The 70,500-nt window shown below is 57.2% G+C and overlaps 1 protein-coding gene across 1 annotated transcript; it reads left to right on the top strand.

Moving 5' to 3' along the window:
* Window positions 1-40,060: 40,060 nt before the first annotated feature.
* RNF115 (ring finger protein 115) lies at window positions 40,061-69,698 on the top strand. Its single transcript, XM_048513685.1, has 7 exons — window positions 40,061-40,121; window positions 54,845-55,053; window positions 59,489-59,560; window positions 60,081-60,153; window positions 62,763-62,856; window positions 66,094-66,209; window positions 68,219-69,698. Exons 2-7 carry the CDS (start codon window positions 54,869-54,871, stop codon window positions 68,252-68,254), a joined length of 576 nt encoding a protein of 191 aa, XP_048369642.1. The 5' UTR covers window positions 40,061-40,121; window positions 54,845-54,868; the 3' UTR covers window positions 68,255-69,698.
* Window positions 69,699-70,500: the final 802 nt, after the last annotated feature.

Genomic DNA, 70,500 nt, shown 5'->3' with positions numbered 1-70,500 from the left:
AAGTCAGTTATTCGGCCTTGTATGGTTTTACTACGCATTCTACGCACACATAGTTGCATTGGGGCTGCCCATGGTGTTGGAGTTAGAATATTGGGCAAGGATCTAGGAGGTGCCGTTCAGGTCTGCATTCTACCATGGAAGCTGACAGGGTTAGCTAGTTGTGGTGGGTTTTCCGGGCTGTGTGGCCGTGGTCTGGTGGATCTTGTTCCTAACGTTTTGCCTGCATCTGTGACTGGCATCTTCAGAGGTGTATCACAGAGGGAAGTCTGTTACACACTGTGTCTAGAGGCTTCTCTCTTTGATACACCTCTGAAGATGACAGCCACAGATGCAGGCGAAACGTTAGGAACAAGATTCACCAGACCACGGCCACACAGCCCGGAAAACCCACCAGAACCAGTTGAATCCGGCCGTGAAAGCCTTCGACTTACAGGATTCTTTTGGGCTTGTCGTTTTCTCCTAGTCTAACTTACTTCTCACAGGCTTGTGTGAGGATAAAATGGAAGACAGGGAAACGGTGTTGTATGCTTCTGGTCGGATCCCTGCTGGGAAGGAAAGGGCAATATAAGGAGATAAGTATAAAATTGTCTTTCATGGGACAGCAACGTTCTGAAAGTTTCTTCCAGTGTTTGTGGGGCCTGGTCATCTGAAGGTACCAACTTGGGTCCACCAGAGGATTTTCCTGAACTGAAGGGATTTGGTGAACTGAGGGAATTGGACTGTACCCCAAATGTCTCTGACATGCTGCTTCTGGGGGACCCCCGGGAGGGTCATTGTAGGGGGAGTTGGTCTGCTGCAGGAGGGAAGAATCTACAAAAATCTCCCCTGCTTCTGTTCACGGAATTCCGCTGGTGGATTCAAGCCATTCCTTGTGTACCTTTGGTGAGTGGGTGTTCGTGAGCTGGACAAGGCAGTCTTTTTTTTTTTTTTGCATCGACGGGCATGTTTTATGGCTCTGTCTCCTGCAGGGAAAAGCTTGTGTGCTTCGTAACTTCTGGAGGGCCATGCTGTCCACAGTACAGTAAGGGGAGAGCTGTCGCCTTCACTGGCATTCCTGTGGCTGAACGTTCACTTACTCTGTCCTTTGTATGTTATAAACTACAGCAACCGCCAGCTCTACAGAAAAAAAATATGGGCATCAGAAGTCCATCAGCTGAGCTCTTCTGGATCAGGCCGAGGTCCAACTGGTCCACATCCTAATTCCAGCAGTGGTCTGCTAGCTATTTCTTGAAATCCCATTAGCAGTATATGAAGGTGATGACCTTTCCCTGCTACTCCTTCTCCAATGGCTGGTGGTTAAAGGTATTATTGGAAGTTTCCTGGAGTAAATCATTGAGCTGTCAACAACCATCCAGCTATCAGCATTTGTTCTCCATGGCTTTGTTTAATCCAGGGGTCTGCAACCTGCGGCTCTCCAGATGTTCACGGACTACCAATTCACATCAGCCCATGCCAGCATGGCGAGCCACAGGTTGCGGACCTCTGGTTTAATCAATCACCATCTCCACATCTTGTGGAAGAGACACCCATTAGCTAATTCAGATGGCCAGCCAGTTGCTCTCGAGAGGAACGGACAGGCAAATGAGTCCGAGGCCTTCCCCTGCAGTTGCTTTTTCTTACTGGTATTCTGAGAATTGCTGTCCATGAATATGGACCTTTGTGAATCTGCCTAAATCCATTTTAAAGCTTGTTTCCTTTGCCCTGTTCGTGGACTGCAGTTACCTTATTCATTGATTTATTCACTTTTGTCCATCCTCAGTCTGTTGCCTATCAGCCAGCGTGGCATAATGGTTAAGAGCAGGTGGATTCTAATCTGGAGAACCGGGTTTGATTCCCCACTCCACTACCTGAGTGGCAGAGGCTTATCTGGTGAGCCAGATGTGTTTCTGCACTCCTACATTTATTTATTTAGTGTTCGGTTTTATATACCGCCCTACCCCTGAAGGGCTCTGGGTGACCTTGGGCTAGTCACAGTTCACAGGAGCAGATGTGGCGTAGTGCTTAAGAGCAGGTGGATTCTAATCTGGAGAACTGGGTTTGATTTCCCCACTACACTACCTGAGTGGCAGAGGCTTATCTGGTGAGCCAGTGTTTCCGCACTCCTACATTCCTGCTGGGTGACCTTGGGCTAGTCACAGTTCACAGGAGCAGCAGTGGCGTAGTGGTTAAGAGCAGGTGCATTCTAATCTGGAGGAACTGGGTTTGATTCCCAGCTCTGCCGCTTGAACTGTGGAGGCTTATCTGGGGAATTCAGATTAGCCTGTGCACTCCCACACATGCCAGCTGGGTGACCTTGGGCTAGTCACAGCTTTTCGGAGCTCTCCCAGCCCCACCCACCTCACAGGGTGTTGTTGTGAGTGGGGAAGGGCAAAGAGATTGTAAGCCCCTTTGAGTCTCCTACAGGAGAGAAAGGGGAGATATGAATCCAAACTCTTCTTCTTCTTCTCTTCTTTGGAACTCTCAGCCCCACCTACCTCACAAGGTGTCTGTTGTGGGGAGAGGAAGGGAAAGGAGCTTGTAGACCACCTTGAGTATCCTTGCAGGGGAGAAAGGTGGGGTATAAATCCAAACTCTTCTTCTTCAACTTCATTGGGCATCCCCAAGTTTGACTAATATTTTTTTTTGGGGGGGGGAGGGTTCTCTCTATCTGTGTTCTCCACCTGATGCTTAGTGCTAAAGAGAGTCAGAGAAGTATTTCTCTGATTTCTACTTTCTCCTGATCATTCCAGGAACTTTAATTCTTAGAAACTTGATCCTGGTGCTTAGGGATCTGAAAAGATTGTCATATTTATTTATGCTGCTTCTCCAAAAAGCTTTGATATTGATTTTTAGCCTCTTGAAAACCCCTGAATCAATCTGACTAGGTCCAAGCAGCCTTGGAAGCTTCATAGCCGAGCAGGGATCTGTACACTTTCAATCTAGCGCACTAGGTCTTTATGCAATGAACTCTAATGCTGCCATTCTTTTTTTAAAAAAAGTGTCAAAGCCAGAGTCTCCAAGTAACATATTTTTTTCCAGCCTTATGAAAAATGGAGCAGCTCTGGAGAGCTGGCTTGAAGGAGCAAAAATTGTCCTGTGTTTGTATTTCGTCTCTGCTCAGGGCTGCAGAGAGGCGCAGTCAAATTGTTCAGCTGCCTTGGCAGCTAGCTCCCATCTGACCTTTTCTGTACAAGGGAGCATGAAGGACCTGCTCCATGAAACAGAGCGAACGTATGTGGTAATAACTTCCTGGACTCTCAAAAACGTATACCCTGAAATCAATAGTCCTTCTACGTCCAACTCTGGTGCTTCAGATGTTTATGGACTACAATTCACATCAGCCCTTGCTGGCACGACCAATTGGCCATATCAGCAAGGGCTGGTGGGAACTGTAGTCCATGAACATCTGAAGCACCAGAGTTGGCTACCTCTGCTCTAAGGCTTCCTTACTGCTGCACAGATGCTCACTCTTGCTGAGCGGAACCCACTGCCAGTGCAACTTCTCCCTGACAGGCCGCTACCCAATCTGTGCAGCACCAACATGGTGCCCACGCAGCTTGCAGAGAACATTGTCTGGAAACTTTGTTGGTCTTTAGGTTACTACTGGACTCCAGTCTTGCTCTTCTACTGCAAAAAAACATGGCAACCTGCCTAAATTATCTCTATTGTGATATAGGTGACAAACAGCACAATGTTAAGGAAAGTTACTCCAGTCTAAGCCTGTTCATTTCAGTGGGTTTAGACTGGTGTAACTCCGCAAAGGATTGTCCCGAAAGTTTTTATCTGGGTGAGTCCTAGGCTCCCAAGTCCTTGATGGTTTGTGAACGTCACTGGGTGTTCTTGGGCCAGTCACTGACTTCTAGCTAGACCTATCTAGGAGATATGGCTTTAAGAGTCAGCGTGGCGTATTGGTTAAGAGCAGGTGCACTCTAATCTGGAGAACCAGGTTTGATTCCTCACTCTGCCACTTGAGCTGTGGAGGCTTATCTGGTGAACCAGATTAGCTTGTGCACTCCAACACATGCCAGCTGGGTGACCTTGGGCTAGTCACAGTTCTTTGGAGCTCTCTCAGCCCCATTTCATCTCAGGATGTTTGTTGTGGGTGGGGGGAGAGGGAAAGGAGATTGTCAGCCCCTTTGAGTCTCCTTACAGGAGAGAAAGGGGGGAAATAAATCCAAACTCTTCTTCTTCTCTTCTAACTGTCTCCCTGTGAGATTAAAGCAATGAATACAACGTTTGTGTTCTTTACGTATGTTTTCCTGCTGTCCTTACAATAGAGTTTGTGTTTGTGTGTGTAGAGAAGAGCTCGTGATAAGAGAGAAAGAGAAAGTGATCCTTCCAAAGCTTCCTGGTGAGTTCCTGACACAGGAGAAATTGAAACAAGGGTTTTCCTGATTCATTTGTCAGTCCCTTGGCTCCTCCATTCTGTGCTAGCTCTCAGTTGCTGAGCATCATTTAGGCTGGGCAGGAGCAGAGCTTGAGCAACTACGCTCCCGAGGAGCTCTTGGATCACTCAGTTGGAGGGAAGTAGTCTTCTCCCAGTGCGCTGTGACCTGCAATTGATGTTGTTGGAAATTGGCACTTAAAAAGAGATAAGGGGTGTTTGTGAGAGGGTGGGGGGAGCACTCAGGGCTTGCATTAAATGTAACTCTTAACTCTAATGCTGTGCCAGGACGAGTGGAATTCTACAATAGGTTATTGGGAGGGGGGGGGGAGACAATTAAGGAAAGCAAGGTGGCAGTATGACTTGACCCGTCTGTCCTTGGCCCCTTCCACACGTGCAGAATAATGCACTTTCAATCCACTTTGAAGCTGGATTTTACTGTGCGGAATAGCAAAATCCACTTGCAAACAATGGTGAAAGTGGATTGAATGTGCATTATTCTGCATGTGCGGAAGGGGCCCTTATTTGCCAGGACAGTCCCCCTTTGCTGAACCATGTTCTGGAGAAATTATTGCCCTTATTTTTGGCTTTTGAATTTAATTTGTTTATTTCTTTGCAAAATTTGCATGGTACATTTCTGCCCATGCGAGGGTCACCAAGCCAGCTAACAATTTCAAACGCACATGATAAAATCACATCTCGTTACGTTTTGGTGAGAGTCGCCAGAGATCACAGAATCATAGAGTTGGAAGAGACCACAAAGCCCATCAAGTCCACCCCTGGCTATGCAGGAACACACCATCAAATCACTCTCGACATATGTTCATCCAGCCTCTGTTTAAAAACATCCGAAGAAGGAGACTCCACCACTCTCCGAGGCAGTGAGTTCCACTGTCCGAACAGTCCTGACAGTCAGAAAGTTCTTCCTAACGTTTAGGTGGAATCTCTTTTCCTGCACCTTGAATCCATGACTCCGTGTCCTAGTCTGTAGCAGAAAACATGACATCCCTTCAGATATCTAAACATAGCTCTCATGTCCCCCCTTTAACCTTCGTTTCTCCAGACTAAACATCCCCATCTATGAAGATCTATGTCTTCAGGGTTTGACACTTTCACAGACATTCATCTTCCCTCTAGTGTGCATGCAAGTAAAAGTATATTCATGACTTCCAATGTGCAAGTTACTGTTTAATAAGTGCACTGCGGATTTTGAGGTATGTTTTGAATGGTGGATCTTTATCCAATAATCGATTACTCTGTTCTGGCGTCTAGGCTTGAGACAATTCAGAGCAGGTTCAGCTGGGCTAAACAAATATAGCAAGCAGCAGATGAAGTGGAACCTTTGGCAGTGTGCATCTGCACATGCTCATTTGGGCAGGGTTCTTTGGTGTAAGAATAGGGATGTTACAGAGAAATCCCTCTTTCTGTCCGTGAAATGTTGAAAGTTACACATGGAACAGTTATTTGTAGAAAGACCTGTGCATGGCAAATGAGTGAATAATTTTTCCTGAAAGAATTGCTTCTCCTGAGGATGACTACAGTGAAAACGTACTTAAAAACGTGCGAGTCGTTTGAGAAGTACTTTCTATATGGAATATAATCATCCTAAAGATATTGAAAAAATGAACTATTTTCGTTCAGTAGATATTGAAGATATGGATTATATATCTCAAAAATGAACTTCTGTTGTTGAAAAAATATTGTACGTGTTTTTCAAAAAACAGGATGTACAATCATTGGATTCAGTAACTGGACAATTATAATAATATATATAAATACATTTATTGAATATATTGATCCTCCGTCTTCAGTGTGTGACGCGCTGTCTTGTTCCTCTGTCATATATGTTACACACAATTTGGCTTTTTTGTATATATAGAAAGTTACACATGGGGCAAAGTCAGCCAGGAAGTTCTCCCCTGAGCTGGAGGGCATGTTGTGGGGGTGTTTCCCACTCCCCAATCAGGGCAGGAAATCACATCAAGCCAGGAAGTTCTTCTGCACATATCCATTTGAAGTCTGTAGGAGCCTTGCGAGGCCAAAGGAGTGTGGAAACACATCTAAGCCACTGCCACTCAGGTGGAAGAGTGGGGAATCAAACCCGGTTCTCCAGATTCAAATCCACCCGCTCTCAACCAGTACACCATGCTTGGCGGTGTACTGCAGGGTGGGAAAGGATGGGGCCAGCGGCTTGGCCTCACCGGCCGCCAAGAAAGCGCCCACCCTGCTCCAACGGGGCGGGCGAGAGGGGAAGCCTGCGGCGCGGCCCAGCCAACCGCGGGCAGTTGGTGCACCCGCCCTGCTGCCTGCAGGGCGGGCAAGGATGGGGCCGGCGGCTCGGCTCGTGGAGCCGCAGTGCAAGGGCAGAAGAGCCGCATGCGGCTCTCGAGCCACAGGTTCCCTACCCCTGGGCTAGCAGCACCAAAATTTCAGGGAGTTTTCTGGGGACTCTCCTGATGATACCACCCAAGTTAGGTGAGGTTTGGTTCAAGGGGTCCAAAGCTATGGATTCCCAAAGGGTGTGCCCCATCCCCCATTGTTTCCAATGGGAGCTAATAGGAGATGGGGGATACACCTTTGAGAGTCTATAACTTTGAACCTCCTGAACCAAACTTCACCAATCCTGGGTGGTATCATCAGGATAGTCTCCTAAAGACACCCTGAATTTTTTATGCTGCTAGCCTAAAAACTGCGCCCCCTACAGCCCCAAAACTGAAAAAACACTAAAAATACAAAAAACACAAACACACATGGGGGTGCAGCAAAACTCAGCAAAACCGGGCTCCATTTTCCCTAGCTATGTCTCTGCAGAGAATACTGATCTTGTTAGACGAAAAGTCTGACTCACTAGAAAGAGGCTTCATGTGTTTCTTGCTGATGTCAGAAGCGTTTGACTTCCTGGTTTGGAATCGCTTGAGCCACCCCCGGTCCTGTAGATGTGTCTCCTTTGTCTGTTGCAAAGTTCCTACCCCGTACGCCTAGCGTCACGTTGCTGGCCAGGTGGCGAGGCTTTTCCAGCCCTGAGTTGAAAACTATATGCCACATATTTCCTCTTTTGTCAGAGCCAATCAGCGCCACCCAGTCATTTTGAGGAGCGAAAACACAGCTGCGGCCTCTTCAGTGTTCCCGAGGCCCTCCCCTCTTTGCCCGAGTGCTCGGCTCGGCTTTTCACCAAGACACGTTGTTAGAGCCGCTTGTTCTGTCTCTTTGCTGTCAGGGTTGGCTGAATGTGGGCTGGTGTGATTATGGAGCAAGCATGAAGGGCGGCTGAATAGCTGCATTCTCTCTGGCGGCCGTCTCCGATTGCGTTGTCTGCAGGTGCGTGTCACGATGCCGCTAAGGCCCGAGGAGAGTATCAGGAGTGGGCCCTAAGGCGGCTGGGGTTTGGGGGAGTGAAAGGTTCTCAGGTTGGATGTTGGCAATCAAAATGATGAAGGGGGTTGGTTGCAGCAGGCCAGCGTCCTGCCTCTGTGGTCCCTTCCGCACATGCAGAATAATGCACTTTCAGTCCACTTCCACAATTGTTTGCAAGTGGATTTTGCTATTCTGCGCAGTAAAACCCAGCTGCAAAGTGCACTGAGAGTGGATTGAAAGTGCATTATTCTGCATGTGTGGAGGGGGATTATGTGGGGCAGCGTCTGAGGCCCATAGCTTCCAAGCTGCTGGCACTTCCTGTTTGCGAACCCTTCCCCACATACAAGTTCTGTTACCCACCCACCCCTCTCCCAGCTGCATGCCTTGCTTAGTGGTGTTGGGGGAAGGGTGTGCTTGTGGCTGAGAGCGTGGGCACTGGCCGAGCTCACAAGTGAGCTGGTGGGGCGGGACACACAGCTGGGTGAGCTCATGGGAAGGCAAGGAAGTTGGGAACTCTCTGCCCACCCCCACCCCCCGAAATCTGGAACCTGCCCTGAGTTGCAGCATCTTTCTCCTGACAAAGACTGAAGCACTTGGGGCTTTTTGATGGGGGTGAGGGGAAACAGCAAGAGGTGTGGAACATGAGGATGATTTGTAAAGTTATTGGATGATGTCCATGGAGAGTTTTCTTCCCTTCTCATAATGCTGGAGCTTGAAGTCACCTGGAGAGCCGGCACGGTGGAGTGCACAGGTGTCAAACGTGCTGCCCTCCAGATGTTATGGACTACAATTCCCATCATCCCCTGCCAGCATGATGCTGGCAGGGGCTGTTGGGAATTGTAGTCCATAACATCTGGAGGGCCACGAGTTTGACACCTATGGTGTAGTGGTTAAGAGTGGCAGACAGTAATGTGGAAAACTGGGTTTGTTTCCCCACTCTTCCACATGAAGCCTCCTGGGTGACCTTGGGCCAGTCAGTTTTCTCAGAACTCTCTCAGCCCCACCTACCTCACAAGGTTCCTGTTGAGGAGAAGGAAAGAGGTTGTGATTGTAAGTTGCTTTGCGACTCCTTAAAGTCAGAGGAAAGGGGGGTATAAAAACCAACTCTTCTTCTGATTATGAAAATGATTGGCAGTAGCTTTTCACGGGCTACAGCCGTGGTGGTGAACCTATGGCACTCCAGATGTTCATGGACTACAATTCCCATCAGGCCCTGCCAGCATGGCCAGTTGGCTACAGGATGCGATAGCAGGCTTGGCTTTGAGTAGTAGTAGTAGTATAAGTTTATTGTCTGGCCCATAGGCCTCACAATCACCTCATACACGACATCATAAAATTAGAATGTACACAAGACTAACCTACTAAATTAATACCATAGATACCTTAGATATCATTACACCATACTTTACCTGATTCTTCTTGCAGCATGAGCAAAAAGGGCTACTTGATTGGTAAAGTATGGATCACCATCAGATAATAGACAGATCAGTTTTCCAGTGTTAACGGTGTCCCCCGCAATTGGAAGAAGTCCTTTAATGTATTTGGTTCTTATGTTATCATAGAGGGGACACTCCAGAACAGGGGTCTGCAACCTGCGGCTCTCCAGATGTTCATGGACTACAAATCCCATCAGGAGAGCTGCAGGTTGCAGACCCCTGCTCCAGAACATAGTGCAGAATGTACTCATCTGCGTCACCACCACAGATACACCTCTAGTTAGTGGCTTGGCTTTGATAGCTTTAAAGACGGGTTAGGCAGAGTCCTGGAGGAGGGGTGTGTTGATCGCCATGATGGCTTGATAGATCCTCCATATCCAGCGACTGTACTTAATATGAGAAGCTGGCATAAGGGAAAGGGAGAATTTCCTTGTCCGTCTTTCAGACAGACACCTGAGTGGCTGTGATGGACCGGTCGTTGATCTGAGCTTGCGAGGAAGGCGTTAGGAAGATGAAAGCCAGCCTCCTTCTCTTTGTTTCCTGGTGTTTGCTGTTTAGACTCACACCGCTTGTATGAGGAGCTTCCACTGAACATATTGCTTCCTATTTTGGTTCTATGAATTTATCCAGTACTTTTTAAAAAACCCAATCTAATCTAGGGAGACATAGAACCAGGCGCAGGAATATTCTTTTCCATCCGGGACATCTGAAACAGCTGCTCCTGCACTTCTCCTCCCAGCCTCTATGAAACCAAATTGGAGCCTTGGATCCAGCAGACTGTCTCTGTGGATGGAAGGATTTTTGTCCTCCGAGCACGACTTACCCAAGCATGCCCCCACCCCAGGTTGCTCCTGGGCAGTGGCAGTTCCCCAGGGGTTGCATTGGGAGAGGAGAGGGAAGAAAGTGGGTAGAAATCCTTCTCTCCGTGAAAATGCTTCACTGGATTGAAGCCACGGAATCCTCCTATGGTGCAGTGCCAGCGTGGTGTAGTGGTTAAGAGCAGGTGCACTCTAAACTGGAGAGCTGGGTTTGATTCCCCCGCTCTGCCGCTTGAGCTGTGGAGGCTTATCTGGTGAACCATATTAGCTTGTGCACTCCAACACATGCCGGCTGGGTGACCCTGGGCTAGTCGCAGTTCTTTGGAGCTCTCTCAGCCCCACCTACATGGGGGGGGGGAAGGGAAAGGAGTTTGTAACCCCCTTTGAGTCTCTTTACAGGAGAGAAAGGGGGGGGGGATATAAATCCAAACTCTTCTTCTTCTGTGGAGAAAAAACCCAGATCACGGCTTATCAATTCAGGGGGCAAAACCAGAATGTCTTATTTTAAAAGTAGAAATAGCTGATCTCCTCCTGAAATGGAGAGAGGGAAAGAGCCCGGAGAGCCCCCACACTCATTTGTGTCTCAGCGAACCTTGCCTCATACATTATTTATTTACATCCTGTATGCCCTGCCGTTCTCCCTGGTGGGGACCCAGAGCAGCTTACAACCTTCTCTTTTCCTCCATGTTATCCTCACAACAAACTCTGTTGTGTGTGTGTGTGTGGCTGGCCCAAGCTCATCCGGCAGAGAGGAAATTTGAAGAGGGGTCTTCCAGGTCCTAGTCTGACGCTGTAACCACTACACTACATTGACGAAACAGTTTCAGAGGACGCAGGGCCCGGCGAGCGTTCTGAGGTTTGCAGAGCTCTCTGTCGGCATTGGCAAATAAATCTGTGAAGCTGGAAATCGAACGTGTTTATAGTAAGCGCATGGGGGCCCATGTGGCTGTACTGCTTTTCAGGCCAAGATGCTGCCTTTACAAGCCAGGTACAGCTACTTTCATGAGAAGACAGAGAGCGCACACCCGATCCCTTGCTCTGTAAAGGTCAGTTGAGAATGGGGCACTACACCTTGAGACCCTTTTAGAATTATTGGCCTACAGGACCTGTAAGAGGGTCGCTGTCATGGATGAGGTCATCAGAGGAAGGAAGGGTGTTGCTGAGCTCCCTTCTGTGATCCAGCTGTGGGGTCCCCCTGCTTCAGTTACCACCTGACCTTGTAAGAGACCCAAAAGGACGTGGCAGCTGCTAGACCAGAGGTCTACCACCTGCGCCTCTCCAGATGTTCATGGACTACAGATCCAATCAGCCCCTGCCATCATGGCCAATTGGCTGTACTGGCAGGGGCTGATTGGATTTGTAGTCCATGAACATCTGGAGAGCTGCAGGTTGCAGACCCGTGTGCTAGAGCAGTGTTTCTCAACCTGTGGGTCGGGACCCCTTTGGGGGTTGAACAACCCTTTCACAGGGGTTGCCTAAGACTCTCTGCATCCGTGTTCTCCATCTGTAAAATGGATAAATGTTAGGGTTGGGGGGTCACCACAACATGAGGAACTGTATTAAAGGGTGGCGGCATTAGGAAGGTTGAGAACCACTGTGCTAGATGCTCTTCCACCATCCCTGGATCCAGCACAGCTGGGAAAATCCCCTCCGCAAGAAGCATTTTTTTATATAATATTTTTTTCCTAATAATATATTTTCCTAATAATTTATGCAGACAATTTGAAGTTTTACCTTACAGCAGCTTGCAGTAGACACTGGGGATTGTGGGACAGCACCCACAGTCGCTGATTGCAGCTCTGACTCAGGTAGCCACCTAAGGTAATAGTTCTTCAGATCACCTGTTGCCTTTGATGCCAGAGTGGGGTCAGGTGTTTGAGTGTGCTGTTTTGACTAAACAAAGGCACTATTTTCATTTACACCAGAATTAGTCTAAAACCTGCCAGGAGGCAATTTAACTATAACTATAACCCATTAAGAACAATAATATAACATCGGTGGAGTCGATTGCTAACAACAAGAGATCTGTGTGAATAGAGCGGCAGTAGCAATAACTCCTAAAATTGGCCGTGAAAGAGTCAGAAGAATAAGGAGTTTTTGATTTGGTGCCTAAATGTGGGTGAGGCTTGTATTTACGGCTATTTTTCTGAGGGCATTCTACAACCAGAGTTACAGCTGATATTATTAAGTAGGAAGATTACAAAAACATCATGTATCCTTAGATAACCAGAGGTCGTGAATGTGCATGTTTTCTTGGCTAGCAAATTTAAAACATGAATGAACTACAACAGACACTAGTCAAATAAAAGTAGATGTGAGAGTGAAGGGCATCTAATGCAGGAGGAGGAGGAGGAAGAGTTGGATTTATACCACCCCTTTCTTTCCTATAGGAAACTCAAAGGGGCTTACAAACTCCTTCCCCTTCCCCTCTCACAACAAACACCCTGTGAGGTAGGTGGGGCTGCGAGAGTTCAGAAGAACTGTGACTAGCCCAAGGTCACCCAGCTGGTGTGTGTTGGAGTGAACAGACTAATCTGAACTGCCCAGATAAGCCTCCATCTCAGGCGGCAGAGTGAGGAATCAAACCCAATTCCTCCAGATTAGAGTACACCTGCTCTTAACCACTACGCCACTGCTGCTCCTTACCCTTACCTAGAGGTGCGGGCTTTTACCTAGAGGTATGGAATATTAAAAAGCTCTGTGTCCAGTACCACCTTACAGGCTAGCAAGATTTCCAGAGTATAAGCTTTCGAGAGTTAAAGCTCCCTTTGTCAGACACCTGCCTCTTGAACCTTGCTTTTCGATTGCAGACCAACACACCTGAAGACTAAACAGGGGACTTTTCTGTGTGCAGAGCAGGTGCACTGTCCCTAGGACTGGCCAAACAGAGAAAGATTTGATCAGTTCGCTGTTGTGGGTTTTCCAGGCTGTGTGGTCGTGGTTTGGTAGTTTTTGCTCCTAACATTTTACCAGCTTCTATGACTGGCTAGCGAAATGTTAGGAGCAAAAACGACCCAACCACGGCCACACAGCCCAGAAAACCCACAACAGCCTGTTGATTCCAGCCATAAAAGCCTTCCACAATACATTTAGAAGAAGAGTTTGGATTTATACCCCACCTTTCTCTCCTGTAAGGAGACTCAAGGTGGCTTACAAGCTCCTTTCCCTTCCTCTCCCCACAACAACAGACACCTTGTGAGGCAGGTGGGGCTGAGAGAGTTCCAAAGAACTGTGACTAGCCCAAGGTCACCCAGCAGGAATATAGGAGTGCTGAAACACATCTGGTTCACCAGATAAACCTCTGCCACAGATGGAGGAGTGGGGAATCAAACCCAGTTCTCCAGATTAGAATCCACCTGCACTTAACCATGACACCAGCTCGAGCCTTTTGAAAACATTAATTAAATAACATCAGTTGGGAGTAAACATCAGCAGCTTGGGTATTAATGCTCATTACAACAACAAATTATCTGACCGTGGTTGGGTAACAATCAGTCACCTGACAGTGCCAGACAGCTCATTTGAGCGGTTTGCCAAGCCAGTCTCTCATCCCTTTTGCTCAGTTGCCACCAACCAGCCTTCCCTGCCATGTTGCAGTGAAGTTGCAGTGGAGTATTGGGCAAGCTCTCGGCTGCACTTCCTGTTCCTGTGGGGTGAGTAGAAGGCCCGAGAGGCTGGCCTCCTGCATGACCCAGAAGTGGGCCCTACAAAACTTGCAGGACTTCTATGGTGTTCTCCTTTGCCAGATATATCTCACAATACATAATTGGCTAAGGGTTTGAACGCTCCAGACCCAGGTAAGCGTTGTGCCAGAAATGGGGGCTCGGGGGACACTGCAGCCCCAGTAAAGCCCATTGCAGGGGGAGATGCTTCCCCTTCAACCCTTTGTTAGGGTCCATTGCAATTCCCCCTTAATGTTTTTACCATTTTTTCTCGGGCATCTTAAAACTATCATTAATGTAATACCCACTCACATACCCTCTCCCACCCCAGCCTGGCGGCCCCCAGAGGGCACTGGGGGGGGGGGGGGATCAAAGGCCAAAGATGAATAGGAAGGTCTTTGCCAGATGCCGAAACCCACAGAGAGGCTGCCCATAGTCCAGCATTTAAATGTTTGGGTTCGTTCTTAGAGCCAGAGAATGTATGGCAAGCCCTGACTTGACGTCACTGATAATTGACATGCTGATCGGTAATCCATAAAGTTTCCACTACATGAACGCTGCTTATTGGTAATACTTTATTAAGAAACACGCCCCAGCGGTCTCGCAGTAACTAATAAATCTATGCAGGAGTGTCTCATGATTGTTTCGGTGGACTGGTGTAAATCTGTGCCTGCTTTCTGCACGCTTCTCACTTGGATAATTGGTAGCCGTTCACCTCTGTTTCCCTTTCTGTCAAGAACCCCTGGAGTCCTTTGCCTTCACATGCAACATCTCACCTACCTCTCCAGCTTACCTTAATGGAAGGATTAGATTTTTGTTTGTAAAGAACTGCGTTTGGCTCTAGAGTCATGAGTTGCAGGCCCTTTCCATTAGTTGATTAGATTACTACGGAACAAGCCCAGCGTGCTGAGGGCTTAGCCTCCGAACCATTGGACAAGAGATGCAAGATGCCAGCAAAAACAGGTGTTGCGCACGCCACAAAGGTGTGGGGGAGGGTTGATCCTTCCTGTATTATTCATGTGGACTTTGGTGGCGTGCCAGGCTTTGTGTATTTGGAATGGATGTCAATCAAGGGTTGCGACTAGCATCGCAACTGTCGCGCTAAAGCTGCAACGCGATCGCCCCGTGTAGCAGCTTTAGTGCATCTGCAAAGGACCCTGGCCGTCGGGGAAGCTGATCTATATTCAGGCTTCATTGCTGGGCAAAGCCCATCTGCTCATATTACATAAGTTTTGGATTGGGACGCACCTGAAGGGTGCAAGGAAAAGCACATTGATAATATCAGACTGGCAGTTCAGACAAGCGACCCCATGGTTAGACTGTCACTGGGTAGCCCATTTTCAGATAGCAGCTTGGTTTGTTTTCAGTGGGCAAATATATCTGGCAGGGAAAAAAACCCTATGAATGATAACAAATTCATTCAACATGGGTATTTTTTTGCCATCAAGTCAGCTGACTTGTGTATGATTTTCAAGGCAAGAAACCTGCAGAGGTGATTTGCCGTTGCTGCCTCTGTGTCATTCGCCGGCTTTGGGGTCTCCCGTTCAAATGTTAGCCCTGCTGCTGAGATCTAAGGAGTTCAGATCTTGGGGCTATCCAGGTCAGGGCCATGAATCGATCTGTATGTCTGCATGGATGCATAGTCAGGTCATGGCTGACTTACAACAACCCTGTAGGGTTTTCAAGGAAAGACGTTTGGAGCGTGGTTTGCCATTGCCTGTCTCCGTATGGGCTCAGGAATTCCGAGAGAACCCTAACTGGCCCAAGGTCACCCAGCGGGCTTCACGTGAAAGAATGGGGAATAAAACTTGGCTCTCCAGATTAAAGTCCACTGCTCTCAACCATTTATTAATTACTGCAGTAATAAAGTAGGTAACATGTCACAAGAGCTATTAATATGTTTAGCGGCAGGAAATACCCTACCTGATGACTTCTTATTAGCGAGCCTGTATTGCAGTTTAGACTGACAACACCTTGTAGCACTTGGCTTTGACTTTGTATTGCGTAACGTCTTTATTTCATAAATTGAGTGGTTTTATGGGTATGCTGTGTGTACTTGAATTCTATTTTGCATCCAGTATTTTGTTAATAATTTCAAAAAGCTGGCATTGTGTTTGCCTGATCTCGATTGTAGCGCAGGCCGGCTGGTGCATTTGTGGAATTAACGGCATTTGTACTTGGAGGAATAATGTGAGATAGCGCTTTGTTTACACACTGCTGAGGGCTGGAGCCAGACGTTATGGAGAATGTTTGGCTGTCATTGGAAACAGGAGGCCCCATTCTGTTACATTGGCTGTCACTTGTGTGAGTGTGGAAATCGATGCTTGATGCTGTTGGGGTGATTTTTCTAGCCTCGGAGATGGCAGATTAGAGTCGGGGGGAGAGATGTGGGGGACGGCTGTTTTTGTGCGTCTGGCATAGCCTTTTTAACAAAATGAATTATTTAAAACATTTTATGCCCTCTTAGCTCAATCCGAGACCCCCAGTACAGCGAACAACCAATGCGTCATTTTACCTTTACGTGAAAACAATAATTAATGAAACGTTTGAACTGGGAAGTCTGAGAAAGCAGATTAACTGAAGGAGTTGTCAAGCCCTGTAGTTTAGCTGTGGACGATATACCGTCATTTCAACCTTATCTAGATATGTGTATGTACATAGGCAGTCTGGCTTTCTGTGCGTGTCACTTGCTTGTGGACAGAATTGCTGACCTGTCCTTTTCTGGGAACACTCAAACAATTGGAACTACAATCCTCCACGTGCATCCTGCCTCAAAGGATGGCATTTAAATTTTCTTTGTAGGAATGGTGACCGTTTTGATTTCCCTTTTCTGTACCTTTTCCAGCTCCAGGGTAGTCTTTTTGAGATAAGACAACCAGAAGTATACATAAGTTTCCAAACACAGTTGTACCAGAGACCTACATGCTGGTGTTACAATGATGACCACTTCATTCATTCATTCATTCATTCATTCATTCATTCATTCATTCATTCATTCATTCATTCATTCATTCATTCATTCATTCAATTTATAAGCCACCCTCCCCTGAACAGCTCAGGGCAGCGAACAACAGAGATAAAATAACATAATATAATAATTTAAACAGTTTAAAATCCACAATACTACCCAATAAAACTAGCAGGAACTTTTAAATTTTAAAACATAAAAAGTTTTCAGTTTCTCTTTTAATAATCCTTAGCATACAATTTGTCCTTCACCATTGTCACACACTGCCAGTGTTGTCATCAAGCTGTTCACCATGACCCTAAGATTTAATTCCTGATGAGTCACTATTGGCTTAACCCCTCCAGTGAGTGTGCATGGTTTAGGATTTTTTGCCCCAGTATCCAACTTCGTGCTGACATTGAACTTGATTTGCCATATTGGAGAGAGCCAGTAGGAATTCTTTACAATCTGCTTTAATAATGTTCTTCGTAAATAATTTACTACCAGCAAATCTGGCCCCGTCACTACCCAGCTCTGGTTCCAGATTTATTTATTTTTTTGGTTGCATTGTGACAACAACCCATTGACTTACCGGTATGTTAAAAGATTTGTCCAAGATTTTTGGAACAAGTCCAGCTGGTTCATTCTTGTCTGTATGCCTCTCAGCATTCTCAGAGAAAGTTGGTAGAAGTACTGTCGTATTCCCCATTACTGTGTATCAGTGTGAAAGTTAGGTATTGAAGAAAGCTGACAGGAAGAAAGTTGGAAATACTGTGCTGGAGGTGCTGTGGACTGCCCAAAAAATAGGTTCTAGATCAAATCAAACCTGAACTTTCCCAAAAAGCTAACAAGGTACTTTATGAGAAGACAAGAGAAGCCACAAGATACATTATGAGAAGACAAGACCCACTGAAAAAGACAATAATGCTAAGAAAAGTTGAACCGGAGGAAAAGAAGACCCAACAGGAGACGGGTTCTTATAAAGCAGGGATCTGCAACCCTCAGCTCTCCAGATGTTCATGGACTACAAATCCCATCAGCCCCTGCCAGCATGGCCAATTGACCATGCTGGCAGGGGCTGATGGCAATGGTAGTCCATGAACATCTGGAGAGCCACAGGTGGCAGACCCCTGTTATAAAAGAAGCCACAGCCCTCAGTTTGCAAGCCCTGAGAGAGACTGTAAACAGTAGGACATTTTGGAGGTCATTAATTCATAGTGACACCATAAGTCAAAAGTGATGTGATGGCACTAGAATAGAATAGAATAGAATAGAATCTTTATTGGCCAAGTGTGATTGGACACACAAGGAATTTGTCTCCGGTGCATATGCTCTCAGTGTACATAAAAGAAAATACATTTGTCAAGAATCATAAGGTACAGCACTTAATGATTGTCATATAGGTCTAGTAAGCAATCAGGAAACAATCAATAGTAATAAAAACATAAAATGTAAAATCATAAAATAAAATGAAATGAAATGTCAGCACAGGCTATAGTCATACAGTCATAATTGGGAGGAGATGGGTAATAGGAATGATGAAAAAAGTAGTGCAGTAATTATATGTAATAAATATATATAATAAATAGTTTATTTGACATTATCGAGGGAATTATTTGTTTAACAGAGTGATGACATTCGGGAAAAAAACTGTTCTTATGTCTAGTTGTCTTGGTGATGCAGTGCCTCTGTAGCGACGTTTAGAGGGAGTAAGAGTTAGAAACAGTTTATGTCCAGGATGCTTGAGGGGTCAGTAAATATTTTCACAGCCCTTTTTTTTGACCCGATCTGCAGTATACAGGTCCTCCAATGGAAGGCAAAAGGTTAGCAGCTGAATTGTTTTTCTGCAGTTCTAGATTATTCTCTGAAGTCTAGTGTCGATCTTGTTGGGTTTGCAGAGACCAAACCACACACACACAGTTATAGAGAGAGTTGCAGATAACAGACTCAATGATTCCCTCTGTAGAACTGTATCAGCAGCTCCTTGGGCAGTTTGAGCTTCCCTGAGTTGGCGCAGAAAGAACATTCTTTGTTGTGCTTTTTTTTAATGACATTTTTTGATATTAAGGTGTCCATTTTAGGTCAAGTGAGATATGAGTGGAGCCTAGAAATTTAAAGGAGTCTCTACTGTTGATACTGTGTTGTCTAGGTATTGTGAGAGGAGGAGGTAGGATGGGAGGGGTTTCTCCTGAAATACTACCACCATTTCTCACGGTTTTAAGTGTGTTCAGGTTCTAGATTGTTCCAGTGGCATACCACGAGGGCTAGTTGTTCAACCTCCCCGTCTGTATCGCGAGGTTTCATCAATTGTCTCGAATGAGACCAATCACTGTTAGTATCATCTCTGCAGAATTTCGAGTATTATTTTTAACAGATGGATCTCATTTGAGATACAGTCATTGAGTATACAGAGAAGCAAGAGAAGTGGTGAAAGTACACACAGCCTTACAGGGGCCCCTGTGCTCATTTTACAAGTGTCTGATGTAATTTTTTCCTAGCTTCACCTGCTGTTTCCTATCATCTGTGTTAGGAAGCTTGTGATCCACTTACAAAATATGCTCAGGTACTGCTAGCTGATTTAGTTTGGTTAGAAAGAATGTATGTCCGGTCTGATAGTATTTGAATGCTGAACTAAAAGTCAACAACAAAGAGGACCCTTGCATAGGTCTTTATTGGCGATTCAAGATGCTGTAGGATTATAGTGCAAAAGCCATATTAACAGCATCATCTGTTGATCTATTATTTGCTTGGTATGCAAATTCGCAAGGGGTCCAACAAGTGGATCACATTGATGGTTTTCAAATGGTACATCACTAGCCTTTTCAAAAGTTTCCTTAACTTCCCCACCAGATGTTAAAGGAGCAACTGGTCTGGTAGTGGTTCAGTTCTCCTTGATGGAAGGCTTCTTCGGCACTGGGACGATAGTGGAGTGTTTGAAGCAAGGGAAGGAACATAGCACATCTCTAGTGATTTGTTAAAGATTTGGGGTGAAGATGGGGGACCCAATTGGACAGCCACAGACTTTTAGGCAAGAAGGTGTTATCTTTGTCTGGGCCTGGTGCTTTTCCAGGCTTCTTGTCTGTGAAATAGATCTTGCACTTCCTTTTCTGAGCAATCACCAGGGGTTGTAAACCCAATGAAATGGGTTCAGATGTCTAGGAGAGTTTGGCTATTGTTGGTTGCATCTGAGATAGAGGTTGTGGAGAAAGGAACTGACTGTAGATTGTTTTCAAACCTACACGAGTAGAACAACACGTTCAAGGTCGTCTACCATATTGCTGATTTCCTTCAGCTTGGGAAGGTGGTTTACTGTAACCGGTGATATTTTTGAGAGTTTTCCACATGTTTGCTGTTTCGTTTGGTGAAAACTGATTTTTTAGCTTTTCAGAGTAGTTTCTTTTTGCTGCTCTGATCTCCTTTGTTAATACATTTCTGGCCTGATTGTACAGCATTCTATCACCCTTTCTGTAGGCCTCTTCTTTGGAACGACGTTACTGCTTAAGTTTAGCTGTGAACCAAGGTTTGTTGTTACTATATATACGCAAGTTCCTGGTTGGTATACAAAGATCTTCACAGAAGCTGACATATGATGTTACAGTATCTGTGAGTTCATCCAAATCTGCAAATAAACAGGCACACATGCTAATGTTTTCTTAGTAGGTGGTAGGGCTTGTTTCATGCAGTCTTAATTATGAGTTTAATAATGGTGTTGACCCATTTATGTGAACAGATTTTAAACAGACTTGCCTGCAACTTCTGAGGACCCTCATCCCTGTTGGGAAAAACTGCAGTATATGTACTAATTTCCATATTTTAGTGAAGGTAAATACTAATGCTAATAGATAAAGGTTTAGATCCTGACACTTCCATGGGTGCAAAGCCTTTGGGACATGAATTTCCAGCCTTCTTCCCCTTGAAGCATGTCAAAATACCCTCCAAAATTTTGTCCTGGGACAGGTTTTCAACCTTAATTTTATTTTTATTTTATTGTTAGATTTGTATCCGGCTGTTTCCTGACAGTCTGGCTCAAGGCGGCTAACAATCACATAGACACTTAAAGAATAATAATAATAATTAAACTTTTGGACAATTGGAAGTCCTTGATAGATTATTTGTGTAAAACAGAAAAAATAAATAAATGTATGATTAGTGTTTTTGAAGGGTAGTGGATTAAAATATGCTGCCACAGGAGGTGGTGATGGCCACTAACCTGGATAGCTTTAAAAGGGGTTGGGCAGATTTATGGAGGAGAAGTCGATCTACGGCTACCAATCTTGATCCTCCTTGATCTGAGATTGCAGATGCCTTAGCAGACCAGGTGTTCGGGAGCAGCAGCAGCAGCAGAAAGCCATTGCTTTCACATCCTGAATGTGAGCTCCCTAAGGTATCTGGTGGGCCACTGCGAGTAGCAGAGTGCTGGACTAGATGGACTCTGGTCTGATCCAGCAGGCTCTTTCTTATGTTCTTATTGTTAAAATAAGATCTGTTAGAGAAAATGTGATGTTTATCAATAGTAACTTTAAAGATTCAATTTTACTTGAATTTTTTACTTGAATAGTTAAAAAGAGCAAATGGTAATATTTTTAGTTCTAATGCTCAATGCAGGCAAAATTTGGAGTAAATGGTAAATTTACTTTTTTTGTGATTTTTCTTTGTCTATTTTGTGTTGTAAAGTTGTTTAAGAATTCTTAAAAATTGGGGTTTGATTCCCCATTCCTCCACCTAAATGGCAGAGGCTTATCTAATGAACCAGGTGTGTTTCCACTCTTCTACATTCCTGCTGGGTGACCTTGGGTTAGTCACAGTTCTTTGGAACTCTCTCAGCCCCATCTACCTCACAAGGTGTCTGTTGTCAAGAGAGGAACGGAAAGGAGCTTGTAAGCTCCTTACAGCAGAGAAAGGTGGGGTATAAATCCAAACTCTTCTTCTAAGGAGCATCAGTGACATAGGGGTTAAGAGCAGGTGTACTCTAATCTGGAGGAACTGGGTTTGATTCCCCACTCTGCCGTCTGAGCTGTGGAGGCTTATCTGGGGAATTCAGATTAGCCTGTACACTCCAGCACACGCCAGCTGGGTGATCTTGGGCTAGTCACAGTTCTTCTGAGCTCTCTCATCCTCACCTACCTCACAGGGCATTTGTTGGGGGGGGGGGGCAGGAAGGGAAAGGAGTTTGTAAGCCTTGAACTGATTCTCAAGGGCCCTGTTACTTAGAAATGTGATGGAGTCCTAAAAAAATGTTATGTTAGATCTCTTCCCCAGAGCTGTGTGTATTCCAAGCTTAACATATAAATTAAACCCATTAAATATGGTTACATAATATTTCTCATTCTGCTTAACTATCCACTTTTATGCTGTTTTGCATAATTTAGTCTTTATTTGACATCACAGGGAGGAGCCAAACGCTGTTTTTGACACTAAAGTACCCGCCCCAGCCCTTTGCAATCTTCTGTTGTGCTCCCCCTATTCCCCGGGTGGGGGCTTCTGAAACCTCAGCAGATTCCCCCCCCACCCCCCCCCCCCCCCACCCCCCCCCCCCCCCACCCCCCCCCCCCCCCACCCCCCCCCCCCCCCACCCCCCCCCCCCCCCACCCCCCCCCCCCCCCACCCCCCCCCCCCCCCACCCCCCCCCCCCCCCACCCCCCCCCCCCCCCACCCCCCCCCCCCCCCACCCCCCCCCCCCCCCACCCCCCCCCCCCCCCACCCCCCCCCCCCCCCACCCCCCCCCCCCCCCACCCCCCCCCCCCCCCACCCCCCCCCCCCCCCACCCCCCCCCCCCCCCACCCCCCCCCCCCCCCACCCCCCCCCCCCCCCACCCCCCCCCCCCCCCACCCCCCCCCCCCCCCACCCCCCCCCCCCCCCACCCCCCCCCCCCCCCACCCCCCCCCCCCCCCACCCCCCCCCCCCCCCACCCCCCCCCCCCCCCACCCCCCCCCCCCCCCACCCCCCCCCCCCCCCACCCCCCCCCCCCCCCACCCCCCCCCCCCCCCACCCCCCCCCCCCCCCACCCCCCCCCCCCCCCACCCCCCCCCCCCCCCACCCCCCCCCCCCCCCACCCCCCCCCCCCCCCACCCCCCCCCCCCCCCACCCCCCCCCCCCCCCACCCCCCCCCCCCCCCACCCCCCCCCCCCCCCACCCCCCCCCCCCCCCACCCCCCCCCCCCCCCACCCCCCCCCCCCCCCACCCCCCCCCCCCCCCACCCCCCCCCCCCCCCACCCCCCCCCCCCCCCACCCCCCCCCCCCCCCACCCCCCCCCCCCCCCACCCCCCCCCCCCCCCACCCCCCCCCCCCCCCACCCCCCCCCCCCCCCACCCCCCCCCCCCCCCACCCCCCCCCCCCCCCACCCCCCCCCCCCCCCACCCCCCCCCCCCCCCACCCCCCCCCCCCCCCACCCCCCCCCCCCCCCACCCCCCCCCCCCCCCACCCCCCCCCCCCCCCACCCCCCCCCCCCCCCACCCCCCCCCCCCCCCACCCCCCCCCCCCCCCACCCCCCCCCCCCCCCACCCCCCCCCCCCCCCACCCCCCCCCCCCCCCACCCCCCCCCCCCCCCACCCCCCCCCCCCCCCACCCCCCCCCCCCCCCACCCCCCCCCCCCCCCACCCCCCCCCCCCCCCACCCCCCCCCCCCCCCACCCCCCCCCCCCCCCACCCCCCCCCCCCCCCACCCCCCCCCCCCCCCACCCCCCCCCCCCCCCACCCCCCCCCCCCCCCACCCCCCCCCCCCCCCACCCCCCCCCCCCCCCACCCCCCCCCCCCCCCACCCCCCCCCCCCCCCACCCCCCCCCCCCCCCACCCCCCCCCCCCCCCACCCCCCCCCCCCCCCACCCCCCCCCCCCCCCACCCCCCCCCCCCCCCACCCCCCCCCCCCCCCACCCCCCCCCCCCCCCACCCCCCCCCCCCCCCACCCCCCCCCCCCCCCACCCCCCCCCCCCCCCACCCCCCCCCCCCCCCACCCCCCCCCCCCCCCACCCCCCCCCCCCCCCACCCCCCCCCCCCCCCACCCCCCCCCCCCCCCACCCCCCCCCCCCCCCACCCCCCCCCCCCCCCACCCCCCCCCCCCCCCACCCCCCCCCCCCCCCACCCCCCCCCCCCCCCACCCCCCCCCCCCCCCACCCCCCCCCCCCCCCACCCCCCCCCCCCCCCACCCCCCCCCCCCCCCACCCCCCCCCCCCCCCACCCCCCCCCCCCCCCACCCCCCCCCCCCCCCACCCCCCCCCCCCCCCACCCCCCCCCCCCCCCACCCCCCCCCCCCCCCACCCCCCCCCCCCCCCACCCCCCCCCCCCCCCACCCCCCCCCCCCCCCACCCCCCCCCCCCCCCACCCCCCCCCCCCCCCACCCCCCCCCCCCCCCACCCCCCCCCCCCCCCACCCCCCCCCCCCCCCACCCCCCCCCCCCCCCACCCCCCCCCCCCCCCACCCCCCCCCCCCCCCACCCCCCCCCCCCCCCACCCCCCCCCCCCCCCACCCCCCCCCCCCCCCACCCCCCCCCCCCCCCACCCCCCCCCCCCCCCACCCCCCCCCCCCCCCACCCCCCCCCCCCCCCACCCCCCCCCCCCCCCACCCCCCCCCCCCCCCACCCCCCCCCCCCCCCACCCCCCCCCCCCCCCACCCCCCCCCCCCCCCACCCCCCCCCCCCCCCACCCCCCCCCCCCCCCACCCCCCCCCCCCCCCACCCCCCCCCCCCCCCACCCCCCCCCCCCCCCACCCCCCCCCCCCCCCACCCCCCCCCCCCCCCACCCCCCCCCCCCCCCACCCCCCCCCCCCCCCACCCCCCCCCCCCCCCACCCCCCCCCCCCCCCACCCCCCCCCCCCCCCACCCCCCCCCCCCCCCACCCCCCCCCCCCCCCACCCCCCCCCCCCCCCACCCCCCCCCCCCCCCACCCCCCCCCCCCCCCACCCCCCCCCCCCCCCACCCCCCCCCCCCCCCACCCCCCCCCCCCCCCACCCCCCCCCCCCCCCACCCCCCCCCCCCCCCACCCCCCCCCCCCCCCACCCCCCCCCCCCCCCACCCCCCCCCCCCCCCACCCCCCCCCCCCCCCACCCCCCCCCCCCCCCACCCCCCCCCCCCCCCACCCCCCCCCCCCCCCACCCCCCCCCCCCCCCACCCCCCCCCCCCCCCACCCCCCCCCCCCCCCACCCCCCCCCCCCCCCACCCCCCCCCCCCCCCACCCCCCCCCCCCCCCACCCCCCCCCCCCCCCACCCCCCCCCCCCCCCACCCCCCCCCCCCCCCACCCCCCCCCCCCCCCACCCCCCCCCCCCCCCACCCCCCCCCCCCCCCACCCCCCCCCCCCCCCACCCCCCCCCCCCCCCACCCCCCCCCCCCCCCACCCCCCCCCCCCCCCACCCCCCCCCCCCCCCACCCCCCCCCCCCCCCACCCCCCCCCCCCCCCACCCCCCCCCCCCCCCACCCCCCCCCCCCCCCACCCCCCCCCCCCCCCACCCCCCCCCCCCCCCACCCCCCCCCCCCCCCACCCCCCCCCCCCCCCACCCCCCCCCCCCCCCACCCCCCCCCCCCCCCACCCCCCCCCCCCCCCACCCCCCCCCCCCCCCACCCCCCCCCCCCCCCACCCCCCCCCCCCCCCACCCCCCCCCCCCCCCACCCCCCCCCCCCCCCACCCCCCCCCCCCCCCACCCCCCCCCCCCCCCACCCCCCCCCCCCCCCACCCCCCCCCCCCCCCACCCCCCCCCCCCCCCACCCCCCCCCCCCCCCACCCCCCCCCCCCCCCACCCCCCCCCCCCCCCACCCCCCCCCCCCCCCACCCCCCCCCCCCCCCACCCCCCCCCCCCCCCACCCCCCCCCCCCCCCACCCCCCCCCCCCCCCACCCCCCCCCCCCCCCACCCCCCCCCCCCCCCACCCCCCCCCCCCCCCACCCCCCCCCCCCCCCACCCCCCCCCCCCCCCACCCCCCCCCCCCCCCACCCCCCCCCCCCCCCACCCCCCCCCCCCCCCACCCCCCCCCCCCCCCACCCCCCCCCCCCCCCACCCCCCCCCCCCCCCACCCCCCCCCCCCCCCACCCCCCCCCCCCCCCACCCCCCCCCCCCCCCACCCCCCCCCCCCCCCACCCCCCCCCCCCCCCACCCCCCCCCCCCCCCACCCCCCCCCCCCCCCACCCCCCCCCCCCCCCACCCCCCCCCCCCCCCACCCCCCCCCCCCCCCACCCCCCCCCCCCCCCACCCCCCCCCCCCCCCACCCCCCCCCCCCCCCACCCCCCCCCCCCCCCACCCCCCCCCCCCCCCACCCCCCCCCCCCCCCACCCCCCCCCCCCCCCACCCCCCCCCCCCCCCACCCCCCCCCCCCCCCACCCCCCCCCCCCCCCACCCCCCCCCCCCCCCACCCCCCCCCCCCCCCACCCCCCCCCCCCCCCACCCCCCCCCCCCCCCACCCCCCCCCCCCCCCACCCCCCCCCCCCCCCACCCCCCCCCCCCCCCACCCCCCCCCCCCCCCACCCCCCCCCCCCCCCACCCCCCCCCCCCCCCACCCCCCCCCCCCCCCACCCCCCCCCCCCCCCACCCCCCCCCCCCCCCACCCCCCCCCCCCCCCACCCCCCCCCCCCCCCACCCCCCCCCCCCCCCACCCCCCCCCCCCCCCACCCCCCCCCCCCCCCACCCCCCCCCCCCCCCACCCCCCCCCCCCCCCACCCCCCCCCCCCCCCACCCCCCCCCCCCCCCACCCCCCCCCCCCCCCACCCCCCCCCCCCCCCACCCCCCCCCCCCCCCACCCCCCCCCCCCCCCACCCCCCCCCCCCCCCACCCCCCCCCCCCCCCACCCCCCCCCCCCCCCACCCCCCCCCCCCCCCACCCCCCCCCCCCCCCACCCCCCCCCCCCCCCACCCCCCCCCCCCCCCACCCCCCCCCCCCCCCACCCCCCCCCCCCCCCACCCCCCCCCCCCCCCACCCCCCCCCCCCCCCACCCCCCCCCCCCCCCACCCCCCCCCCCCCCCACCCCCCCCCCCCCCCACCCCCCCCCCCCCCCACCCCCCCCCCCCCCCACCCCCCCCCCCCCCCACCCCCCCCCCCCCCCACCCCCCCCCCCCCCCACCCCCCCCCCCCCCCACCCCCCCCCCCCCCCACCCCCCCCCCCCCCCACCCCCCCCCCCCCCCACCCCCCCCCCCCCCCACCCCCCCCCCCCCCCACCCCCCCCCCCCCCCACCCCCCCCCCCCCCCACCCCCCCCCCCCCCCACCCCCCCCCCCCCCCACCCCCCCCCCCCCCCACCCCCCCCCCCCCCCACCCCCCCCCCCCCCCACCCCCCCCCCCCCCCACCCCCCCCCCCCCCCACCCCCCCCCCCCCCCACCCCCCCCCCCCCCCACCCCCCCCCCCCCCCACCCCCCCCCCCCCCCACCCCCCCCCCCCCCCACCCCCCCCCCCCCCCACCCCCCCCCCCCCCCACCCCCCCCCCCCCCCACCCCCCCCCCCCCCCACCCCCCCCCCCCCCCACCCCCCCCCCCCCCCACCCCCCCCCCCCCCCACCCCCCCCCCCCCCCACCCCCCCCCCCCCCCACCCCCCCCCCCCCCCACCCCCCCCCCCCCCCACCCCCCCCCCCCCCCACCCCCCCCCCCCCCCACCCCCCCCCCCCCCCACCCCCCCCCCCCCCCACCCCCCCCCCCCCCCACCCCCCCCCCCCCCCACCCCCCCCCCCCCCCACCCCCCCCCCCCCCCACCCCCCCCCCCCCCCACCCCCCCCCCCCCCCACCCCCCCCCCCCCCCACCCCCCCCCCCCCCCACCCCCCCCCCCCCCCACCCCCCCCCCCCCCCACCCCCCCCCCCCCCCACCCCCCCCCCCCCCCACCCCCCCCCCCCCCCACCCCCCCCCCCCCCCACCCCCCCCCCCCCCCACCCCCCCCCCCCCCCACCCCCCCCCCCCCCCACCCCCCCCCCCCCCCACCCCCCCCCCCCCCCACCCCCCCCCCCCCCCACCCCCCCCCCCCCCCACCCCCCCCCCCCCCCACCCCCCCCCCCCCCCACCCCCCCCCCCCCCCACCCCCCCCCCCCCCCACCCCCCCCCCCCCCCACCCCCCCCCCCCCCCACCCCCCCCCCCCCCCACCCCCCCCCCCCCCCACCCCCCCCCCCCCCCACCCCCCCCCCCCCCCACCCCCCCCCCCCCCCACCCCCCCCCCCCCCCACCCCCCCCCCCCCCCACCCCCCCCCCCCCCCACCCCCCCCCCCCCCCACCCCCCCCCCCCCCCACCCCCCCCCCCCCCCACCCCCCCCCCCCCCCACCCCCCCCCCCCCCCACCCCCCCCCCCCCCCACCCCCCCCCCCCCCCACCCCCCCCCCCCCCCACCCCCCCCCCCCCCCACCCCCCCCCCCCCCCACCCCCCCCCCCCCCCACCCCCCCCCCCCCCCACCCCCCCCCCCCCCCACCCCCCCCCCCCCCCACCCCCCCCCCCCCCCACCCCCCCCCCCCCCCACCCCCCCCCCCCCCCACCCCCCCCCCCCCCCACCCCCCCCCCCCCCCACCCCCCCCCCCCCCCACCCCCCCCCCCCCCCACCCCCCCCCCCCCCCACCCCCCCCCCCCCCCACCCCCCCCCCCCCCCACCCCCCCCCCCCCCCACCCCCCCCCCCCCCCACCCCCCCCCCCCCCCACCCCCCCCCCCCCCCACCCCCCCCCCCCCCCACCCCCCCCCCCCCCCACCCCCCCCCCCCCCCACCCCCCCCCCCCCCCACCCCCCCCCCCCCCCACCCCCCCCCCCCCCCACCCCCCCCCCCCCCCACCCCCCCCCCCCCCCACCCCCCCCCCCCCCCACCCCCCCCCCCCCCCACCCCCCCCCCCCCCCACCCCCCCCCCCCCCCACCCCCCCCCCCCCCCACCCCCCCCCCCCCCCACCCCCCCCCCCCCCCACCCCCCCCCCCCCCCACCCCCCCCCCCCCCCACCCCCCCCCCCCCCCACCCCCCCCCCCCCCCACCCCCCCCCCCCCCCACCCCCCCCCCCCCCCACCCCCCCCCCCCCCCACCCCCCCCCCCCCCCACCCCCCCCCCCCCCCACCCCCCCCCCCCCCCACCCCCCCCCCCCCCCACCCCCCCCCCCCCCCACCCCCCCCCCCCCCCACCCCCCCCCCCCCCCACCCCCCCCCCCCCCCACCCCCCCCCCCCCCCACCCCCCCCCCCCCCCACCCCCCCCCCCCCCCACCCCCCCCCCCCCCCACCCCCCCCCCCCCCCACCCCCCCCCCCCCCCACCCCCCCCCCCCCCCACCCCCCCCCCCCCCCACCCCCCCCCCCCCCCACCCCCCCCCCCCCCCACCCCCCCCCCCCCCCACCCCCCCCCCCCCCCACCCCCCCCCCCCCCCACCCCCCCCCCCCCCCACCCCCCCCCCCCCCCACCCCCCCCCCCCCCCACCCCCCCCCCCCCCCACCCCCCCCCCCCCCCACCCCCCCCCCCCCCCACCCCCCCCCCCCCCCACCCCCCCCCCCCCCCACCCCCCCCCCCCCCCACCCCCCCCCCCCCCCACCCCCCCCCCCCCCCACCCCCCCCCCCCCCCACCCCCCCCCCCCCCCACCCCCCCCCCCCCCCACCCCCCCCCCCCCCCACCCCCCCCCCCCCCCACCCCCCCCCCCCCCCACCCCCCCCCCCCCCCACCCCCCCCCCCCCCCACCCCCCCCCCCCCCCACCCCCCCCCCCCCCCACCCCCCCCCCCCCCCACCCCCCCCCCCCCCCACCCCCCCCCCCCCCCACCCCCCCCCCCCCCCACCCCCCCCCCCCCCCACCCCCCCCCCCCCCCACCCCCCCCCCCCCCCACCCCCCCCCCCCCCCACCCCCCCCCCCCCCCACCCCCCCCCCCCCCCACCCCCCCCCCCCCCCACCCCCCCCCCCCCCCACCCCCCCCCCCCCCCACCCCCCCCCCCCCCCACCCCCCCCCCCCCCCACCCCCCCCCCCCCCCACCCCCCCCCCCCCCCACCCCCCCCCCCCCCCACCCCCCCCCCCCCCCACCCCCCCCCCCCCCCACCCCCCCCCCCCCCCACCCCCCCCCCCCCCCACCCCCCCCCCCCCCCACCCCCCCCCCCCCCCACCCCCCCCCCCCCCCACCCCCCCCCCCCCCCACCCCCCCCCCCCCCCACCCCCCCCCCCCCCCACCCCCCCCCCCCCCCACCCCCCCCCCCCCCCACCCCCCCCCCCCCCCACCCCCCCCCCCCCCCACCCCCCCCCCCCCCCACCCCCCCCCCCCCCCACCCCCCCCCCCCCCCACCCCCCCCCCCCCCCACCCCCCCCCCCCCCCACCCCCCCCCCCCCCCACCCCCCCCCCCCCCCACCCCCCCCCCCCCCCACCCCCCCCCCCCCCCACCCCCCCCCCCCCCCACCCCCCCCCCCCCCCACCCCCCCCCCCCCCCACCCCCCCCCCCCCCCACCCCCCCCCCCCCCCACCCCCCCCCCCCCCCACCCCCCCCCCCCCCCACCCCCCCCCCCCCCCACCCCCCCCCCCCCCCACCCCCCCCCCCCCCCACCCCCCCCCCCCCCCACCCCCCCCCCCCCCCACCCCCCCCCCCCCCCACCCCCCCCCCCCCCCACCCCCCCCCCCCCCCACCCCCCCCCCCCCCCACCCCCCCCCCCCCCCACCCCCCCCCCCCCCCACCCCCCCCCCCCCCCACCCCCCCCCCCCCCCACCCCCCCCCCCCCCCACCCCCCCCCCCCCCCACCCCCCCCCCCCCCCACCCCCCCCCCCCCCCACCCCCCCCCCCCCCCACCCCCCCCCCCCCCCACCCCCCCCCCCCCCCACCCCCCCCCCCCCCCACCCCCCCCCCCCCCCACCCCCCCCCCCCCCCACCCCCCCCCCCCCCCACCCCCCCCCCCCCCCACCCCCCCCCCCCCCCACCCCCCCCCCCCCCCACCCCCCCCCCCCCCCACCCCCCCCCCCCCCCACCCCCCCCCCCCCCCACCCCCCCCCCCCCCCACCCCCCCCCCCCCCCACCCCCCCCCCCCCCCACCCCCCCCCCCCCCCACCCCCCCCCCCCCCCACCCCCCCCCCCCCCCACCCCCCCCCCCCCCCACCCCCCCCCCCCCCCACCCCCCCCCCCCCCCACCCCCCCCCCCCCCCACCCCCCCCCCCCCCCACCCCCCCCCCCCCCCACCCCCCCCCCCCCCCACCCCCCCCCCCCCCCACCCCCCCCCCCCCCCACCCCCCCCCCCCCCCACCCCCCCCCCCCCCCACCCCCCCCCCCCCCCACCCCCCCCCCCCCCCACCCCCCCCCCCCCCCACCCCCCCCCCCCCCCACCCCCCCCCCCCCCCACCCCCCCCCCCCCCCACCCCCCCCCCCCCCCACCCCCCCCCCCCCCCACCCCCCCCCCCCCCCACCCCCCCCCCCCCCCACCCCCCCCCCCCCCCACCCCCCCCCCCCCCCACCCCCCCCCCCCCCCACCCCCCCCCCCCCCCACCCCCCCCCCCCCCCACCCCCCCCCCCCCCCACCCCCCCCCCCCCCCACCCCCCCCCCCCCCCACCCCCCCCCCCCCCCACCCCCCCCCCCCCCCACCCCCCCCCCCCCCCACCCCCCCCCCCCCCCACCCCCCCCCCCCCCCACCCCCCCCCCCCCCCACCCCCCCCCCCCCCCACCCCCCCCCCCCCCCACCCCCCCCCCCCCCCACCCCCCCCCCCCCCCACCCCCCCCCCCCCCCACCCCCCCCCCCCCCCACCCCCCCCCCCCCCCACCCCCCCCCCCCCCCACCCCCCCCCCCCCCCACCCCCCCCCCCCCCCACCCCCCCCCCCCCCCACCCCCCCCCCCCCCCACCCCCCCCCCCCCCCACCCCCCCCCCCCCCCACCCCCCCCCCCCCCCACCCCCCCCCCCCCCCACCCCCCCCCCCCCCCACCCCCCCCCCCCCCCACCCCCCCCCCCCCCCACCCCCCCCCCCCCCCACCCCCCCCCCCCCCCACCCCCCCCCCCCCCCACCCCCCCCCCCCCCCACCCCCCCCCCCCCCCACCCCCCCCCCCCCCCACCCCCCCCCCCCCCCACCCCCCCCCCCCCCCACCCCCCCCCCCCCCCACCCCCCCCCCCCCCCACCCCCCCCCCCCCCCACCCCCCCCCCCCCCCACCCCCCCCCCCCCCCACCCCCCCCCCCCCCCACCCCCCCCCCCCCCCACCCCCCCCCCCCCCCACCCCCCCCCCCCCCCACCCCCCCCCCCCCCCACCCCCCCCCCCCCCCACCCCCCCCCCCCCCCACCCCCCCCCCCCCCCACCCCCCCCCCCCCCCACCCCCCCCCCCCCCCACCCCCCCCCCCCCCCACCCCCCCCCCCCCCCACCCCCCCCCCCCCCCACCCCCCCCCCCCCCCACCCCCCCCCCCCCCCACCCCCCCCCCCCCCCACCCCCCCCCCCCCCCACCCCCCCCCCCCCCCACCCCCCCCCCCCCCCACCCCCCCCCCCCCCCACCCCCCCCCCCCCCCACCCCCCCCCCCCCCCACCCCCCCCCCCCCCCACCCCCCCCCCCCCCCACCCCCCCCCCCCCCCACCCCCCCCCCCCCCCACCCCCCCCCCCCCCCACCCCCCCCCCCCCCCACCCCCCCCCCCCCCCACCCCCCCCCCCCCCCACCCCCCCCCCCCCCCACCCCCCCCCCCCCCCACCCCCCCCCCCCCCCACCCCCCCCCCCCCCCACCCCCCCCCCCCCCCACCCCCCCCCCCCCCCACCCCCCCCCCCCCCCACCCCCCCCCCCCCCCACCCCCCCCCCCCCCCACCCCCCCCCCCCCCCACCCCCCCCCCCCCCCACCCCCCCCCCCCCCCACCCCCCCCCCCCCCCACCCCCCCCCCCCCCCACCCCCCCCCCCCCCCACCCCCCCCCCCCCCCACCCCCCCCCCCCCCCACCCCCCCCCCCCCCCACCCCCCCCCCCCCCCACCCCCCCCCCCCCCCACCCCCCCCCCCCCCCACCCCCCCCCCCCCCCACCCCCCCCCCCCCCCACCCCCCCCCCCCCCCACCCCCCCCCCCCCCCACCCCCCCCCCCCCCCACCCCCCCCCCCCCCCACCCCCCCCCCCCCCCACCCCCCCCCCCCCCCACCCCCCCCCCCCCCCACCCCCCCCCCCCCCCACCCCCCCCCCCCCCCACCCCCCCCCCCCCCCACCCCCCCCCCCCCCCACCCCCCCCCCCCCCCACCCCCCCCCCCCCCCACCCCCCCCCCCCCCCACCCCCCCCCCCCCCCACCCCCCCCCCCCCCCACCCCCCCCCCCCCCCACCCCCCCCCCCCCCCACCCCCCCCCCCCCCCACCCCCCCCCCCCCCCACCCCCCCCCCCCCCCACCCCCCCCCCCCCCCACCCCCCCCCCCCCCCACCCCCCCCCCCCCCCACCCCCCCCCCCCCCCACCCCCCCCCCCCCCCACCCCCCCCCCCCCCCACCCCCCCCCCCCCCCACCCCCCCCCCCCCCCACCCCCCCCCCCCCCCACCCCCCCCCCCCCCCACCCCCCCCCCCCCCCACCCCCCCCCCCCCCCACCCCCCCCCCCCCCCACCCCCCCCCCCCCCCACCCCCCCCCCCCCCCACCCCCCCCCCCCCCCACCCCCCCCCCCCCCCACCCCCCCCCCCCCCCACCCCCCCCCCCCCCCACCCCCCCCCCCCCCCACCCCCCCCCCCCCCCACCCCCCCCCCCCCCCACCCCCCCCCCCCCCCACCCCCCCCCCCCCCCACCCCCCCCCCCCCCCACCCCCCCCCCCCCCCACCCCCCCCCCCCCCCACCCCCCCCCCCCCCCACCCCCCCCCCCCCCCACCCCCCCCCCCCCCCACCCCCCCCCCCCCCCACCCCCCCCCCCCCCCACCCCCCCCCCCCCCCACCCCCCCCCCCCCCCACCCCCCCCCCCCCCCACCCCCCCCCCCCCCCACCCCCCCCCCCCCCCACCCCCCCCCCCCCCCACCCCCCCCCCCCCCCACCCCCCCCCCCCCCCACCCCCCCCCCCCCCCACCCCCCCCCCCCCCCACCCCCCCCCCCCCCCACCCCCCCCCCCCCCCACCCCCCCCCCCCCCCACCCCCCCCCCCCCCCACCCCCCCCCCCCCCCACCCCCCCCCCCCCCCACCCCCCCCCCCCCCCACCCCCCCCCCCCCCCACCCCCCCCCCCCCCCACCCCCCCCCCCCCCCACCCCCCCCCCCCCCCACCCCCCCCCCCCCCCACCCCCCCCCCCCCCCACCCCCCCCCCCCCCCACCCCCCCCCCCCCCCACCCCCCCCCCCCCCCACCCCCCCCCCCCCCCACCCCCCCCCCCCCCCACCCCCCCCCCCCCCCACCCCCCCCCCCCCCCACCCCCCCCCCCCCCCACCCCCCCCCCCCCCCACCCCCCCCCCCCCCCACCCCCCCCCCCCCCCACCCCCCCCCCCCCCCACCCCCCCCCCCCCCCACCCCCCCCCCCCCCCACCCCCCCCCCCCCCCACCCCCCCCCCCCCCCACCCCCCCCCCCCCCCACCCCCCCCCCCCCCCACCCCCCCCCCCCCCCACCCCCCCCCCCCCCCACCCCCCCCCCCCCCCACCCCCCCCCCCCCCCACCCCCCCCCCCCCCCACCCCCCCCCCCCCCCACCCCCCCCCCCCCCCACCCCCCCCCCCCCCCACCCCCCCCCCCCCCCACCCCCCCCCCCCCCCACCCCCCCCCCCCCCCACCCCCCCCCCCCCCCACCCCCCCCCCCCCCCACCCCCCCCCCCCCCCACCCCCCCCCCCCCCCACCCCCCCCCCCCCCCACCCCCCCCCCCCCCCACCCCCCCCCCCCCCCACCCCCCCCCCCCCCCACCCCCCCCCCCCCCCACCCCCCCCCCCCCCCACCCCCCCCCCCCCCCACCCCCCCCCCCCCCCACCCCCCCCCCCCCCCACCCCCCCCCCCCCCCACCCCCCCCCCCCCCCACCCCCCCCCCCCCCCACCCCCCCCCCCCCCCACCCCCCCCCCCCCCCACCCCCCCCCCCCCCCACCCCCCCCCCCCCCCACCCCCCCCCCCCCCCACCCCCCCCCCCCCCCACCCCCCCCCCCCCCCACCCCCCCCCCCCCCCACCCCCCCCCCCCCCCACCCCCCCCCCCCCCCACCCCCCCCCCCCCCCACCCCCCCCCCCCCCCACCCCCCCCCCCCCCCACCCCCCCCCCCCCCCACCCCCCCCCCCCCCCACCCCCCCCCCCCCCCACCCCCCCCCCCCCCCACCCCCCCCCCCCCCCACCCCCCCCCCCCCCCACCCCCCCCCCCCCCCACCCCCCCCCCCCCCCACCCCCCCCCCCCCCCACCCCCCCCCCCCCCCACCCCCCCCCCCCCCCACCCCCCCCCCCCCCCACCCCCCCCCCCCCCCACCCCCCCCCCCCCCCACCCCCCCCCCCCCCCACCCCCCCCCCCCCCCACCCCCCCCCCCCCCCACCCCCCCCCCCCCCCACCCCCCCCCCCCCCCACCCCCCCCCCCCCCCACCCCCCCCCCCCCCCACCCCCCCCCCCCCCCACCCCCCCCCCCCCCCACCCCCCCCCCCCCCCACCCCCCCCCCCCCCCACCCCCCCCCCCCCCCACCCCCCCCCCCCCCCACCCCCCCCCCCCCCCACCCCCCCCCCCCCCCACCCCCCCCCCCCCCCACCCCCCCCCCCCCCCACCCCCCCCCCCCCCCACCCCCCCCCCCCCCCACCCCCCCCCCCCCCCACCCCCCCCCCCCCCCACCCCCCCCCCCCCCCACCCCCCCCCCCCCCCACCCCCCCCCCCCCCCACCCCCCCCCCCCCCCACCCCCCCCCCCCCCCACCCCCCCCCCCCCCCACCCCCCCCCCCCCCCACCCCCCCCCCCCCCCACCCCCCCCCCCCCCCACCCCCCCCCCCCCCCACCCCCCCCCCCCCCCACCCCCCCCCCCCCCCACCCCCCCCCCCCCCCACCCCCCCCCCCCCCCACCCCCCCCCCCCCCCACCCCCCCCCCCCCCCACCCCCCCCCCCCCCCACCCCCCCCCCCCCCCACCCCCCCCCCCCCCCACCCCCCCCCCCCCCCACCCCCCCCCCCCCCCACCCCCCCCCCCCCCCACCCCCCCCCCCCCCCACCCCCCCCCCCCCCCACCCCCCCCCCCCCCCACCCCCCCCCCCCCCCACCCCCCCCCCCCCCCACCCCCCCCCCCCCCCACCCCCCCCCCCCCCCACCCCCCCCCCCCCCCACCCCCCCCCCCCCCCACCCCCCCCCCCCCCCACCCCCCCCCCCCCCCACCCCCCCCCCCCCCCACCCCCCCCCCCCCCCACCCCCCCCCCCCCCCACCCCCCCCCCCCCCCACCCCCCCCCCCCCCCACCCCCCCCCCCCCCCACCCCCCCCCCCCCCCACCCCCCCCCCCCCCCACCCCCCCCCCCCCCCACCCCCCCCCCCCCCCACCCCCCCCCCCCCCCACCCCCCCCCCCCCCCACCCCCCCCCCCCCCCACCCCCCCCCCCCCCCACCCCCCCCCCCCCCCACCCCCCCCCCCCCCCACCCCCCCCCCCCCCCACCCCCCCCCCCCCCCACCCCCCCCCCCCCCCACCCCCCCCCCCCCCCACCCCCCCCCCCCCCCACCCCCCCCCCCCCCCACCCCCCCCCCCCCCCACCCCCCCCCCCCCCCACCCCCCCCCCCCCCCACCCCCCCCCCCCCCCACCCCCCCCCCCCCCCACCCCCCCCCCCCCCCACCCCCCCCCCCCCCCACCCCCCCCCCCCCCCACCCCCCCCCCCCCCCACCCCCCCCCCCCCCCACCCCCCCCCCCCCCCACCCCCCCCCCCCCCCACCCCCCCCCCCCCCCACCCCCCCCCCCCCCCACCCCCCCCCCCCCCCACCCCCCCCCCCCCCCACCCCCCCCCCCCCCCACCCCCCCCCCCCCCCACCCCCCCCCCCCCCCACCCCCCCCCCCCCCCACCCCCCCCCCCCCCCACCCCCCCCCCCCCCCACCCCCCCCCCCCCCCACCCCCCCCCCCCCCCACCCCCCCCCCCCCCCACCCCCCCCCCCCCCCACCCCCCCCCCCCCCCACCCCCCCCCCCCCCCACCCCCCCCCCCCCCCACCCCCCCCCCCCCCCACCCCCCCCCCCCCCCACCCCCCCCCCCCCCCACCCCCCCCCCCCCCCACCCCCCCCCCCCCCCACCCCCCCCCCCCCCCACCCCCCCCCCCCCCCACCCCCCCCCCCCCCCACCCCCCCCCCCCCCCACCCCCCCCCCCCCCCACCCCCCCCCCCCCCCACCCCCCCCCCCCCCCACCCCCCCCCCCCCCCACCCCCCCCCCCCCCCACCCCCCCCCCCCCCCACCCCCCCCCCCCCCCACCCCCCCCCCCCCCCACCCCCCCCCCCCCCCACCCCCCCCCCCCCCCACCCCCCCCCCCCCCCACCCCCCCCCCCCCCCACCCCCCCCCCCCCCCACCCCCCCCCCCCCCCACCCCCCCCCCCCCCCACCCCCCCCCCCCCCCACCCCCCCCCCCCCCCACCCCCCCCCCCCCCCACCCCCCCCCCCCCCCACCCCCCCCCCCCCCCACCCCCCCCCCCCCCCACCCCCCCCCCCCCCCACCCCCCCCCCCCCCCACCCCCCCCCCCCCCCACCCCCCCCCCCCCCCACCCCCCCCCCCCCCATCTGATCTAGAGAGCCACAAATAATTTTGAAAACACACAGAGGTATTCTAAATTTCAGTGTTGTGATGTATGATCAGCTTATTTCCTCCAGTTTAAGTTACTGTCTTGTACATGAATGTTTTAATGTGTAGCATGTACATAAGACTTTCATTAATTTTTATTTACTAATTTCCCCTCGGGGTCCACTGTTGGCATGTTTTCACTTAGCAATAGGATTTTTACTTTCCCCTGTTTCCATTAATATAGCTGTTTGTGGGCCCTTGCTCTTCCCCCACCCCTCCTAGGCCTGACCCCCACGCCTTGCCTCTTCTTCTCTGCCGTGGTCAGAAATGGAAAATTACGCCACCCAAGAACCTCTTTGAGCAAATGAGAGCACGCATGCTAGAATTAAAAACACACACACGCACACATTTGCATACCCGAGTGCCTCCTTTAGATCACTGCCACATTTGGAAATGGTCCTTGAGGAGCCCTGACTCAGTGTCCTGTTCTGGGATGGCAAAATAGCTCCAGGCTCTGAGTCTCTCTTCCCTCCAGGCCAACCATCTAGTCACTTTGGAATCTGGAAAGGCTTACTCAGCCCTCAGCAGAGTCAAGTTGATGCTGCAGGTGGGGAGCCTGCGCCTCTTTCTCCCATCCCGAGTCGAATGAATGTTAGACGAACCCTGTTGGATTAGACCGATGGTCTGCTTTCTTCACTGTCCTCTTTCCAACAGTACCTGGCCACTCCCCTAGGAAGCCCACAAAAATGGAAGGCATAAAGGCAACAGCCCTCCTTGGTTGGTTGTCCCCCAGCTGCCAGGAATCAGTGAGAGATTGTTTTCAAGCACAGGAATTCCTGGGTATTGTGGGTTTTCTGGGCTGTGTGGCCGTGGTCTGGTAGGTTTTGCTCCTAACATTTCACCTGGATCTGTGGCTACGTTTTCAGAGGCACATCATGGGAATTCTCTTTAGAAGAGAAGAACAGTTTGGATTTATATCCCACCTTTCCCTCCTGTAAGGAGACTCAAGGTAGCTGGAGCAGCAGTGGCGTAGTGGTTAAGAGCAGGTGCATTCTAATCTGGAGGAACCGGGTTTGATTCCCAGCTCTGACGCTTGAGCTGTGGAGGCTTATCTGGGGAATTCAGATTAGCCTGTGTACTTCCACACACGCCAGCTGGGTGACCTTGGGCTAGTCACATCTTCTCGGAGCTCTCTCAGCCCCACCTACCTCACAGGGTGTTTGTTGTGAGGGGGGAAGGGCAAGGAGATTGTAAGCCCCTTTGAGTCTCCTATAGGAGAGAAAGGGGGGATATAAATCCAAACTCTTCTTCTTACAAGCTCCTTTCCCCTCCTCTCTTCACAACAAATCTCTGCCATTCAGGTAGAGGAGTGTGGAATCGAACCCGGTTTCCAGATTAGTATCCACCTGCTTTTAACCACTACACCACGCTGGCTCCCACTTCTTTAAGCTGTCATAGCTGATAAGACCCCAACGTGCCTTGCTGAACTGGAACATATCCAGCCTAGCATTTAGGGGGCTGGAGCCTACGTTTTGCTTTGTGCACAAAGTTTCCACCAGTCTTCTCTCTCACTATAGTCCTTCCAAGTACTGTTCAGTAGAGTCCACTGACTCCGGGAGCAGGGTTTGGGGAAGCGAAGCAGGCCGCAACCAGAATCAGGGGCCTAGGAAAGTTCCAGTTGCATTTGTGGTGTGTAGGATACAAACCTTGCGTTTCCAACAGCGACCAGGCAGATGGCCTTGGTAAACTCACAAGCAGTGAGACTATTTTTTTATTTTATTTATTTATTTCTTAAATTTATATACCGCCCGATCCCCGAAGGGCTCCGGGCGGTGAACAACATTATTTGAACATCAACAGGAGCGGTCATACAAAGATAAATACATAAGCTCCATCCCATAGCTAAGAAAACTCTCCCGTGTTTGCACCTCCGATTTGATAATCAAATACTGCTTCTGTCTGGCAGAGGTTCCACTGGATTATCTCTGTTCGCAAGGACGTAAATCGGACCAAGAATGCATCTACTCCTACATCCAGTAGTGGTTACCCTGAGACCTCCCAAATCCCCAATAAGTGGGTGAAGGCAACCGGTCCTTTCCTTTAAGTGTCCTTTCCCCACAACTGGAAGTTCTGTGTTGTCCTCACAAGAAAGAGACTGTCTTGTGTCTAGTTCTTGGTTAAACTACCTGCACTGTACCTATTTCTTGGTTAAAGCCCATCTAATGCCCATTCCTAGCTGTTAATAGCAGTGAATTCTGTAAGTATTCTGTATATCAGAATAATGATACTTGTGTTTTTTTAAAAAAACTTTAAAATAGTGTAGTGATAGTGGTTGTGGTGGGTTTTCCGGGCTGTGTGGCCGTGGCCACACAACCTGGAAAACCCATCACAACCAATTGAATCCGGCTGTGAAAGCCTTCGACAGTACAGTGCAGTGATGCTTTGCTTCAGAAGAGCAATTTAATTGTTCAAAGCATTTCAGACTCATAATCTTCCAACAGGAAGGAATGCTTCTTCTACAATGCCCCTCGTAGTGGGATGTGAGGGCATCGTCAAAGAAGAGGCATTCTTCCTCTCACGCTGGAGGAACTATTTCTTCTTCTTAGTGGTGCTTGCTGCAGTACATAGGTACATAATCACATAATCCAGAGATTGCTTTTCCCTCCTTACAGTAATGTATGCATATTTATGTAGACCTAATCAGACAAACCAATACAGCTAGCTGGCTATGATTTCTTAGTGAAGCAATAGCCTTATTGTCTCTGTGTGTGTTTGTAGGTACTGTGCAGTGATTCCAATGAGTTTGCCGACCCCTCCTGTGATCACCCTGCCCTTCTTAGCGCCCTGGTGCCAGCTTCTTCTTGTGCATGCATGTGATCTTTGGGCTATGTTTAGCCCCTCTGCCCACCCATTGGGAGGCGGGCTTGAGTGTTATATTTCTGAGAGCACTGATCTTCTCTCTCATCTGTTTTTTGTCCTCAGTTTTCTAGAAGGAGGCGGAGGAGGAATAGACGACAGCCCGTCCTCCCAGTTTGCAGACGTAAGATTTTCCTTTATCTTCCATAAATTATTTGTCAGAGAAAAAGATTGCACAGGAATTGAGGAAGTTCGAGGGTGGGATATCTCTTCTGTTTGGTCGTGTTGTTCCCTCCTGCTGCAGTACTTTCCTCTAAATACTCAATATAATAACTTCAGTTTGGGAGAGCTGAGGCTTGAAGGGAGATAAAGTGGAGAAGAGCTGTGGAGGGGAAAGATGGAAGCAAATGGAAGTTCTGTTTGCTGCCAAAGCGCTCCATGAACCTGGGGCCCAGAGCCCGAGGGAAGGACTTGGTTTCAAGATCAGACTTGGCCAGAGAGTCAAACAGAGGGACTTAAACAGCATGAGGCATTCTTTGAGTCTGTTTTGAATGTGCTGCTATAGCTGAAAAACAAACATTTAAATTTTAAATGGAGGTGGGGTATATAACTAGTTGATGATTACTTTGGTTCAAAGTACAGTCTAGGGTTAGTAAGAAAAGTATCAATGAACAAAGTGTCCCCAAATCCCACTATTTACTTTTTTTCCATCTTCCTGAAAGGGACCTTTCCTAGGGATAAAGAAACACCCTTTATTGTGCATGGAAGACAAGAGTAGCATATGCCTTATTCCAGGAAAACGGGCAAACAGCATTGCTGGAAGATTGATTGATAAAACTCTGTGGTCCTAGCCACTTTGAGCAACATCACTAGAGAGTTGGCATGTGTTTTGAGAACTAGTTTCAACTCAGCCTCCTTGAGTCTGAGGAAATTTGGTGGGGTGTGAATTTTTTAAATGAATAAATATATTTCCAGATCCTTGGAATATTGATAAAGGGAAACCCTTGTTTTTGTTGAAGCGTGGACCGTATGTTAAAGAGTGAACCATAGATAGGGCCAGTGTGGTGTAGTAGTTAATAGCAGTGGACTGTAATGTGGAGAACTGGGTTTGATTCCCCACTCCTCCACATGAGTTATCTGGTGCTATCTGGTGAACTGAATTTGTTTCCCTGCTTCTACACATGAAGCCTCCTGGGTGACCCATGGGCCAGTCACAATTCTCTTCTCACTATTCCAGCCCCACTTATCTCATAAGGTGTCTGTTGTGGGGAGTGGAAAGGAAGGGATTTGTAAGCCATTTTGAGACTCCTTAGAGAAGAGAAAGGCGGGGTATACATCCAAACTCTTTTTCTCATCTTCTTTTCATTCTTGTTTTCAAATCTCTCCTAATGTTGCTTCTTTTGTTTAAGGTGCTTTGTGTAAGTTTCAGAGGCGTATAGGGCCCAGATTGCGGCCAGAGGCAAAACTGCCTCTCCCGCCGCCGCCCCCCCCCCCCCCCCCCCACCCATGGCCCACCTGCTTGGAAAGGATGGAAGTGGCCTACTGGAGCTCCAGCAGTGCCTGCACAGTTTCTCTTTGGTGGCGCGAGCATAGGGCGCTGCTGGAGGCGCCACAGGAAGGTGGGCGGAGGCGCGCGTGGTAGGGTGCACATGGCTGCCAGCAGAGCGGGGGCATCACCTTCTCGGGTGCGCTGCCCTGTGAGTGGAGGGGAGGGCGCTGCTGGAGCAAGGATGTAGGGAAGGGGGGGGTTCTTGGGTTCAACCCCCCTTTACATGTCCGAAGCCCTGCCCCCCCGTTTGAGGAGTTTTTGTATTTTTTTAGTGTTTTTTTATTTGTGGCCTGCAGGGGGCGCAGTTTTTAGGCTAGCTACAGGGGTAGGGAACCTGCGGCTCTCCAGATGTTCAGGAACTACAATTCCCATCAGCCCCTACCAGCATGGCCAATTGGAGGCTGATGGGAATTGTAGTTCCTGAACATCTGGAGAGCCGCAGGTTCCCTACCCCTGGGCTAGCAGCACCAACATTTCAGGGATTTGTTGGGAGTTTCTCCTGATGATACTACCAAGGTTTTGGTGAGGTTTGGTTCAGGGAGTCCAAAGTTATGGACTCCTAAAGGGGGTGCCCCCATCCCCCATTGTTTCCAATGGGAGCTAATAGGAGATGGGGGCTACACTTTTGAGGGTCCATAACTTTGGACCCCTTGAACCAAACTTCACCAAACCTGGGTGGTATCATCAGGAGAGTCTCCTAAAGATACCCTGAAAGTTTGGTGCTGCTAGCTTAACAGTTGCACCCATGACAGCAGGCACCTCCCAAATTTCCCCCTTCGGCATGGATTTAAAGGGAGAATCTGTTTAAACATTGAAAGTGATGCTGTTTCAGGGTGGGGGAGAATCCATCCCAAAACAGCATCACTTTCAATGTTGTTTTAACTGGGGACCCCAGATTCTCTCCCCTTCAAGATTAGTTTAAAAAGGAGAATGGGGTGAGAATTGCATTTAATCTGGCTCCATTTTCCCTAGCTACACCTCTGCCCAGAGGGGAGAGCAGAAGGGACTGTTGGCTGGGATTCCACCCAGTGGGGGGGGGGGCAGGGGAGTCCGCTGCCCCTGGTCTCAGAGAGCTGCTTTTATAAGCACCGAGGCTTGGAGAGGCGTGGCCTTGCTCCCAGGGGCGAGTGGGGGCATAACCCTGCCCCCTGAACCCTCCCATAAAAAATCTATACCTATGTCCCTGTGCTGGAGGCGCTGGTCTGGCTGGTCCCCGCCCCTGGCCTTGCGAGACGTACAGCTCCTGCCTCCCGACTCGCTGCCTCACGACTCCTGGGGCGGCTGACTCACTGGTCACGTGGGGGGGGGGGCAATTTTGCGCGCGCGCGCGCACACACACACACACACACACACACACACACACACCCCGTGACCAGATGGCGTGGGCCTGGGGACATTGCGTACCCCATGTCACCGGGCAGATACGCCTCTGGTAAGTTTAGTTCTGCATTAAAATTATATCAATCTATTTCTAAGGGCGAAGGGTATGCTTTAGGTTCATAGTTAAAGTGCTGTTGGGCAGGTTTAAGTCTGTTTTGCTTTTGGTTGCATCTTCTGGTTACCCGGAACTCACTCTGGTAGGCCCCAGAACATATTGGAGAACTTGAGTCACCAAAGGCATGATTGGCAAGGCTAAATATAGCTAAATTTACAACCATTGCAATTTTAGGTGGATGACCTGTGAGGCAGCCCTTCTCTGGGCAGCTGCCTGTGCCTCAGCAAGCCACCTTCCCTGCCCAGTTCAGCTGCTAGACTGACACCCACACACCACCCTGATCTCACTCAGCACAATGAGCTTGGACCTCTTTGAGTTACCTCAGTGTCATGTGCTCCAGAGGTCCCTGTTGGCCAGAAGCAATCATTGCTTCCAGAATGATCTTTCTCTTCCTCCCTGGGGTGTTTCCCCCCCGCCTTTTGGAGGAAGAGTTGGGATTCATATCCTCCTTTTCTCAACTGTAAGGAGTCTCAAAGCGGCTTACAAACTCCTTCCATTCCTCTCCCCACAACAGACACCTTGTGAGGTAGTTGGGACTGAGAGAGTTCTGACAGAGCTCGGACTAGCCCAAGGTCACCCAGCAGGCTTCATGTGGAGGAGCAGGGAAACAAACCCAGTTCACCAGATTAGCATCCGCCACTCATGTGGAGGAGTGGGAAATCAAATCCCTTCTCCAATTAGAGTCCACCTCCCTGGAGTTTTGCCTGTTAAATTGCACTGTTCTGCTTCAGGGTCCAGCCCCTCCCCTCCCCCAGCATATCTTTTGAAGTTAAACCTGTGAGTGCGAAGTGAGCAGGCAGGTGGGTGCATCTTTTCCCTCTAGCGCACGTGTGTGTTGGTGCCCTGCACATAACCAGCAAGGCACCATATGGTACATTTCCTGTGTTTTGAACAGTTGATAGTGGACTTTGGGACTGTTCAGAGAATAATAGAATCAAGGACCATCAAGTCCAACTCCCAGCAATGGAGGAATGCACAATCAAGTTACCGTATATGCTTGTGTATAAGTCGACCCGCATATAAGTCGAGGCACCTATTTTTACCACAAAAAAACTGGGAAAACTTATTGACTCGTGTATAAGTCGAGGGTGGGAAATGCAGAAGCTACTGGTAAATTTCAAAAATAAAACTAGATACCAATAAAATTACATTAATTGAGGCATCAGTAGGTTAAATGTTTTTGAATATTTATTTCAGAGAAAAACAGTAAACTAGCTCTGTAAGTGGAAAAGAGGGTCAACAAGAAGAATATGGTCTCAACAATAACTTTAAAAGTACAAAAACCTTAGCTCAATCAGCAACCAAGCTAAAACACAAGAGTTAAAATCCTTCAAAACTGGATTCCTCATCATCATCTGTATGTCCAAATGTAACCTAACTTAGATTTTAAGAGTGATATTATCAGAAACGGAAAATCTACTGTTAGTTTCCATTGTAAACAATGGGGGATGGGGCACCCCCTTTGGGGGTCAATAACTTTGGCTCCCCTGACCCAAACTTCACCGAACCTGGCTGGTACCATAAAGAGACTCTCCTGATGATACCAGCCAGGTTTGGTGAAGTTTGGTTCAGAGGGTCCAAAGTTATGGACCCTCAAAAGGGTAGCCGCATCTGCTATTAGCTCCCATTGAAAACAGTGGGGAATGGGGGCACCTCCTTTGGGGGTCCATAACTTTGGACCCCCTGAACCAGACTTTACCAGACATCAGGCGTGTCGTCTGAGGGTACCCTAAAATTTTGGTGCCGCTAGGAGAAAAACTGCGCCACCTGCTGGCCGGCAAAGTAAAAACACACAAAAATTTTTAATGACCCGCATGTAAGTTGAGGGGAGCTTTTTCAGCATTAAAAATGTGCTGAAAATTCGACTTATACATGAGTATATATGGTACATGTTTTTGATATAGTTTTGACTCCTAGAACAAATCTTCAGCTTTTCTGAGTGAGATGGTCTTTTTCGGTGACTCTTGTCTTCTCATGATGTGGTCAAAGTCCAATAGCCTCAGCTTAATCATTTTAGCTTGTGCGGGGAGCTCAGGCTTGATTTAACCTAGAACACAATGATTTGTAATTTTGGGTGCATCTTTTCCCTCTCACACATGTGTGTGTTGGTGCCCTGCACATAACCATTAAAGCACCATATGGTCCACGTCCTGTGTTTTCAACAGTTGATAATGGATTGTGAGGCAGTTCATAGAATCATAGAGTTGGAAGTCCAACCCCAAGCAGTGGAGGATCGCACAATCAAGTTACATGTTTTTGATATAATTTTGACTCCTAGAACAAACCTTTCACCTTGGCATTTTAAGTCAGGACAGTATTTTTCAAGAGTAAATGAAAACGGCAGGTGGGGTGCAGCCTTCCGCACTACATAATGTGTGTGTGTGTGGGGTGGGGGGTGGGGGGCGTCTCCTCAGTGCAAAAACTAGAGTCAGTGTAAGGGTACATCTTTTACCACTTGTGAAATGTTGGCGGGTGTGTCATGGGGCTGAAAGAGTGAGCTGTGAGCCAGGAAGTTTTGAATCTTGCTTCTGTCTTGACCTCAGGCAACCTTGGCCCCTTGTTGTTCCTTCTCAGCCTAACCTACCTCCAAAATTTGTCGTGAGAATTAAATGGAGAAGGGGAGGACAACATGTATCAAAAGAGGAAGACAAACCTAACCGGAAACGAAATGATGATGCACCTGTGTGTTGTGTTAAGTCAAATCACTTCTGACTCACAGCAGCCCCGTGAATCAGTGTCCTCTAAAATGTCCTGCCTTTAACAGCCTTGCCCACTTCTTGAAAACTTGAGGATGTAACTTCCTTTTTGGAGTCAATCCATCTCAGGTTACGTCTTTGTCTTTTCCTGCTGCCTTCAACTTTTCTGAGCGAGATGTTCTTTTCCAGTGTCTCTTGTCTTCTCATGACGTGGCAAAAGTACAATAGCCTCAGCTTAATCATTTGAGCTTGTGGCGGGGTGGGGGTGGGGGGCTCAGGCTTGATTTAGTCTAGAACCCAATGATTTGTAATTTTGGCAGCCCACGATATCCACAACATCCTTCCCACCAGCACATTTCAAAGGAATATGCTCTCTTCCTCTCAGCCTTTTTCGATGTCCAACTTTCACGCTCGTATACAGAAACAGGGAATGAATTACCTTGATTTTGTTGACCAGCGACAGTATCTTTAATCCTAAGAAATTTTCTAGCTTCTTCACGCCTGCCCTTCACAGTCTCACCGTTTCTCACATGTCTTGGTTACAGTCTGTTTTGGTTGATGATGCAGCCAAGAAATAGAAAATCTTGCACCATTGTGATTTCTTCATCAACCTTAAAATTGTAATTTCCCAGTGTGCCTGGGCCATGTGAATGGCTGTCCATTGGTCTATATTTGAAAAAGGATTCCTACAGTCCTCTGACCAGCCTAGTCAGGTCCCATTGGGGGCAGTGCTCCCCATCCCAGCATGGTGTAGTGGTTAAGAGCAGGTGCACTCTAATCTGGAGAACCAGGTTTGATGCCCCGCTCTGCCACTTGAGCTGTAGAGGCTGATCTGATGAACCAGATTAGCTTGTGCACTCCAACACATGCCAGCTGGGTGGCCTTGGGCTAGCCACAGTTCTTCGGAACTCTTGCAGCCCCACCCACCTCACAGGGTGTTTGTTGGGACGGGAAGGAGATTGTGAGCCCCTTTGAGTCTTCTTACATGAGAGAAAAGGGGGATATAAATCCAAACTTCTCATCCTCCTCTTTTTCCTCCTTTTCCTCCCCCTGCATAAGCATAAGCATAAGCATAAGCATTTTATTGTCATTGTGCACGCACAACGAAATTAACAGCAGCATTCCTCGATGCACACAATTTCAGACTCATACATCATCCTCACTTTCCCCTTCCTCCACCCATCCCTACACAGCCCCAAATACATCTATATGAAGCAGCGGAGTTTAGCATAGCCACTGCTCTAGGTAGTGAGGATTGAGAACATAAACAGGAAGGAACAGGCATCAAGAGTGTGGATCTGGAACACAGTCTTATGCCTAGTGCACTTGCTGATTCAGCAAGGCAGCCCTCCCAAGCCTCAGCCTAAATAGACTGGGAGATAATCAGGATCAGCCCTACTGGCAGGTGTTGAAGAAGAAGAGGAAGAGGAGTAGTAGTAGTAGTAGTTTGGATTTATACCTACCTTTCTCTCCTGTAAGGAAACTCAAGGTAGTTTACAAGCTCCTTTCCCCTCCGCTCTTCACAACAGACACCTTGTGAAGTAGGATGGGCTGAGAGAGTTCCGAAGAACTGTGACTAGCCCAAGGTCACCCAGCAGGAATGTATGAGTGTGGAAACACATCCAGTTCACCAGATAAGTCTCTGCCACTCAGCGGGAGGAGTGGGGAATCAAACCCAGTTCTCCAGATTAGAATCCACCTGCTCTTAATCACTACACCACAAAGGCCCCAGAAGATAGTTTACAGTGCAATCTAAGCTCAGTTACTCCCTTTTAGGTCCGAGGCAGAGGGCTAAGAATGGTATACCTACGTAGGGTTAAAAAGTAAGGAGAGTCAGCCAGAGCAAAATGCAGTGGCTGTAGTCCTAGTCAAGACGTGCAACACAAGCATCGAAATGCTTTGCCAGCTAACCTGAAGCTTGGTCTGTTTCTAAGCCCAGTTCAAGGTGCTGTTTCTCACCTTCAAAGCCATAAATGGCTTGGGTCCAAAGTACCTGAAATACTCCCTCCTCTCCGATCAACCTGCTTGAGTTTTGAAACTGAGGTAGGTAGTTTCTGAAAGAACCTTTTTATTTCAAGTTTAGCAGCCAGGGACCCTCGGGGGCCCTCTTCAGATGCTGATCCCAGGCAATGGCGCTCTCCCCAGCTTGTGTTATAATTTATTGGCTGTTTTTTCCTGTTTCTGTTGGCTGCTTGCTCTGTTTCCTTTCCTTGGACGTTCTGCTTTTATAGTTCTTATTTATACATGACTGCTGTTATGGAACGTGGATTGCTTTGGGAGGTAGTCAGTGTATTAGGTTGGATCTTGCAGATCCACTCCACTAGTAAACACCATCTTTTCCTGGGTGCCAGGAACTTCCCCCCATGCAAGCCTCTTGCATTAGGGAAGTCTGCTTACGCCAGGGAAGGCCGCCATTATTAGTGAAATACATCCACCATATTTAAATTGTAGTTAAGATTACCTTTATATGTGATTTCATCTCTGAGAGGCAGCGTTAAGAGCAGGTGCACTGTAATCTGGAGAACTGGGTTTGATTCCCTGCTCTGCCATTTGAGCTATGGAGGCTTATCTGGGGAACTAGGTTAGCTTGTGCACTCACATGCCACCCGGGTGACCTTGGGCTAGTCACAGTTGTTTGGAACTCTCTCATCCCCACCCACCTCACGGGGTGTTTGTTGTGAGGGGGGGAAGGGAAAGGAGTTTGTTGTGAACTGCCTTGGGTGTCCTTAACCAGGTAGGAAAGTGGAGATACAAAGAGAATTTCTGATGGGAAATGCCCCCTGCCTCAAGAACGTTAGCTTTTCTTTTTCCAGGATACATCTCAGTTTGTTTAAATATTGCTGAAAATTGGGGTCTTCTATAGAAAAATAATTGTTGTCTTTGAAGGCTTTCAAGGCCGGAATCAGTTGGTTGTTGTGGGTTTTCCAGGCTGTGTGGCCATGGTCTGGTAGTTTTTGCTCCTAACGTTTCACCCACAGGGACTGTTTCGATTTCTGTTACAGGACTCTTGCCAAGTTCGGAGACATTGTACTTTAGTGCTTTGATATTGTTTGACATTGTATGTACCTATCATTTACTTTATACAAGATTTTGGTGGCGGGTGTATGTATAGTTTATAGCATTTAAATATCTCCACATATTCCTGTATTAAATTGGTGTGGCAGCTGGAGTGCAGCGTGTTCAGTGATTCTCTGAAAACCCACAACAGCCAATTGTTATTTTATTTACTTTGTAAGCTGCCGTGAGTTCTGCAACATACTAAATGTTTTTTATGATGCGGCTGGCCTCCACCCTCAATGATGCGGCTAGCCTCCAATTGGGCCAGGGCCTTTATGGCCCTGGCTTCTGTCTGGTGGAACGCTCTCCCTCCAGCTGTCCGGGCCCTGCGGGACCTTGGTGAGTTCCGCAGGGCCTGTAAGACTGAGCTGTTCCACCAGGCTTTTGGAGAGGCTGGCCGCTGAGTGCTCCCCCCCTCTTTTTCTTTAAACTGGATGGTCCTTTAACAACGGTGGACCCTGCCGTTCCTCTCTTAGGAGGGTCTTAGCTGTTGGACGCTATCTGTGGTGTTTGCTGTTTATATTGTAATTGGATCGCTGTTAAATGGGGCTTTTTATAATTTTAATGTGAATAGAGCCTATTTTTATGATTGTATGTTGGCTGTGTTTAAATTGCTCCATCTATTATAGAATAATATAAATTCATTTAACAGCAACAACAACAACAGCAACAATGACGTAAAATTCTCAGGGCCACCAACATTTTTCTCAAAATAAGCCATGCTCTTTTCACTCCCTTCCCCCAAACTGGGTTGGCCACCATCTATTTTCTGTTCCTTTTCTGGATTTAGAACCTTGACTCATCATTTCCCAACCTGCCAGCCCCTTCAGATAGCCCCAGGTCTTGTCTTCAAGCTCATCCTTAATAGCTGAGATTCAGCACTCCCAGTCTTGCTGCTGCTTGCAGCTGCTGGGGTGGAAATAGTCTGTCGTCTCCTGAACCTCTTCTGCCTGTGCGAGGTTAACAGGAGAGCTTCTGTTTCCCATTTTGAGTCTCCCTGATGTAGTTTGCAGACGGGCAGTGTTACCCAGCCATGCCCTCGGAGAGGTTACCTTCTCTCCGAGTGTGGCTGGACTTGAACGATTTTAAAGGTGTCCTGATTGAATCAATCAGTCCTTTTTTTGGGTGGTCATTTTGAAGCCAAGTTCAGAGGATGATTCCTCTTGGAAAAGTTATTTCCCCCTGTGTGTGAGCGAAAGGACCTGTAGTCCAAGGTGCATTTTGAAACAAACCACCTGCATTTTGTCTATGTGATTGTCACTAAAATTTCTGCAGCCAGATAACTGCTTGTTTGCTTAAACGTTTGCAAGAGAGGCAATATATAAGCAAGCGAAGCTTCTGCGCGTGCATCAATTTCTCAGGAGCCATGATTTCTCAGGAGTGAGCCCCCAAACATGCTTTTCAGCTTCAAGGCGAAGCTGTTAGTGCCCTTGAGTTGCTAATCCACACAAATTCTACTCAGTGCCAGGCATACCTGCTTGTGTGACCGTTTTGTGACAAAATGGCCACCTGATAGCTGGGAGAGATTCAACTCTCTTTTGGTTGCATGGAGGCAGCTGTTACCTCACCTCTGGGCACTAGACACATGGGTTATTTACATGCTTGAAGCAGAGTCAAGAGTGTTACTGAGTGCAGGCCGAGTGCTGTTTAACCTTACTGTTGAGTGGTTGCCATTGATACTCCTTTCTGTAGAATTACAGGGGAAGGGGAGTCCAGGTTGAAGAAGGAAATATGAGGCTGGACTTATTCTTGAAAGAGAGGGAGCCCTTGGGATATCTGTCACTCAAGAGACAGAAGATCTTGATCCTGGGGCACAGTTTCCTAACCTGAGACAGAACGTGAGGCCTCCAGCGACAAACATGGCGGTGGTTGCCAGGACAACCAGGCTGGGGCTGAGGCAGTGCCAGATGGATGTCTCCACAAGGGCGAGAGGCTCGTCTGACCTGTAGTGGTCTGTTGAAGACTGTGGAGAAAAAGGCTTGCAAAACGATCCTACTTGCCAGGGCAGAGGAAGAAACAGGAGTTGCCAACTCCATTCCCTGTCTCGTGCGAGGTTGAGGAAGATGAGGGAGGAGGCGGCAAGGCCGGATTACACGAGGCCTGGTCACAAGGAGTCCACAGCTCAGTGGGCTGAAAAAGGGGGTGGAATTTGGATGTCTGTTTTGTGCCTGTTTCTTAGGTGCCTCTCAGATATTCCTTAATTTGCTGACTGGTGGCATCTTGGGAAGAAACATTGCTGGGGACGTTGATGCACACGCAGCAGTGTGTTTTTCACTTTGTCCCTGCAGGAAAGACAGTCCTGAGGTAATTCTTTGCTCTATAAAAAAGGAGTAGTCCTCCTCACTAGGGTGGAGAATGGGCAGCATGGTATGAGTAGTGGTGTATTTACCTAGGGGACATGGGGTGCCCTATGTCCCCGGGCACCCCCCAGTGGAGGGCGCAAAAATTTCAGGTTCGTTTGTGTATTTTTAGTGTTTTTTCTGTTTTTGGCCTGCAGGGGGTGCAGTTTTTAGGCTAGCACAGGGGTAGGGAACCTGCGGCTCTCCAGATGTTCAGGAACTACAATTCCCATCAGCCTCTGTCAGCATGGCCAAACGAACCTGAAATTTTTGCGCCCTCCACTGGGTGGTGCCCGGGGACATAGGGCACCCCATGTCCCCTAGGTAAATACACCACTACTCATACCATGCTGCCCATTCTCGTAGTTTCTGAATTGCCAGGAGCCAAGATTGCTGTTTTTTTTTGGCATTTGTCAAATGTCAGCAACATGTTCTAGACTAGAATCTATTCTGTACCTTTAAGGAGTCTCAAAGTGGATTACAATCACCTTCCCTCTCCACAACGGGCAGCTGATGAGGCAGGTGGGGCTGAGAGAGTTCTGAGAGAACTGTGATTGGCCCAGTGCCACCCAGGAGCCTTCATGTGGAAAAGCAGGGAAATAAACCCAGTTCATCAGATTAGAGGCCACCACTTATAACCACTATACCACACAGTTCCTATAATCTCCTTTAAAAGGATTAGGGTGTGTGTGTGTGTGTGTATCACCTAGCCATATCAGGAATGCGGGAGAGGTTCCCTTAACTGGTTTGTGGGCCTGATAAGCCCTCTCAGGGGGTTCTGATCTGCTTTGGCTGGTCTAATAAAAGTTGCTAGCTGAGCAGTGGCGTGGCGGGGGGGGGGGGGAATGTCACCCAGGGCAAAAATGGCGCCCTGGCACCATCCCCTGCTGTGCCCCACCCCCCTGCAGCTCCAGGCTGCAAAGAGCAGTCGGCTAAACTCCAGGCTGCTCCAGGATCCACCCCCCCCATGGGACCTCCCCTCCACGGCCCCCACCACTTACCTTAGTTTAGCTGTTTGCTCTTTGCAACCGGCTGAACTCCAGGCTGCTCCGTGTTTCTGCTGGGCTGGTGGGGGAGGGGGAGGGGTGTAGGGGGTGATTTTCCACACACACCATGACCCCAATGGTGCGTGCCTGGGGCGCAGAGCCCCCACTCCCACCCGGTGACAGCCACGCCACTGTAACTGAGGCAGTCACATACACACCGTCCCCATGCTAATCTCTGCTGGCAAACCTACTCTGGGCAGCCACCTCTCCCCCTGGGTTTGGCCTGACCAAGTCACATTTATTTCATATCCTGCCCTCCTACAGTAACAAGTGAGTTCGATACCTCTGGATTAGGTGTAGCAGGTGATTAGAAAGATCTGGGACCCTGTAGAGCTGCTGCCAGTCAACGGAGACAGTGTTGACCTTAGTAGACTTATGACCTGACTCAGTACAACCCTGCCTCGTGTGGTCTGTAGAGAGGAGGGTGTGGCTGGATTATGCTCTATGCCCAGCCCAAAACCTCACATGGTCTCTATAGCTGCTGGGATGCACTGATGGTAGTACTTCTGACCATATGTGGCAGCTCATGTGATTGAACGCTCCTCCGTACAAAGATATTCCCAGCACGCAGAAAATTAGCATGTCAGGAGAGGGTGCCACCCATCATCTTTCCCCCAAAATTATCCTTTTCTGTGGGCAAGGAGTAGCATTCTGCTTTCGGAGTCTCCCCTCCGACAGTCTGAAGTGGTTCAGCCCACTCACCACTTTGCTGCATCCATGAGATAATAAGGCCTAAGGCAAATCTAACCAATTAGCTTCAATTTCATCTAATTATCTGGCAACTTCTCCGGGACATCTCTCTGTGTCAGTTGATCCAGGGGGCTCTGTTTACCCACGACGGCTTGCAGGCTTGCCATTAGCAGCTGCATAGCACGTATGCTTCTTATACCACGAGAACCCGCCTGTGTGTGTTAAAAGGGCTCTGGTAACAGCAGGCGGGTTCTGAGCTGGTGCAAACCTCTCTTAGTTAGTCTTCCTAATTATAGCCCTTTGCCATTGGCGGCACAATGGAGGGAGGTTTGCTTAATGCTGTGGTGGGGTGTAGACGTAGCTGCCCCGGCCTGTATCTGGCTGGCCACTCTATCTGCCTTGCCAATCCAGCCTTTGGAGAGTCCAGCCGCTGAGTGAAGTGCCCCCTTCTGCTCCCCTTACATCAGGGGTCCCTTAACATCGATGGGACCCGCTGTTCCTCCCTCTTGGGGAGGGTTTGTAAACAATGGGGTTTCGCTGGACGCCTTTTTTTAAACCACTGTTTTTAAAGGGATTTTAGCTATTCTAACTAGTGGAGCTTATGTAATTTGTATCTATCTGTATTTACTTCTTGCTCCCCTTGTTCTGATTGTATTTCTAGTGGAATTTTATGTTGTACACCGCCCGGAGCCCTTCGGGGATAGGGCGGTTTATAAAACCAAATAATAAATAAATAAATACCCTCCCTGTGAGAACGCCTGAAAGTGGGGAGGGGGTGGTGGTGGTTTGCTCAAGAAAGCCTGACTTCTCTTGAACTTCTCAGTGGTAGGTTGATTATCATTTTGAATTGCACTGTGACTCGTTATTATAAATTTCATTAATATTTAATTGGTTGTCTTTTTGTATGCAGCAGGGGGTGAATTGCATTAGTATCTCATTGTACTGCCACTCCCGGGTTTGATGTTACCTTTACTTGCCCAAAAGTACATGAAAGCTCGAATATCATTCTTCACAGTTTTCTGACAATACACTTAGGTGCTTGTGGATTGCACAGAAGAAACTTGGCAGTGGGAAATTGGAGCATTGGCAGAAAAGACCGCTGGTTAGACCACACTGCTACCGTACCTCTAGTCAAGGCTGTGTAAGCTCTTTGCTCATGTTTAGATATTCGGTGCTGGTCACAACTTAGCAATGGGAGGATATCAACTTTGCTTTAGTGCAGGGCAAGTTTCTAGCCCCGGCAGTAGGGAAGATGGGCCTTGCAGGCAGCCTGTGAAGTTCTAAAAGCCGAAGGAGAAAACCTGAGTGTTGCCACCGATCAGGTAGAGTCTTTAGAGACTTGTTTGTATTTTGCTCTCAAGTCACTTATGGCCACCCCTGGTGGAGTTTTCAAGTCAAGAGCCATTCAGAGGTGCTTAGCCATTTCCTGGCTCCATGTCACGACCCTGGTATCTCTTGGAGGCCTTCCATCCAAATACTTGCCAAGGCTGACCCTGCTTAGTTTCTGAGAGCTGACGAGAACAGGTTAGCCTGGGCGATCCAGGTCAGGGCTCAGAGAGTACGGCATTCTACAAAGATAGCAAAAGAAGCAGGATCAGAGAGCCAGCGTGGGGTAGTGGCTAAGAGCAGTTTCACTCTAATCTGTAGAACCGGGTTTGATTCCCTGCTCTGCCACTTGAGCTGTGGAGGCTTATCTGGGGAACCAGATTAGCTCATGCACTCCCAACACATGCCAGCTGGGTGACCTTTGTAGCTCTCTTCTTGCTCTCTCAGCCCCACCCACCTCACAGGGTTTTTGTTGTGAGGGGGGAAGGGAAAGGAGATTGTAAGCCCCTTTGAGTCTCCTTACAGGAGAGAAAGGAGAGGGGGGATATAAATCCAAACTCTTCTCTTCTTAAGCAAAATAACTAACCTGTATGATTATTTTAAAACCAGGTTTCTCTAGCAGTTTTGGTGCACTCCTAAAGTGGGAGGGAGAGTTGTCCCCAGCCCTTTTGGGAGTCAAAGGTGACACATTTATTTTTCTTCCCTGCAGTTTTGGGACCAGCTGGATCACTCAATGGTTTTCCCAGACTTCCGGCCGCTCCGAAGCAGCTCGCCGGAGCAAGATGGTCGGGACAACGAGAGGGGCCACCAAGCTCACGCGGACCTGTGGGGACCAAGCAGACCTCCGCGGCTGCCCATGACGCGGAGGTATAGATCCCGAGGCAGCACGCGGCCCGACAGGTCGCCAGCTATCGAAGGGTAAGATCACCTGTGGGTGGAGGGGGGCAGTTGGGGGTATATGGATCCAAAGCCTGCTCTGATGTGGGATTGGGAGGTTAAGGAGGCTGAAGTAGCATCGAGAAGGATAGGCCAGAACATAGTTGTTTATTTCATATATATTTAATCCCATTTTTCCTGCAAAGCCCAAAGTGGTTTCTAAGCATCAATCCCAGATACAATGCACCATTAAGACATCATCCAGTATGAGAAACAGCCAGTATGAAGCCGAAGTCCAAGCCAGACATTCTTCTCAAAAGCCCTTTCCCTCGATACTGTGGAAAGGAAAGAGCAGCCGTCACGTAGCTCAAGTTTTGAACTTCTGGGGCAGTGAGTCCAGTGGCGTTCCTACCTAGGGACAGGGGGTACCCTCTGAACCCCGGCTTCCCCATTTGGTCAATGGGGTTTCAAATTGATCTTCAGGGTCAAGCTTGTGTGTTTTTAAAATTTTTAAGTGTTTTTCAATGTTCCGGCCTGGGTAGGGCGAATTAAAGTAAGGTTAGCGGCACCAAAATTTCCTCTAGGGCATTATCTAGAGTCTGTCCTGATGATACCACCCAAATTTGGTGATGTTTGGTTCAGGGAGTCCAGTTATGGGACCCCTGTGCAAAGGGTGTCCCATCCCCATTGTTTTCAATGGGAGCTAACTGAGATGCTAGTCACCCATTTGAGGGACCATAACTAACTGGTCCCCTAAACATAACTTCACCAAACTTGGGTGGAATCATAAGAATAGTTATCAGGATGATACTCTGCAATTTTTTTTGGTGTCACTTAGCTTTTAAAATACACCCCTTCCAGGCACTCCAAAAGAAATTTGGCATGCAAGCATTCTTTGTTTTGCAGTGACTCTTGGCTCCATTGTAGCCAATGGGGAATTTCTTGGAGTGTGTAGGCAGGCTGCACATTTTTGAAGATAGAGGCACCAGGACTTTCAGGGTGGCTCCAGGAGGGCCTCCTGGTAGGCCAGCATCCAGGTTTGGAGACCTTTGCTTTGGGGGTTCAATTTTATGGGCCTCCAAAAGGCTTATTTTGTTTCCCCTGCCTCCTGCACATGAAAGCCTGTGGGCTGGAGTTCTCTCAGAACTCTCTCAACTCCCCCCCCCCCACTCCAGAAGCAAAGCTCACCAAGCTTGATGCTATTACTCAAGGCCTCTTGGAGCCACCTTTGAAAGTCTGGCTTCTCTATCTTCAAAAAAATGTGCAGGCAGCACTTACACACTCTCAGACATCTCCCCAGAATCTGCCAGGCTTCTTTCAGGCAAGTTCTGTGGTGGGAAAATGACTTTTCCCACCATAGACTTCAATGGGGTTTTCTGTTATGCCATCTAGATGGCTCTGTGTTAGAGGTTTCAACAGGAGGCACTGTGGTAGGGTTGGGATCTTGCTCTGGGTGTGGGGCATTTCCTGTAGCTGCTGGTGTGAGTCTCCTGAAAGGAACCAGCCAAATTTGCTAAAATGTGTGTGGAAGAGGAAAATGCTGTGGGCACCGAAGTTGAATGTGAACCTGATGCCCACAGCATTCGGCCACCACAAGCAAACTTCTTAGCAAAGTTGGCTGGTTCCTTTCTAGGAGACTCACACCAGCAGCCCCTGCAGGGAAATAAGTGCCCCCCTCACTAGAGAAAGACCCTTCACACTCACCACAGTGCTCCTCCCAAGTTGAAACCTCTACCACAGAGCTGGGCATAACAGAAAAGCTCCCATTGAAGTCTATGGTGGGAAAAATAATTTTTTCCCACCACAGAACTTGCTGGAAAAGCCCATGGCAGATTCTGGGGAATTTCTGAGTGTGTAAGCAGTGACCACACATTTTTGAAGATAGAGGCTTCTGAGACTTTCAAGGTGGCTCCAAGAGACCTTGGAGTAATAGCATCCAAGCTTGGTGAGCTTTGATGTGGGGGGGGGGGGCGCTGAGAAGTTCTGAGAGAACTCACCCAGCAGGCTTCATGTGCAGGAGCGGGGAACAAAATAAGGCTTTGGGGGGCACATAAAATTGGACCCTCAGAAGCAAAGGTCTCTAAACTCTGATGCTATATTACCAGGGAGGGCTTCCCTGGAGCCATTCCTTGAATGTCTAGTGCCTCTATCTTCAAAAAATGTGCAGCCTGCCCTCAGAAATTCCCTCATTAGCTACAATGGAGCAGTAGCTCACTGCAAAACAAAGAATCTTTGGGCAAGTATTTCTTGGGGTGCCCAAGGATGTATTTTTAAAGCTAGTGACACCAAAATTTCAGGGTATCATCTGGTAACTATTCTTATGATTCCACCCAGGTTTGGTGAAGTTACATTTAGGGGGACCAAAGTTATGGTCCCTCAAATGGGTAGCCCCCCATCTCAGTTAGCTCCCATTGAAAACAATGGGATGGGGGTGGTATCTCCATTTGGGCGGCCCATAACTTTAGCTGCTCCTGAACCACAAACATCGCCAAACTCTGGTGGTAATCATCAGGCAATCTCTAGATGATGCCCTGAAATCATGGTGTGCTGCTAGCTTTAAAAAATGCACTCCCCTGCAGGCCACAAAACCACCAAAAAATACCCCTAAACTCCAAATACATTGCATTCTCAGATTTGTTCATATTTGCAGTGACATAATCGGACAATTTTTGTCCTAATGTGCCTTAAATTTGCCCAGATTCCAGTCGAATCTGCTATTTGTTTCATCTGAATCTCCAACCCTCAAAAGTGATGCTGTTTCAGGGTAGAGAGATTCACTTTAAAACAGCATCACTTTCCATTTTAGTTTTAATCTGGGACCCCAGATTCTCCCTTTAAGGTAGATTTAAAAAGAATTAAATCTGAGCTCCCCTAGTTTAAACAATTCATTGAAAGTGATGCTGTTTGGGGTGGATTCCACTGAGATGATGCTGACATTTGTTTGGTAAATGTTTTGCTTGGGGTGATTTGTGAGAGATTTACTATGCTTAATACCCAATTTTGCACTGGCTTGAGTTGTTTCTCAGGCTAACAACCCACTCCTCTATAGGGTTGTTGTGATTAGGGAAAATTAGGAAAACAGTTGGTGGGGAGAGAGCCATGTATGTTTTCGACATGGGAGTGGGAGGTGTTTCTTGTGAGCTGGTACAAAAAAATCATTGTTTGGTCATGGTGGGGAGGGTGGGTCCGCCCATACGACGGGCTGACTTCAAACTCTGAGGTTTTGTCCCCGGGCGCCAGTTTGCCTAGGTACGCCCCTGAGTGAGTCAGCTGTGCATACTTGTATGGCTGCGCTGAAGCAAGAGGGCCTGTGTTGCAGGAGTCCCTTCATCCCCACAAAAGCAAACAAACAGCCTTTTACCCCCTGGGAGAGCTTTTTCAGCCCTTTCTGCAAGGCAATTGGGAAGCTGTGGCAACTCCTCAATTTCAGGCCTCCTGTAGGCGCTCCACACAGTCTCGGTGGCTTTCAATTGTAGGCCCAAACAGTCCCAAACAGCTGGCAATTTTCATTCCCGTTTTCCATCTCCCAGTTGCCTCTGATCTTCCTCCTAACAGCAGCACTGTCTGATTTCCAATCAGATTTAGCTACGTGGCTATCAGTGAGGGCAGGCGATGCCAATTCAGAGGGAGGGCAGTGCTTCCTGAAAAGACGTTTACCTTGCTGTGAATGAGGTCATCTTGCTTTCAGAGATGTCATCATATGCTAAAAGTGGGGGGGAGAGAATTGGCCCACGCTTTTGTGAGTGAAAACCCGGGAAGGATCCCCACTGTGTTTTTTCCTTCTGTCCAACTCTCAGCACACTTGACTAAATGTGCCCAAAAGGCATCCCAAAGGGCAATATTTAGATTCCAGTGGGAGAACAGCTCTCTCTTTCAGGATGCTCTGCTGCTGATCTGGAAGGTCATTGCTATCCGGTGACAGTGGCCATCTTCAAAGGGGGACTCCCGGTAAAACCCATGCATTTTGCAATAAATTCAATTTGGGCTTCTTCAGGACTTTGGATTTCCCTCTCCATGTGGATGTCCCATTTGACCTGCCGTAGCTGGGAAGACAGCTTTATTACCAGCAACCAGGGTACTGAATGGATGTTCCCGTTTTCAATTTTGTTTGATCTCTGCAGACCTATGGCCACCTCTTAGATTTCATGGCCTTTTTGATCCCACTTTTGAAGAATTTTTCTCTTGCTTTACCCGCCCGTCGAAGGCACCCCTTGCCCATTTGACAGAGTCGCCTTGGGATTGCAAATGCCGGCCATGATAAATGAGCCATGATTGATCTGTTTATTCCTCCTTGATAAATTTGTTAGCCTTTTAGGAACCGTGAGGCTCTTTGATGTTTTTCCTGCGGTAAACCAATCCTGGCTCCAGTCACTCCTTTCAGTGCCGACTGCTGTCTCTGACCTCCTTCTCACAAGTTTCTTTACTTCTTTCTCTCTTTCTCCCCCCACCCCCACCCCCCAATTTCCATCCTGTACAGAATAATACAACAGATCTTTGCGGGCTTCTTTGCGAATTCTGCAATTCCCGGCTCCCCTCACCCCTTTTCCTGGTGAGTAATGTAACTTTGGTGTATTACCCCCCCCTTTTCCTTACTACATGTTAACAGCAGAGACATGCACTAAAATGTCTGTGGGGAATGTCCGCCTCTGATTCCGATGTCCAGATAGTTTCTAGGATCTGGCAGTCATGTGATAAGGCTCACAGGCAAGGGTTTTCCTGCCATCACTCTGGCTCCCTTACTTGGGCTCAGGGTAGATGTTACCGATTTTCATCCTTTGCTGCAACCCCCACCCCTGCTGTCTGACTTTCTTCCCCGCACCGCTGCTTCCAGTTCACAGCCCCTAGTTTCTGTCCTTCCCAGCTCAAGAGCTCAAACACTCTGCTGTTGCAGCCAAGGAGCTGGGCAAGCGCTGCCAGAGCCTTCCACCGTTGCAGCTTTCTGTGTGACATCTGCTCTGTGCCAGGACCAGCCAGACATCTGAGTCCCCACCCATCTGGTACTGCCTGGTGCTCTTTTGCCCCCTATTGAGAGTATGTCTCTCTCTATCTTTTCGTTTCCCTGTCTCCAGGGGTGGCATGTTGCACTCGAATCCCGGGGACTATGCTTGGGGTCAGAGCGGCCTTGACGCGATCGTAACGCAGGTAAAGACGCCAGCAGGTGAAACCTGCCTAAATTCTCCTCCTCTTAAATGGCCACTGAAGCGTTTGTGTCTTTCTTCCCAAGCCATTGTGGCCTCTCTTTTCCTGCACAGTTGCACCTGGTCAGCTAGCAGGCAAGAGTGAAGATCGACCAGTTACGTAGGGAAAGACATGTAGGTGTGGCTATTAAGACTTGGCATTTGTATTACAGTTTTGAATGTTCTTTCCATTATCACACAATCTGTATGACAACCCTGTAAGGTAGGTCACTTAATAGCAATCCCATTGGAGGAAGAGGCCAAGAGAACAAGGCCTGTGCAAGTCCACCAAGCAGGTTCGTGACAGAGTGAAGTTTGAAGAGGGGACTCCCTGATTTTCAGCTTGCTCTTTTAGTCATTAAACTATTCCTGCCTTTGGGCAAAATTGGCAAAGACGATGATAGACAGGAGGCTTCTGTGGCTAATTTCCAAGCTGTATAAAAATCCAACAGCCCAGGTCCGATATGGCTTTGAGGGTCTGAAAAACTTCCTGACATTAAGGGCTGTTGGCAGCGGAATGCACTACCTCGGAGTGTGGTGGAGTCTCCATCTTTGGAGGTTTTTAAAGAAAGGTGGGATGGCTATCTGTCAGGAGTGCTTTGATTGTGTGTTCCTGCATTGCAGGGGGTTGGACTTGATGGCCCTTGGGGTCTCTTCCAGCTCTATGATTCTATGATTGCTTATGTGAACGTGCGTATAGGGCAACAGAGATTTTACACCATTTAATGCTGTTCTGTGTGAAGTGGATTAGACCAAGTTGCTCCTGGATTTCCCTAATTCTGTCCTGGTTTCGCCTTACCTCAGTGCTCTGGCAGTATCCTTTCTCCTGGCAGACTCTGACCCAGAGATAACCTCTTCACTAGCAGAATATTTGGCAACTGTGATTGCCATGAAAGCTGTTCCGTTTGCTTGCCCATTAGACTACATCGTTCGTTCTGGTTTTGCTGTAATTATCGGTTGTCGTGATTCGACTTATTAAAACCAATGTGAATGATTGTCGACTTGGCCTTTGGTCACAAAAGCTGACTGTGCTACAACAAGCTCTCCCTGGTTCAGCACTGATCCCTGCTGGGCTGGGGCGAAGGTCACAGACCATTGACCAAACTCAGGACAGACAGAATTAAGTACATTGGCACTCTGAAATTAATTAGATTGTAGAATTCACTACCGGTGGATGCTGCGATTGTCACAAGCACAGGCGGTTTTAAAAGGGGATTGGATAAAGTCATGGAGGAGTCTTTCACAGCCGGATTCAACTGGTTCTGGTGGGTTTTCCGGGCTGTGTGGTCGTGGTCTGGTGGATCTTGTTCCTAATGTTTCGCCTGCATCTGTGGCTGGCATCTTCAGAGGGGAAGAGGAAAGTCTGTTACACACTGTGTCCATGCAGCCCGGAAAACCCACCAGAGCCAGTCCTTCAGGGGCCATAGTGACCAAAGGGAACCTCCATAGATAAAGAAAGCAAACCTCTGAATACCGATGCTTGGAGGCAGCATCGTGGGAAGTCCTTGGCCTCTGTGGCCTACTTGTTGGTATGGATTGTAGCCAGCAGGACTAGATACCTGACTCTATTTAGGAAGGTTCAGATATGTTCAGGGACTGAAATTTTGCGCATATATTCTTTATCTGTGCTCTTTTGTGGAATTGCCACATTGTACACAGCTGTGCGTATAGGGTCAAAAATTCACCCTCGGTGGACTGGGGCTCTAAGGTGGCTCTAAGGAAGGCTCGATAAATTTAATCTCTCTAATGAGCCCTCTTCAGATTGGTCTTCAGGCAAGAGTTCAGTTCTTTGGATGCTGATTGGTGGCTCCTCGTCAAGTTGCTGGAAATGGGTGGAGAAGCTTTCCAAAGGGGCCGTCAGCCTGCCATGACCCCTACTCCCTTGTCATGTTCAGATCTGAGACAGCGTTGAGCTTGGCTGCAAGGCTGAATTATGAATCAGGAAGTCCCTCGGTCAACCTCTGTCACAAACTTGCCAACCTCCCTTAGCAGCAATTTGAGAATACCGTGTCCAAGCAACCTTGCAGGGTAGTTGTAAATAGCACCTGTGAAGTGTTACTTTTGCACATCCCAGAAGGGCTACACACGCATATTAGGCGCTGCTGTGAATGGGTGGGTGGGTTCGGACACATTTTCAGCTTCCTTGAATAGATGTTATATGGCATGCCCCAGAATCCCTTGGGACAGATAGAGGTTCAGGACTGGACCTGTATGTTTCCCTGAAGGTTGAGCATTTGGGGCTTTTGCCTAACACTAGATCATAGGCGTCAAACTCGCGGCCCTCCAGATGTTATGGACTACAGTTCCCATCATCCCCTGCCAGCACATTGCTGGCAGGGGATGATGGGAACTGTAGTCCATAACATCTGGAGCGCTGTGAGTTTGACGCCTGTGCACTAGATGAATGCAGACATTAGATCCTGCATTGCCCTCTGGATTCTCAGTCCTTTGGCAGTGAAGCCACTCCCCCTTTGACTTTATTCCACCCCCCCTTCTTCCTCCTGTTTTCCTTTATGGCTTGTACCTTTGCAGCAAAATCACAATCTCCTCTCTTCTTTCTTCACCACCTCTCAGCTTTTGGGACAACTGGAAAACACAGGACCTCCCCCAGCAGACAAAGAGAAGATTTCTTCTCTCCCAACAGTGACCGTCACTCAGGAACAAGTTGGTAAGCTTCCGTCGCCTGCCTGTTCACACAAGCGGCTGCTGTCCAGAGGGTGAGCCAGCGAGGTTGGGAGGGTTATGGGGAGGTAGATCCAGAGCACTGTGTGTGGTGGCCCCTGTGGAATTGCAGCCGTCAGCTTCAGATTGCCAGGCCTTATGGAAGGAGGTAATTTACTTCGGCTATCAAAAACTGCATGACATTATCACTGTCTCTGGTCTGGGGAGGCTGGGAGTGCTTTAGCTCTGCCCCGAAGAACCTTCTTTGCACATAGAACGACCCAGGTCCAGTCCTGAGCATCTCCTGTTGGAAGGATCTCAAGGAGTCCAGAGCTGGGAAAGATCCACAGCCCAGTGGGAGAGACGGAACCAGGCTCGATTGACGAAGGATCCGAGTTGGTTTCACACAACAACGCATGATCGATGGAGGAGAAGTTGATCTCTGGCTACCAATCTTGATCCTCTTTGATCTGAGGTTGCAAAGGCCTTAGCAGACCAGGTGCTCGGGAGCAGCAGCAGCAGCAGAAGGCCATTGCTTTCACATCCTGCCTGTGAGCTCCCAAAGGCACCTAGTGGGCCCCTGCGAGTAGCAGAGTGCTGGACTAGATTGACTCTGGTCTGATCCAGCAGGCTCTTTCTTATGTTCTTATGATTTTGGAGAAGGTTCCCAATTCACTGGCAGGGCTTGTGCTTTGCATGACCAGTGTCCCAGATTCAACCCCTGGCTTCTCTTGATAAGTCCTGCAGAGCCCCAGGACAAGTATCCTACCATTCTGTTCACAGAATGGGGAGTCTTCCCATGTTGCTTTCCATTCCTGCAACTTCTTTGGACTCCCAGAAAGATCATGGGACCTTAACAGGAGATAAATGGTGCCTGCTGGAGGGAGGGGAACTGGAGTGCGGATGGGCAAAAGTGTATAGCTTCTCCTCCTCCTGAAGAGAGGCTTAGGGAGCTGGGGATGTTTAATCTGGAGAAGCGTAGGTTAAGGGGGGACATGATAGCTGTTTAAATATTTGAAGGGATGCCATGTCGAAGAGGGGCAAGCTTGTTTTCTGCTGCCTCAGAGACTAGAACAGGAGTTGTGGGATTCAAGGTGCAGGAAAGAGAGATTCCCACCTAACCATTGGGAGAACTTCCTGACCATCAGGGCTGTTTGACAGTGGAATTCACTGCCTCGGAGAGTGGTGGAGTCTCCTTCTTTGGAGGTTTTTAAACAGAGGCTGGATGAAGATATGTTGGGAGTGCTTTGATTGTGTGTTCCTGCACGGCAGTGGGTTGGGCTTGATGGCCTTGGGGGCCTCTTCCAACTCTATGATTCCTGCTCCCCACATGCAAAACTCTGCTGAAGGAAGGTGTCCTTTTCCTCCTGTTTCCTCCGTCCCACCAAGGTACCTTGCTGTTCCTCCACATGGATCCTGCAGCTCAAGGAACAGTCTTTCCTGGGCTCAGAAGTGGCTGCTGGAATGGAGGAGGATGCGGGAAAACTTTCACGCGCAGATGGCTGGCTAATGCCTGCCGTTGGTCAAAGTAGTCAGCTCAAGCTAGATGAACTGGTACCTCAAGTTTAGCATAGAAGCAGCTCCTTTTGTGGAGGAAGGGTCATGATTCCAAGGAATTGCTTGCAGCAGCTCTCCAGTTTGAGTCCTGACTGAAAGAAGTTGCTGTTCCGGAGAGACCACTAAGCCAGGTGGGCTTGACTGGAGTATCAGGCAGTTCCTTCCATCTGCATTCTGGAAGCTTAGCAGTAGAACACCTGTTCTGCAGGTACTTTCAGCCCACAGCATCCTCAGATGAAGGCTGTCTGGTAATAGCCCTGGTCAAGGCATCACTTTGCCCGAGACTCTCGGAGCACGACCTGGATGAGCCAGTGCACCATATTGGTTGAGCAACCTGCATCAAAAAGACTGGGAGCTCTTGTAGCAGATCTTAAGGTCTCCGAGAAGCTTGTATGACCCACTGTGAATACTGTATACTATGAAGGCTATCGAAACAGGATAGAAACGGCAGCCTGTTTGGAAATTGTTTTGAATTACTTTGAGTAAAACTGCTGAACAGAATAAAGAACTGGGACCGTACAAGTGTTTTTAAGGACTCTAATTTCAAAAACTCAGCAAAGAAAGCCTCTAATTTAAATGGCGCTTTCACAAGTCAGTTGGAATGGATCTGTGGGGTGGAGCCACAGTGGTGGGATACAGCCGATTTGCACCATTTCGTCAGAACCGGTTGTTAAAATGGTGCTTGTAAACAACCAGTTGTTAAATTATTTGAATCCCACCACCCCTGGCGGTCCTCGAAGGGATAAACCTTAAAAGAATTTTTTTTTAAACTTTGACCGGTGATTTGCCAAACTACTGCAAACTACTTTTTCTTCTCCCTTCTGAATTTTTTTTAAAAAAACAATCAGATAGCTCATATCCTAAGCAGCAAACTTTCAAAATGTCATACTATCCTCACTGGAAGGCAAAACATTCTTGTGGGGTCAGACAGCCTCTGCCACTTCCTAGCCTGTTATGTCTGACAGATTGACCAAATGTGCCTAGGATCAGTGCCGGCCCTCCCTGGTTGTCCATGGTCTCTGATGTACCAAGACAGTATATCCCTGACAATCGAGGTTCTATTCCTGGATACCATGGCTGTCACAAAATGGGGACCCTCCCACTGTTAAGCAAATCACCTGGACTGTAAGTGGCAACACCTCACCCACAGAGTGATTGGTCCAGCCCCCAAATGGGACATCCTGTTTGCTTCAGAGGATGGGCTGGGACAGCCGAAAGCCAGGAGACTTTGGTTTCTCCTTTGCATCATCCTCTGCTCTTCCTTCCTTCCATCCTGGCATCAGGAGCTAAGATGGCCTGACCCATCGTTTTCCATTGAATCTCAAACATCTCTCTCAGTTTGTTTCTGCCTCTTCTCCTTCCATCCTAGTCCTCTGTAAACACCAAACTACATTAATTGTTCATTCCCCAAGGAAACCCGTTTCTACCTTTACTTCCCGCCAGCTGGTATCTGGCTCATTTTCCTTGGTGGGTGAGTTACAAATTCCCCTCTTGGCTCTGGTTCTCTTTGTCTGCTGTGCGCTCCCCCCCCCTCCCCGCATCCTTTGTGCGCCTGGCCGCTTAGATAGCATAGCGGTGAAGATGGAGGTCCACCTTGCTATATGTTCAGTGTCTTGCCACTGCTACTTAGAACAGGCCAGCCGTGACGGCGCTAACCGAGTTCCTGTCCCCTGCCCTTTTCCTGCAGATACAGGCCTAGAGTGCCCCGTGTGTAAAGAAGACTACACTATAGCGGAACAGGTCCGGCAACTCCCGTGCAATCACTACTTCCACAGCAGCTGCATCGTGCCCTGGTTAGAGCTGGTAAGTCTGCATTCTTGGGAGGAAGGGGAACTGCCTCCCCATGGGGCCACTGGGAGATGCTGGAGGGAGGAGAGCAGGCCTGGCAGTGGATTTTAAGGGCTGAGGTGGTCCTGCGAGGGCACCAATCCAACCCGTGGAGCATCATCTGCTGGAGAGGTTTTCTTGTGTAAGCCTCAGTGATCAGCTCTTCTTCTTTCCAGTGAAGAGGCAGCATGGTATAGCGGTTAGAGTGTCAGGGTAGGCTAGGGTCTGGAACAGGGGTCTGCAACCTGCGGCTCTCCAGATGTTCATGGACTACAATTCCCATCAGCCCTACCCAGCATGGCCAATTGACCCGTGCTGGCAAGGGCTGATAAATTGTAGTCCACCTGTTTATGAAGAGAGGTTACTGAGCTAGTCTAGAAAGATCCGGGTTCAGATTCTCATACTTTTGTGAAGGTCGTTGGGCAATGTTGGACTGGTCGCTTTCTCAGCCCAGTCTATTTCACAAGATGGATGTGAAGATCAAATGCGGGGGAAGGAGAACGATGCGTACCACCCGGAGCTCCTTTGAAGGAAAGGCAGGAGGCAGGAGTAGTAGATTGATGTGCGTCATGTGCCATCAAGACACTTCTGGCACATGGTGACCCTATGAATCGATGTCTTCCGAAATGTCCTGTTGTGCCTTTCTCTGGTCTTGTCAACTGAGGGCCGGGGCCTCCTTGATTGAACCAACCAGTCCGTCTCATGTTGGGTCTTCCTCTTTTCCTGCTGCCTGATAGGTAGAAAGAAATGGGGCTTGTGCGCTGGAGAACTTGCTCATGAATTATCCCCCAGGTTAATGCTGGAGGAGAGGCTGCTCTCCGGGTTTTCTGACCAAAACACCAGAACATCTTGGGGCTGGGCCCGCAAGCTGTCTTGAGATTCTCAGTTGGCAGATTCTGTCTGATGGTTGTTCGTACCTCAAAGAAGAGCACTGCCTGGCAGGACTTTGGGCGTATGCCTCAGATCGTGAGCCCACCACCACATGTGGGAATCCAAAACTCAGAAAAAAATTACCAGATCTTCTTGGCATGCAGCGTGCAAACCAGCGCAGAAAGGTTTTCAGGCCCATCTCCCTTGCTCTCTAAACAGGACGTAACACATGTGTCCACATGCTACATTTGTAGTCAGGGTGATTAGAAAAAGGAGTGCTTGCCCTCTCTCTTTGGGCCTTGAATGGTCAAATCCACTGTTGTGACCAAAGTTGCAGCACTGGGAAGTGGGGTTTTTTCCAGGGCTAGTTAAGAAGGACTGTGGGGTGAGCCTGGATGGCCCAGGCTATCCCAATGAGGAGCCGCGTGTTGTAGTGGTTGAGTGCTTGCACTACCACTCACATGGTCAGGAGTTCAAGCCCCCTGTGGGTTAGATATCCTGGCAGCTGGCTCATGGTCAACTCAGCCATCCATCCATTTCTTGGTCGGCAAATGAGTACCTAGCTCAAGGGTCTGCAACCTGCTTCTCCAGAGTTCATGGACTACAAATCCCATCAGCACCTGCCAGCCTGGCCAATGGGCCGTGCTGGCAGGGGCTGATGGGAGTATGGTCATGATTTAAACATCTGAAGAGTATGATTGCGGCAGACCCTGACTGCATAACTCATAGCTAGGGGGTAAAAGAATAGCCGGGAAAGCAATGGCTAACTACCAAAAAAGTTTTGGCTTCTGCCTATAAAATCACGGCTAAAGCTAGTGGTACCCACAGAGATTGGGACCGACTGGAAGGGGAAACTTTACCTTTTACTTTATCCCGATCTTGTCCAAACTCAGAAGCTAAGCAGGGTTGACCCTGGTTAGTACTTGGATGGGAGACCACCAAAGATTGCCAGGATTGTTATGCAGTAGGAGGCAATGGCAGACTTTATGGGGCCATTGTAAGTCGGCTGCAACTTGACAGCACGTCACACGCCGACGCGACGGCCATTTTGTTTGCTCGTGGATGTTTTGCTCTCCCGCTTCATAGCTGCTGACCAGCGCCCTTCTCCTTTTCAGCCGCGATACCGCGTGTCCGTGTGCGGAAGAGTTTGAGCGGCGGGATTCCCTTTCGGCAAACGCTGAACTCGAAGTGACCTGCTTTCAATTCCTTTGCAGCGCAAGCCACTTACATGACCGATGGACTTTCTGAAGCCCCCAGCACAGGGGGCGGGTGGGGACAGGGGTGGGAGGTTCAGGCCTGTAGTATCCCTTACTACAGTTGTAAAATTGTATAATAATTACAGTCCACATCTGAGTAGCGAGGAAAAGGAGGAAGAACTGGCACGAGCACGGTGGAACCTCAGCCCCCCCAATCGCCGAGAAAAAGCCGGCCTGTTTAGCTGGGTCACCACGGCATCCATGCGCCCCTTTTCATGTTTTCTTTCCAAGCTTGAGTGAATTTTTAGAATGTGGGGTGGGAGGTGACGCAAAGAACCCCACGAGCAAGAGGCCTGTCTCCTTAGCCGCCCCACTGGTTTTTGCAAGGGGGTGTGGCTCCAGCCCCCTTCCTTCTCCTTTGAAGAGTGTACATATTCAGTGCTAGGAAGAGCCAGCCGGAGGTTTGCTGGGGTTGTTGTTTTGTGGAACAGTGAGCCAAGAGCGTCTGTCGCCTTTCCATTGTCTCTCCAAATAGAACATGTGAACCCCTGGTTCATCCAGCTTTCCCACGATTCTTGGAGCGCAGCATATTTTGGCCGAGGGTTCTTTCGATGAGGCTGGGATCAAGGAAGATACCTGGGGTTTTTTTTTTTTCTATGTGATTATGTTTTTCCGGAATGGGAGAGAACACTCAAGTCTAGAAGGGGGAGGAGAAAGGAGAGGGGAACCCCCCCTTGATTCCATTAAAACAGGTATGTAGCACACCTCTGGGACAGCATTTTATCCCCCCCTTTCCCGCCTTTCTTGTCTACGGCTCCATTGTTCTCAAGTTTGTCTGAACCAGGATCTATATTCACCTGCCACTTAAGACCCCGGTGTTTTTTTTTTCTGCCTTGTCAATGAGCCCGGACCCGCGTTTAATTTATCCTCAGCATTCCCGAAGAGCCCAGCATAAACTCTGTGTCTTGCAGGCAGTTCTTCAGTATTTAATAGGAAAATGCCAATCGTAGAGAACCGCTGCTTTCCTCTCCCTCTTTCTTTTTTTTTTTAAAGTGTGTTTGGAACATTTCTCTCATCTGCATTTTTCCCCCTCCTCTGTTTTTAATCTTCGGAATCATGTCTGAGCTCAGAACACCCGCTGCACATGGGCCCAGAAGCGCATTTCTGTCCGGGAACCAGAAGGATGTCTGGCTTAGACGGTGTGGGGGCGGGGGGGAGGGCTAGAGGGGGAGAGGCAGAGAGAGAGGGAAGGCAGGGTCCTGTCTTGGAAAAGAAGAATGAAGCAAGGAATATACCCTATTGCCACTTCATTGCTGTAACGGTGTACCAGGTACACTCAATCTCAAACTTAACGTCTTTTGTTTGCTATCAAAAGTTGAATAAAAGTCTTTATAAAGAAGGTGGACGGTGGAGAGAATCCTTGGCGGGGGCAGTGAGAATTAGGGAAGCTGCTGGAAACACACTGAAGGGATCAGTCATCTTGCAGCTGGGCCAGATCACGCAGATCTGAAACACTGAGATGTGGGATCTGAACTGTGCTTTGAGGATTCTGTGATCTTAGTATTGTGGTTTGAAGGTCACCCGGTGATCTAATGGGACTTGGCTTAGAATTCCCACTCTGATATGGAGACTTGCTGGGGGGCTTTTGGCCAGTCAGTATACCCCACAGGGTTGTTTTGAGGGCACAGTGGAAGAGTGGGCCAAAAATGGTACACCCTCCGGGGTTTTAAGCCATTTTGGATCCCCATTGGGGAACAAGCAGGGTAGCCAAATACATAAGTCCATCATTCAGTGGGAAACCAAACGTTCTTCTGATAATCTCAGGTTCCTTTCTGTTTTCAAGCAAAGGACTGTCCCTTCTAGTTGCAGCAGGAGGCACTCAAGCATGCTGCTTGTGTCTGATACGATTTCATGTACTGTAGGGCTTCACCTAGGACAGTGATAGAACCTAGCTTGCAGGAACAGAGGGTGGCACTCAGAGCCGTTCCTCTCTGTGGAGGCACCGGACAGTCCCATCTAGGCTGGCCTGGGCGCTGGGCTCGGTGTGCCCATTAAACCCACAAGACCTGGTTTTGGGAAGCAGTGTGGAAGTAACCCTGTTAGCTGTTAAACCCACTGATTTTTTCATCGCGAACTAAAGCACAATCCTTTACCTGGGAGTAAGCTCGGTTGCTGGCAATGGGGCTTGCTTCTGAGTAAAC

Source organism: Sphaerodactylus townsendi, linkage group LG01 (genome assembly GCF_021028975.2).
Source record: "Sphaerodactylus townsendi isolate TG3544 linkage group LG01, MPM_Stown_v2.3, whole genome shotgun sequence".
In the NCBI taxonomy this organism is placed as follows: domain Eukaryota; kingdom Metazoa; phylum Chordata; class Lepidosauria; order Squamata; family Sphaerodactylidae; genus Sphaerodactylus; species Sphaerodactylus townsendi.
Note: the sequence above shows the minus strand (reverse complement) of the source record. Positions and strands in the feature narration are given on the sequence as shown.

What these genes read in the sequence shown, in the direction of transcription:
- RNF115 (XM_048513685.1), top strand. Translation starts at nt 54,869, where the DNA reads ATGGTTTTCCCAGACTTCCGGCCGCTCCGAAGCAGCTCGCCGGAGCAA. An exon ending in TCCCCTCACCCCTTTTCCTG is followed by an intron (nt 59,561 to 60,080) that starts GTGAGTAATGTA and finishes CCCTGTCTCCAG; the next exon opens with GGGTGGCATGTTGCACTCGA. An exon ending in TCGTGCCCTGGTTAGAGCTG is followed by an intron (nt 66,210 to 68,218) that starts GTAAGTCTGCAT and finishes TCTCCTTTTCAG; the next exon opens with CCGCGATACCGCGTGTCCGT.